General features: G+C 32.3%; 9 protein-coding genes across 20 annotated transcripts; 8 read left to right on the top strand and 1 right to left on the bottom strand.

Annotated features, from left to right (window-relative positions):
* Positions 1–850: 850 nt before the first annotated feature.
* Positions 851–9,510, top strand: LOC100789883 (DNA mismatch repair protein MSH3). Of its 4 annotated transcripts, XM_006606041.4 has the most exons (13): positions 852–1,833; positions 2,778–2,966; positions 3,298–3,462; positions 4,051–4,149; positions 4,261–4,509; positions 5,385–5,621; positions 5,717–5,848; positions 6,400–6,660; positions 6,740–6,811; positions 7,238–7,387; positions 7,681–8,145; positions 8,465–8,757; positions 9,223–9,510. In XM_006606041.4, exons 1-13 carry the CDS (start codon positions 952–954, stop codon positions 9,239–9,241), a joined length of 3,213 nt encoding a protein of 1,070 aa, XP_006606104.1. In that variant the 5' UTR covers positions 852–951; the 3' UTR covers positions 9,242–9,510. The 4 variants fall into 4 exon arrangements, with proteins under 4 accessions (XP_006606106.1, XP_006606107.1, XP_006606104.1 ...); XM_006606043.4 differs by lacking the exon at positions 9,223–9,510 and having other exon boundaries at positions 851–1,833; positions 8,304–8,600; XM_006606044.4 differs by lacking the exon at positions 9,223–9,510 and having other exon boundaries at positions 851–1,833; positions 8,301–8,600.
* Positions 9,511–14,661: 5,151 nt separating this feature from the next.
* On the top strand, positions 14,662–19,570 carry LOC100789355 (F-box/LRR-repeat protein At3g48880). 5 transcript variants are annotated; one of them, XM_014773014.2, is made up of 6 exons: positions 14,666–14,819; positions 15,581–15,648; positions 15,824–15,927; positions 15,998–16,210; positions 18,000–18,404; positions 18,780–19,570. In XM_014773014.2, the coding sequence occupies exons 5-6, from the start codon at positions 18,046–18,048 to the stop codon at positions 19,336–19,338; spliced, it is 918 nt and encodes a 305-aa protein (XP_014628500.1). In that variant the 5' UTR covers positions 14,666–14,819; positions 15,581–15,648; positions 15,824–15,927; positions 15,998–16,210; positions 18,000–18,045; the 3' UTR covers positions 19,339–19,570. The 5 variants fall into 5 exon arrangements, with proteins under 5 accessions (XP_006606101.1, XP_014628500.1, XP_040869261.1 ...); XM_041013327.1 differs by having other exon boundaries at positions 15,746–15,927; XM_041013328.1 differs by having other exon boundaries at positions 15,824–16,210.
* A 2,728-nt stretch (positions 19,571–22,298) lies between these two features.
* LOC100788825 (membrane steroid-binding protein 1) lies at positions 22,299–25,238 on the top strand. Its single transcript, XM_003556051.5, has 2 exons — positions 22,299–22,803; positions 24,500–25,238. Exons 1-2 carry the CDS (start codon positions 22,490–22,492, stop codon positions 24,861–24,863), a joined length of 678 nt encoding a protein of 225 aa, XP_003556099.1. The 5' UTR covers positions 22,299–22,489; the 3' UTR covers positions 24,864–25,238.
* Positions 25,239–33,256: 8,018 nt separating this feature from the next.
* LOC100788300 (protein phosphatase inhibitor 2) lies at positions 33,257–36,996 on the top strand. Of its 4 annotated transcripts, none has more exons than XM_003556050.5 (5): positions 33,257–33,308; positions 34,818–34,889; positions 35,078–35,190; positions 35,566–35,745; positions 36,451–36,996. In XM_003556050.5, exons 2-5 carry the CDS (start codon positions 34,885–34,887, stop codon positions 36,621–36,623), a joined length of 471 nt encoding a protein of 156 aa, XP_003556098.1. In that variant the 5' UTR covers positions 33,257–33,308; positions 34,818–34,884; the 3' UTR covers positions 36,624–36,996. The 4 variants fall into 4 exon arrangements, with proteins under 4 accessions (XP_003556098.1, XP_014627754.1, XP_014627755.1 ...); XM_014772268.3 differs by lacking the exon at positions 33,257–33,308 and adding an exon at positions 33,319–33,469; XM_014772269.3 differs by lacking the exon at positions 33,257–33,308 and adding an exon at positions 33,381–33,509.
* Positions 36,997–37,018: 22 nt separating this feature from the next.
* LOC100787756 (3-hexulose-6-phosphate isomerase) lies at positions 37,019–38,189 on the top strand. The gene has a single exon (XM_003556049.5). The coding sequence runs from the start codon at positions 37,360–37,362 to the stop codon at positions 37,972–37,974; it is 615 nt and encodes a 204-aa protein (XP_003556097.1). The 5' UTR covers positions 37,019–37,359; the 3' UTR covers positions 37,975–38,189.
* Positions 38,190–39,412: 1,223 nt separating this feature from the next.
* LOC100787230 (uncharacterized) lies at positions 39,413–41,868 on the top strand. Of its 2 annotated transcripts, none has more exons than XM_041013326.1 (3): positions 39,413–39,881; positions 40,370–40,461; positions 41,573–41,868. In XM_041013326.1, the coding sequence occupies exons 1-3, from the start codon at positions 39,653–39,655 to the stop codon at positions 41,651–41,653; spliced, it is 402 nt and encodes a 133-aa protein (XP_040869260.1). In that variant the 5' UTR covers positions 39,413–39,652; the 3' UTR covers positions 41,654–41,868. The 2 variants fall into 2 exon arrangements, with proteins under 2 accessions (XP_040869260.1, XP_003556096.1); XM_003556048.5 differs by having other exon boundaries at positions 39,437–39,881; positions 40,376–40,461.
* A 4,833-nt stretch (positions 41,869–46,701) lies between these two features.
* On the top strand, positions 46,702–48,383 carry LOC100786159 (uncharacterized). The gene has a single exon (NM_001254626.3). It carries the CDS (start codon positions 46,747–46,749, stop codon positions 48,127–48,129), a length of 1,383 nt encoding a protein of 460 aa, NP_001241555.1. The 5' UTR covers positions 46,702–46,746; the 3' UTR covers positions 48,130–48,383.
* Positions 48,384–53,870: 5,487 nt separating this feature from the next.
* Positions 53,871–55,345, top strand: HSF-38 (heat stress transcription factor 38). The gene is made up of 2 exons (NM_001353470.1): positions 53,871–54,318; positions 54,404–55,345. The coding sequence occupies exons 1-2, from the start codon at positions 54,073–54,075 to the stop codon at positions 55,058–55,060; spliced, it is 903 nt and encodes a 300-aa protein (NP_001340399.1). The 5' UTR covers positions 53,871–54,072; the 3' UTR covers positions 55,061–55,345.
* A 4,544-nt stretch (positions 55,346–59,889) lies between these two features.
* LOC100780446 (leucine-rich repeat receptor protein kinase EMS1) lies at positions 59,890–63,998 on the bottom strand. Its single transcript, XM_003555326.5, has one exon. The coding sequence runs from the start codon at positions 63,839–63,841 to the stop codon at positions 60,035–60,037; it is 3,807 nt and encodes a 1,268-aa protein (XP_003555374.1). The 5' UTR covers positions 63,842–63,998; the 3' UTR covers positions 59,890–60,034.
* Positions 63,999–70,141: the final 6,143 nt, after the last annotated feature.

Below are 70,141 nucleotides of genomic sequence, written 5' to 3'. Positions count from 1 at the left end.
ATAAGTTTAGTTTGATTTTTTTTTTCTACTTAAAAACTACTTATAAGTTAAAGCTGAAAATTAGAACTAAGAAATAAATAGTTGTTTGTCGACTTTTATTATTTTTAGCTAAAAAATTCCTTTTAAACTAAAAATTGTTTAGTAAGAAAAATTAAAAGTTTATAATTTTATTCAAAACTAGTTATCTTGTCCAGTGAAAAATATTAAAAAAAAGGTTTTTAAAATTATTTTTTGTTTTGTGATGATTTTTAATCTATTCTATTAAAATTATCAACGGTGTTTACTTTAAATTGATGAAAGGATTATTTGATCTCATTTTAAAAATATAAAAGTAAAATTAATTTTTGTAAGAGATAAAGGATGAAACTAAAAATAAAAGATTAAATGTGAAATATAGGGAGAAAAAAATGCAAACACTCAAATTTTATTTTCTCAAAGCGTTACTAAGTTAGTATCAATAATACTTAACAAGATTTAATTGATCGAGACTCTATTTTATAAAATTGACTAAAAAGTTAACTGAAAGTTAAAAAAATTAATTAATAGTTCAAATCTGAAAAATTAACTTAATAAATTATAAATATTTAATAAAATTAATGGTTAAAATGACTGAAAAATATAAAATAATATAAAAATAATAAAATCATAATTTATTTTAAAAAAATAAAATAAATGTATCAAAAATAAAAATTAAAAAAAAATACTAATTAATATTTTAAAAAAGTTGGTGAAAAATACTAATTCAAATAACATTCTAAAAAATCTTAAAAATTACTAAAAAAAAATATTTAACTGAAATTATTTTTTTTAATCGAATTATCCTTATCCTTCATAATTGCGTGACTTATCGTGAAAGAAAGTTAGTAACAGCGACAGTGAAGTGAGCGATAGAAATCGTTGGGCGACGAAAGAGACAAGAAGATCGCGCGGAATTCCCAGGTGCGGTACTCAATGGGAAAGCAAAAGCAACAAGTGATTTCCCGCTTCTTCGCTCCCAAACCCAAATCCCCTCCTCCTCCTCCTCCTCCTCCTCCTAAAATCTCCGCCACCGTCACTTTCTCCCCCGCCAAACGCCGCCTTACTTCCAACTTCACCACCTCTCGCAAACACCCCAAACTCTCCCCCCACACCCAAAACCCCGTTCCCCCTTCACTCCACCAACGCTTCCTCCAGAAGCTTCTCGAACCTTCCACCCCTCAACAACACCCCGCTTCCTCTTCCAAACCCCCAACCTACACTCCCCTCGAACAGCAAGTCCTTGACCTCAAAGCCAAACACCCCGACGTCCTCCTCATGGTGGAGGTCGGTTACAAGTACCGTTTCTTCGGCCAAGACGCCGAACACGCCTCCAGAGTCTTGGGCATTTACGCACACATGGACCACAACTTCTTAACCGCTAGCATACCAACTTTTCGGCTAAATGTCCACGTCAGGAGGCTCGTCACTGCCGGCTACAAGGTCGGCGTTGTCAAGCAGACCGAGACCGCCGCCATCAAGGCTCACGGCTCCAACCGCTCCGCCCCCTTCGAGCGCGGCCTGTCCGCGCTCTACACCAAGGCCACGCTCGAGGCCGCGCCGGACTTGGGGGGAGCGGAGGATGGGTGCGGCGGAGAGAGCAATTACTTGCTCTGTGTTGTGGAGAAGAGTGTTTTGGATGAGAAGGGTGGTGTTGATGCGAGGATTGGGATTGTTGCTGTGGAGATTTCGACCGGGGATGTTGTTTTTGGGGAATTTTGTGATGGTTTTCTGAGGAGTGCGCTTGAGGCTGTTGTTCTGAACTTGTCTCCGGCTGAGTTGCTTCTCGGTGACCCTCTTTCGAAGCAAACGGAGAAGGTAGTTTTAAATGAAGTACTGAGTCGGCTCTTATTTCAAGAGTTTTGTTATTGGTTCATTGTGTTGTGCAATGGAACTTCAGGATGTAGTTGCTTGCTGCTGCACTTTATTTGACATGGTTTTCAGTGATGGAATGTTGATGCTTCATGCTGCCATGGATGATACATGGAGCATGCAGGATTTAGTTTGAACTTTGAAGTCAGGTTTCAAGGTAGCTTCTTTCTTGGCCTGACTTCAAGGCTTGCTTGTTGGAAGAGGTAGCAATGTACAGTCAGTATACTGTTTGTTAACATTGTGCTTCATGATGAGTTGATGACTGATGAGGCATTTAAAATTGGAATCATTTTGATAACTAATTTCGTTTTATTTTAATAAAACATTTCATGTGTTGATGTTTGGTGGAATAAGCAAAATATTCATAGGCAAGGGTGTGTATTATAAAGGGAAAGTATAGAAAGCACTTGATTTACCTATAGTTGTAATTTACATTTCAAGTTCCAACATGGGAGATGGTTAGGCAATAGAAATCCCTTATCTTAATTCAGATATTTGGTGTGACAATCTGATTTGGATTCTTGTTAAATACAATGAATGGAATTTTGGATTTTCTGAATAGAGGATTAAATTTACCACTTACCAGTATTGGATGTTTTGATCTGAACAACCTATAAATACAATTTACTGCATTAGTGTTTCCATTGGGGAAGGTGTGAATTAATCCAGACTACTTAGTTGAGTTAATACTCAAATATGGGTCCTTCGTAGTGTAAAATAAATCATCAATTTAGGGATGAATTAGTTGAGTCAATGTGGGTCCTTCATAGTGTAAAATAAATCCAGACTACATGTTCTAATTGATTACTAGATGAATTACTATAATAAGCTACTTAGAAAATTTCTACCACCCTTAGACCCAATTATGTGATTGGGTGTTCTGTTATTAGTTATTGCTGGATTTTGCTGGACCTGCCTCAAATGTTCGTGTGGAGCGTTTTTCACGAGATTGCTTCATTGATGGGGGTGCTCTTGCTGAAGTTATGACCTTGTACGAGAACATGCACATAGACAGTCCATCAGATTCAATACAAAGCAATGATTTGACTGAGAACAGAAGTCAGAAGTTAATAATCAAGGTATCAAATAATGATATATATATATTCTTGTAGCAGGCTTTTGAAATTCTTAAAATCAAAATTTCTTGTTAGTTTTAATATGCATTTTTCTCTTAGTCAACATTTATCTTGTGACTATTGACCATGTCATCATAATCTGTTATCATTGTTTATGACAAATATGACCAATTGCTACATTTTCATATACCTCTCTTTTCTATTAACTCTGTTTAATTTTTTATTTCCCAGATCATGTGCTTATAATTTTAATTCTACTGCACCGATGATAGCTTTACATTTATTGTTACTCATAACTAGTTCTGTTTTCATCTCTACTCTTTTTATTATAAAGGAGGTGATGAACATGCCAGATTTGGCTGTCCAAGCTTTGGCCTTAACTATTCGTCATTTAAAGGAATTTGGTTTTGAAAGAATTCTGTGTTCGGGAGCTTCTATTAGGCCTTTCTCAAGCAATACGGAAATGACCCTCTCAGCCAATGCACTTCAACAACTGGAGGTAATTATAAACTTTGCATTTCTAGAGAATGTTTAGTAAGGACTGGAGCATATTTTATGCTTCCATGTTGCATGCTTTAATTTTTCTATTTGTTTCAAAGCATGGCAATCACAAACTGTGCTTATGTGTAGATTAAACATAAATATTCAGTACAAACTAATCAGTATTGCTCCATTATCTCAGGGTCATGACAATCTCAGTTAGTAATCAATCTTGTAAACGTACACTTCGACTACTGTTTCCTTTTAGTACTGCTGTGGTACATGGATAAACTTGTACTATTAATAAAATCTTATCAAACCAAAACCTAAACTGCCATTTCTTTCTTTGGTTTGGGTATTTGTTCCAATAGATTCATATAAAGGTTCCTGGCCTTTTACTGGCCAGTTGCTTCTGGCCACAATATGAATTAGCTGTATTCTTTTACAATGGGTCATAAGATGATGAATGATTCCATACTTGTGTTCTACTTGTGAAATTTATTCGGTACCTGTGTTCTTCTATAAGCTAGAAGTGTTTTTTCCCCCACATACCAGCTTCATATTCCCATCAGTTCTTACTGCTGATGAATGCTTAATATATTTTCAGGTTTTAAAAAATAACAGTGATGGATCTGAAATCGGTTCTTTGCTGCAAATTATGAATCGTACTCTTACTATATTTGGCTCCAGGCTTCTTAGGCATTGGGTATGAGGTGCTTCCATTCCTCATACAACCATTGAATGTTGAATTCTCAACCGCCTTTTCTTTATCAGCCAAAGAAGACCCCTCTTTAATTGTTGTTTTTGCATGATACAGGTATCTCACCCATTGTGTGATCAAACCTTAATTTCTGCTCGTCTTCATGCTGTATCTGAAATTGCACAGTCCATGGGATCTTGTAATAGTGTGAAGAATCTTGTACGTGTTGAGGAAGATCCTGACGTAGCAATTGTGCAACCTGAGTTAGCATACACACTTTCACTGGTTTTGACAACTCTTGGCCGAGCACCTGATATACAACGTGGAATTACTAGAATTTTCCATTGCACTGCTACCCCATCTGAGGTGATAAATGGTTTCTTGTTGGCCTGTTTTTGTATTTCACATTTTCACTATATTTTGTTTCCCAATTGATTGTCTTCATCTTCCTTGAATTTCTTTCCGCACATGAGCTTTATATGAGATATGGAGACAGAAAGAGAGCTGATCTGAGTCTACAAGATTCTGTTGATTACTTAATGACCAGATTGTTTGCTTGGGCATTGCAAGATTTAACTGTTCTGATTTGAGTCTGTTCCATTTTTAATTTAAGAACAATAGGCATGCTAAGAATCTGTTGTGGATTCTACAATACATGCTTTGAGGCTTTGAGTGGGAGCAGCCAAGGATAAGGCTGGATTTCAAAAGCCATACAAAATGTAGAAGGCTACAAGTGTGTTTCCAACTGTAACAGTATTGTGACTTAGATGAGGCCGGGGCCTAAAATATGAGCATTTCTTTAATCAAAACTAAGATATAAGGAATATATGAGGAGCATACCAATTTGTTTTACAAACACTAGCTTCTATCTTTAGAACTTGAGCATTTAAAGTTTGTATCCATGGTATAGTTGATAAAGAGGTCTTTACACGAATACATGATCCTTGAGAAAGATTGAGACTGTTTTTAAGATGTATGGATTTTTCAGGTTTAAGAAAGTGATAAACTGTAATGAAATTAATATTTTTTTCATGAAGTTGGTCTCATTGTTTGATAACTATTGAGTTTCAGTGCAGTGCTAGGAAATGGTTGAGAATGTTTGTATTACTACTACTGAATAATTATAGGCATTTGTATTCTTCTTTTATCATATTTGATGGGTAGAAATTGATTCTGAAGAATTTTAATTGACCAGAAAGCTGCTAGGTATTGATTGCTTGAATCTTTTTGTCTATATACAGTTTGTTGCAGTAATTCAAGCTATTTTGTCTGCTGGAAAACAGCTTCAACAACTTAACATAGGAGAGGGGAATAATAACACATTGCGCCCTAATCTGTTAAAAAAGTTAATTTTGACTGCTTCCTCTGACAGTGTTATTGGAAATGCTGCAAAAATGTTGTCATCTTTAAACATAGACTCTGCTGATCTAGGAGATCTAACAAAATTGATTATTGCATCTGAGGGACAATTCCCAGAGGTTTGCCAATGTCTTTTGCGTGAAAAAAAATTATATTTTACAATTTCCTTCTTTATACTTTTATCTTGAACCATATTGATTTTATTACTGTGTAGGTCATTAGAGCTCGGGAGGCTTTCAAGCTGGCAGTGGAACAACTAGATTCAATGATTGACTTCTATCGCAAACAGCTTGGAATGAAAAATTTGGAATTCATTAGTATTTCTGGAACAACCCATTTGATTGAGGTAGTCTAATTAGAAGGAAAATCCTTAATATTTAAGCATTGCAGATGCTGGACATTTTGGTTACAAAATTCCATTTGGTATTCCAGTTCTTGTTACTTTCTCATTTTTTGATTGCTGCCTTATTGGCATCTGATTTTTCTAATTGATCTGAACTATTTTCTCTTATTACTATGTAGTGATATGTGCTCCAAATTTGTTTTCTTAATTCTTAAATTGATAAACTGAAGGAGTGATTTTAACCTAAAAAAAAGTATGGTCATGGTTCTCTTTCTCCTACCCCACTAGCACCCCTCAAAAAAGGGTATAAGATAATAAGACCCTTTTCTTGGCTTCTCTTCTTAAGGAAGACAAACCAAACATATTTTAAGCTCTTAAAATAAATACTACCATTTGTTTCTTATATAAAGTAATAAAGGTGGTAATTACAATTTTCCATTTCTTGTTTATGAGCAAGATCTCTAGTTTAAATTGAGTTCAAAAGTATGTTTGCATAGAGTTATTGCTTGGTTGTGAACAAGTTTTGATTGTCATTTATTTTATTTCGGCTGCAGTTATCAACTGATGTAAAGGTTCCTTCAAACTGGGTCAAGGTAAATAGCACAAAGAAAACAATTCGGTATCACCCTCCTGAAGTATTGACAACATTAGACAAGTTATCATTAGCAAAAGAGGAGCTCACTGTTGCCTGCCGAGCTGCCTGGAATAACTTTCTTACGGACTTCAGTAAACACTATGCTGAGTTCCAAGCTGCTGTTCAAGCACTAGCTGCTTTAGATTGTCTGCATTCACTTGCCATTCTTTCAAGAAATAAGGTTTGTTCTTAAAGGAATTTTCAACTGCCTTCAAATGTTTCTCGCATTTTGTAATATAATTCTCTATTTTCTGTGATAGGGTTATGTTTGCCCAGTGTTTGTAGATGATCATGAGCCTGTTCAGATACAGATTTCTTCTGGTAGACATCCGGTATGAATTCAATGGCTTGAACTTTCGTATGAAATTCCTCACCTAGTGTGATAAGGCTTTTGTTGGTTGTACTTTTGTACAAAAGTAACATTAATGTTTTCTTGAATCCATTTGAGTTGCAAATACTTGCCTGTCATATTTGTGGTTTTACTGGTTTGTGTATTTAGTATACGCCATCATGTGCATTTTTTTCCCTTCAAATTGGTTCTTGGATGACTTAGGCATTGGCTTGTGCATCAGAAGAATTGTTTGACGGTTGCAAATGTAGTTAAAATGACTTTTGCAACTTTATCCAGTGTACAGAACCTGAATACTCTACCCTCAACTTTTGGGGTTGCTATACTTTTGACTTTGACTCAGTTGATTCAAGTTCCTCGTTGTTGATTGGTAACCGGAGGCTTATTATTGTAAGTCATTTCTTACCAGGTTTTGGAGACTACCTTACAAGACAATTTTGTCCCAAATGATACAAACATGCATGCAGATGGAGAGTACTGTCAGATTGTTACTGGACCCAATATGGGGGGAAAAAGTTGTTATATTCGCCAGGTGGCTCTGATTGTTATAATGGCTCAGGTAGAATCAATGCAGTGTGTGCTATATTTCTGCCGTTAATTTATCAACTTGTTGAGGTTCTGCAGTAAAGCATATGCTTTACTTTGTAAATACTGAAAGCCAATTATCTTTTCTGTAAAAGGTTCTGATATATCATGTCTTGAAATTGAGTTAGCTTTTTGTTTCAAATTTTCTATATTCTCAGCTCAAGTTGTTGAACTATTTCCCCCTCTAAAAATTTAACCTACTGCTTTTCTTTGACAACCTTGTCCCTTCCACCTGTTGCTTTATTGAAATATCTCTGATCTCTTTAGGTTGGTTCCTTTGTACCAGCATCATCAGCAAAATTGCATGTCCTGGATAGGATCTACACCCGGATGGGTGCATCTGACAGTATTCAGCTAGGGAGAAGCACCTTCCTAGAAGAACTAAGTGAGACTTCGCATATACTCAATAGTTGCACAGAACATTCACTGGTTATCATTGATGAGCTTGGGAGAGGTACAAGTACACATGATGGTATGGCCATTGCTCATGCGACATTGCATTATCTTCTGAAGCAAAAAAGAAGCATGGTCCTCTTTGTCACTCACTATCCCAAGATTGCCAGCCTGGCAACTGAATTTCCTGGCTCTGTGGCAGCATATCACGTGTCACATCTGATCTCACATGATGCAAGTAAAAATTCCAACTTGGATCATGATGTCACTTACCTATACAAGCTAGTACCTGGTGTTTCAGAGAGGAGTTTTGGATTTAAGGTTGCCCAGCTTGCACAGGTAATAAATTCATGAAATTATATATTACTATTTCACACCTGTAAAAAAATTTATATATATATATATATATATATTATTAGTGCACTGCTTCCAGAGCAATTGGTTGATTTTGTTTTAGTGGATAATGAATATGTGACGCCTAAATCTTCCTCCAGTAGAGCTAGTTCATTCATTCCAGACTAACATTAGGGCTTGGAATTGGAAATTTGGGGATTGCCTTAGCATCTGAGCTTGACAGCTGAGTTCTCTATTGATTATATTGTTGAAATTTCTTATATTGAATTTCACTTAAGACAGTTGTAAACATCATGCTTTTCAGTTACCATCTCATTGCATCAGTCGAGCTATTGTCATGGCTTCTAAATTAGAAGCACTAGTAAACAGTAGAATACATGGTAGATCAACAAAGGAGCTATTATTGGACACGCTGGTGATTGGTCAAGAAAAAGAACAGCTTATGGCTCAATCACTTGATCGTCCACATAAAGAGTTTGATATGGCTTACAAAGATTTCTATTTAAACTTAAAAGCTGCAACAGAAGATGATGACTGGGCAAAAAGCTTTCATCTATTGGAACATGCCAGAAGCATTGCAAAGAAATTAATTGGCAGGTGAGGTACCTTGTCTTTATTTTTCCATTATTTTAAAGAAGAATGAATATTGTTATCTAATTTTTATCTCATTACTACCCCTTTAAGAAAAGGAGAGCATGCATGCTGACAAGATTATCAGTTTAGACCTTTGACTCAATTTTCTCTTGCCATATATTATCTATATAATGGAATTATAAGGTTAACTTGGTGGTGAAGAAAGAAGAGATGGTGTGAGAAGTCGTGGGTTCAAGTCTTTCCACTAACAAAAAAATTAACAACTAACATTTGTCGATAAAAAAAACATATTATCAATATAATATATTTACCATTAGAATAGTTGTATTAGCTACATATATGAGGATGTAACAAAGAAACTTTGGTAATTATGTTTGGAGGGATTAGCTAACTGATTTGTTGTGGTTGATAGGAGTTACTTCTAAATTTTCATCACAAATATAATGAAGTTTGCTTGTGTATTAACAGATCAATGCAGTATGTGTAAGTGAGGATTACATGCAGAAGCAGGGTTCGGGTCTTCTCCAGCGTTGTAGGATGTAGATAAATATTTTGCTTAAAAATTTTGCTGATTAGTTTAAGTTAAACCTTCCAATTTTTTGCTTTACCTGCTTCCTGCCTCGTTTATATTTTTTTAATTTCGGTTACGCTTGGGAATAGATTTTAATTTCCGCCATGTATGTTGATGTCCTAATTTGAGCCAACGGATGTAAAATCAATGTTGACACCATAAATTCTATGTTACATCCTTTGAAATGTTTATTTCAGCCGTTAACTTTTTAGTTTATATGTTTATGCTAGTCTCGTAGGCTCCCTTGGTCATTCTGTGCGGCTTATGGTCGTCCTCAGGCTCAGGGTGACCCTCGTAGTGTTTCTTTGGGCTTTGTAAAATATTTTCTCGAATTTAACTGGTCACTGATTGGGCTAATAGAACTGTTAGTAGGTAAAATGTCTATTTCTCCAAAGATTAATTGGTTGAAAGGACCAACAGTAGCTCATGCAAAGGAAGCTTCAACCCAAAGTTTCGAACGGTGTTAAGTGCAAATAGTCATAATCTCTTTCAGCTCTTTGCAGTAGTTAGCAAAATTAAGCATGCATATCAGATAAGAGTTTTTAGTTATTAAAAAATAACATTTAATTATAATTATTGGATTGGCACTTAGATTTCGTGTTTAATTATAAATTTCAGTTTTATTCCTTTTTAATTAAAGGGTATGTGAGACTTTTAAAGAAAGTCCACTGATTTATAATTAAATGTGTAATTTAATCATTTAATTTTAATCTAATGGTTTAAATTAAATTTCTCATTTTTAATAGTCACATTTAGAAGAATAAAGTGTTAAATGTGGGAAATGTGATAGATAGTAAGAACAATAAAGTGACAGATAATGAGGAGAGGAAAAGTTTGATAAAATGATTGATGTAATGGAGAAACACGCACACGCAAATTAGATAAGAATAATCAGGTCTGATAAAATGTGACAGATAATTAGAACAGTAAAGTGAAAAATAAGAGGAGAGGAGAAAATGTGTGATAAAGTGGTTGATATAATAGAGATAGAGGAAAAATTATGTCGTGGAGTGTTGTAGTATCAATTGTATAACTTTTAAAAATCTTTACCAACTATTATGCTACTCAGTCACCATCCATTAATGAAAATGAAATAGGAATGGTGTGTATATCATAGGTTCTGATGGAAGGTTTATGTTTTAATCTCACAAACCAATTGTAGTCACCGTGCACGGGAAGTTTGTGATTCAATCAAAATCTTCATCAACAACAACTATTCATTCAAGTCTTCACAGGTTCTGGTAGATTTGTATATCAATCAATAATAATTAATAAGTTTAGCAGATAGATCTTACCTCTCTCAAATTGAAAGAGCCAGGAATACATGTATTTATCTTGATCACAGTGGGTAGGTTCTCATTGAATTGTGGATATCATATTTCGATCCGTATTGACCCCTATAGCAAAGCTATGAAATCATTTTTTTATATGCACGCCTATTGACTATTCCTGAACAGTGAAATGCAAATTATTATTTTTACCCCTAAAAAAAGAGTATGTGATAAAAAAAATTTAACCTGTGTTCTATAGAGGGATTATGATTTGTGATGTAGTAAAACGTTTTTTTTTTAATCTTAAATCAACCACAGATGTTACTTGAAACCCGGTCACTTCATTTCGATAAGAACAAAATGACATGTTTCACTACCTGAAGATAAAGTTTGGCTAACTTAGACACTGGGCTTTGTCACTCACCGCGTAGAATCCAACAACACCTAAATCACAATTCAGCTTAATCTATAGCTGAACTTGATATTTCAGTTTGAGTATAACAAATAAATCAATTATCAATCTGGATGATTTCGCATGTCCTTCTAAACTGTTGATAATTTTCTATCACAAGTGTCTTTATTAAGTTTATTGACATTTACATTTTTGCTAAAAAAACTGTGTAGACACTCCAATGTCCAATGTGAATGGAATTGTATGAATTACCACTACCTACAACATGCAAGCTAAATATCGGATCCCATGCATGGCAATGCGGCAAGGTAATTAAATAATTTGAAAACTTAAATTCATCTGAATATATCGTATTAAAGAATCAAATCAAATATACACCCTAAAGAAAGAATGAATCCCTTACATATGATATGAAACGTAAAGCTTGAGTTGCAATTTGGTTGTGCGACCTAAAGAAGTATAGGAAGAATTTTTTTAACAACAAAAAAAAAACTTCTAATTTAAAAGAAATCAAGTCAAGACAATTTAAACTTTGCATGTGATTTTAGAGTACATTTATACTCTATCTTAACAACTATTGAGAGGGTAAAAATAGAAAAAAAAATATAAGTGTAGTAGAGTTCATGATGTGATAAGAAAAAATAAATAAAGAAAAATAAAAAAATTTGGTTGAGTATTTAAAATAATGGAATGTTTATATATCATTACTTGTATGTAAATTTGTATATTTTATTATTTTTATTAGAATAAATAGTATATGTATTGACAATATAAAAAAAACACATTATTATAATCACAAAAATCTAATTTGTTGATTTCATAATAATCATTTTTACAATCATACCAACAATGATTATTTTATTGGCTAACCAATGTAAGTTTCTTTATATTAATAATATATAGAAATTATTAATATAATGTTATCAAAATAGTCGGTTTTACCTCCACTTTATTTGCCCACCTATTCTCCGAATTTACTATTATGTCAGGTGTGAAATTATGTTTGTTGCATGCATAAAAAGAGCATTTTTTTATAATTTTATTTGAGAAATCATATAATTTATATAGTAATTCATACAAATAAGAAAAGAATAATGAAATAAAATACGTCATATATAATAGAAAGATAAAGGGAAAATGTTCTATAAATTATGATATAAATTCGAATTTAATGGTCACATATTAATAATATAAAAAAAATTGTATCATCAAACAATCAAATGATTGTTGGTATAATTTTTAAGAAAATTATTGTAAAAACTAACAATCTTTATATTATGATAACTTATAATTGAATAATACTGTACAAATTAATCAATGTATAGCTCATTTTTTCTGTAAATATAATATTGCATTTTCTTTCTCAATGTACACTCACTTTTTTTTAATTGAAATATGTTAACAAATTACAACATGAATATATATACTAAGTTTTTTTTTTTTTACCTTTTTTCTTATCTTTATCTTCATTTCTTATCACATAATTTAATGTATTTTTTTTTCTTTATACATATTTTTCTCCCAATCTTTTCCTTCCTTGCACTTAAATCCACCAAAACGAGGCAAACCAGTATTCTTCTTGTACTTGATACCACTAAATTAATGTCTTATTTGATTTGGTTTAGAGGAGAGAAATAAAATATATAAAAATATAATAGAGATTATTTGAAAAGAGAAAAATAGAATAAAAATAAAATAACATGTTATTTTGTTTGTTTTAAGTAAAATAGGTGAGAAATACAGTGAAAATAACAAGAGAATTAAATTTAAGACACAAATATCATTATGCCCTTATGTGAGTATTTCTGGTTCGATTTTAAGTACAAATAATCTATTTTTCTTGTTTAAGATGGTTATTGTGAAGAGAGAAATTTACTCTACGGATCCCACAGCCTCTGGAATCGAACACAACCTTTATTTTTAGGCAAAATTGAGCACAACCTAAAACCAAAAAGCAATTTATTTGAAAAGGGAATAAATTAAAGCCACAGGTCCATACCTGAAGAAAAGTTGGCGCTAGCTGTTGGTAAAATACATATAATTAGATAATGTTAATGAATATTTTTAAAATGTTGATCAAAGAATTAAAATTAAAAACATGAAAGTGTTTTTTTACGCGAATACGAAAGAGAGTTATTAATGTGTTTTTATTGTGTTTAATAAAAAAATATTTTCTAATTTTTAATCAGTGTTTTAATATAATAGTATAATTTTAGTTTTGTAAATTAAAATGTGAGGATGAAAATAGATAAGAGAGGTAGACATAGCATCAGCATAGGCAAACAAATCCAATAGATTCACTGGCATGTGATGTATGTAGCTATGTTATTGTGGGTAGTCAACTTCAAACTCGCGACAACATTTGTTACTGAACTGAAACCAAACCACCTCTGACGTCATTTTTTCTATGTAAAAGAATATAAATAAATATTTTACTTGAAAGTTTTATATTTTTTTATATTTATGTCACACACGGATGTATATAAAAGGAATAATTTTAAATTTTCTCTCAACATTTTCTATCAAATATCCTGCTTTCTTTATGTGGAAGTAGTAAATATATTTTATATTTTTAAGACATTAAATATATTTATCTTTTCATTTAGCATTTTCTTCATAAAGTTGGAGTGATAGGAAGGTTTGTCCGAAAATAAGAAGATATATCATTACTCATAACATAAATGAGATTTTATTAAATTTTACAAATATTTTTTAAAAAAACAAGATTTTACATAATTTTCTTATGTAGAATTCGAGTGAGAAAATGTATTTTTTTCAAGAACTTAAATACAAACTTTTTAAGTTATTTTTCAATCAAAATTAGAATTCTATTTAGATATTTTTGCCAACTTTTAGGAAATTAATTAGTAAAGTACATTGATATATAAAAAGAATTGTATCGTCATCAATGACATTTTATCTTACTTTAAATATTGGAATAAAACATTTATTATCTTGTCCTACCTTTTTTTTATATAAAATTATATTGTCCTACTTGATTGAGTTTATTATCGCATAATTGCTTTCCAAATCCCATGAAAGATGTGTAGGCTTGTAAAAAGAAGTAGAAGAAACACATTATTTTTTTACTTGCAAAAAATATATTACTATGTATGATAATATATTAACTTTGATAATAAGTTTTTAAAATATACAATAAAAGCGAACAAATTCACCGTCATATATAATTATTTATACTTAAATGATTGTATTAGTTAATTTATAACTTTTAGTGACTATTTAATATGTTTTTCAATCCAAACTTTTATTATATAGATTGTGAATGAATGTGAAATTCTAATTCAAATTTTAATAGTAAAATAATATTAAAAAGAATTTCATGTCTAATCATATAAAATATTATTCTTTAATTACAAATTTTTATTTAAATTATTTTAAAATGATCATTTTTAAAAAATAATAAATTTATCATATTGGGACCGGATGATGTTAAATTTTTATCCTGTGGGTTCACTTTTTTCTCTTAAAAATATCTAATTAACTGCAATTAATTTTTTTTCCCAAACAAAGTTTTGTTTTGTTTGATCGGAAATGACATTTCGTGACCTAAGCTAAGCCTTTTTCCGTAATTTCCCACCGCCCCCTTGGAATCCGCATCTACATCCACCTTTCTTCTCACAATTTTACATGTTTCGGTAACATTTATATATAAATTTAAAAAAAAAAAAAAAAAAAAAACCACAAAGCAAAGCATGAACGGACAACTCAGAACCTTTGCACTTGTTCAGCTTCAACTCAGCTACTCAACGACGCCAAAATCCACACCGCACACTGCTTCTCTTCTCTTAAGGTATGTCTCTTCTCTCTCTTCTTACTCTACACAAAACAACGATCACAAAGCACACACGCATGCACTTCTACATCTGCCTATGTTCTTGTGTGTATAACAAGCTTAAATTTTGGGGTAACGGGGGATTAGATCTTCATCTTAAACGAATGACCCAGAATTTCTTTAGTTTCCAAGAGTTGTTTTCTGTGCCTTCTCATTTCTGGGTGTCTGGAATTTTGTTTGATCAATAATTCAAGATTTTGGCGCTGATTGGTCCTTCCTGGACTTCTTCGGTTTCTGCTTTCGAGATCTGGTGTGTGATAGTTACGATTTTTCGTTGAGGCTTTTTTGTGAAACACGAGTAATTGTTTTGACATGAAAGTTTTGAAGTTGGTGTAAGTGGCTGAGTGAAACACGAGTAATTGTACGAGAGAGTTCGATTGAATGAGTACCAATTGTTAATTTTGTTTAGATTAATTGTTCATTCTCCCACTCATTTGACATCCAATTTTCATTTTCAATGATAAGTTTTGTTTGTTGAGTGAATGTTTGTGAATGTTGTTTTCTACTCTTTGTTTGGTCGTCTTTGCTGTTCTCACATCTCTTAAAAAAAAAAAATTCCTACTCATGAGAATCATCGAGTAGATTTAATGATATTTAGTAAAGAGGTTATGGGAATCATTAATTGCTTCTTGGAGATGCTATGTTGGTGATTTAGCATTTTATCTGTGTTTGATTTGTAAGTTCAGGCAAAAATGATTGAGTTCAATGACCATGGACAGGGGTTGTATCCATGGTGGTTCTTGATGATGAGTGTGAACTTCTCTCTCAATTTTCTCACAGGGTGAAGGTAAAAGATTGTTAGCCCCTGCAGATTAATCAGAACTTGTGCTGAAACTTAGTACTGTCAATTATTTAATTAACTAATGACTAACACTGTATATTAGGACGGGGTGTTTGGTAGACACATTCTTTTAGGTTTCATAGAAATCTTAAGTTGGGAATGTTAAATTCGTATTGTTCAGTGGAAAAGTCTTGAGGGTGACAGTGGAGCATGACAGTGGCTTTGGCGGAGCAGATGGTGAGGGTGCACCAGCGAAAGCTATGATGCCCAAGTCACAAGACAGAGGTGAGTGAAAAAATGAATGGATGAATACCTGTTGAAGAAAGGACATCTTATATAGTGTGGAATCTGGCAGGAAAAATGGTTGTTCTATTATCAAGCACGTGGCAAGTTGGTCATTCTTACACGTGGTGACGTGGCAAGGAGATAAGTGGATGAGGGGAAATGGAATGTCATCATGTGCAGGTCGGGTGATAGATGTCGGTTAAGTTAAGATCGATGGCGGCCAGGTGATGTGAAACCTATGGCAGTAAAGTGAAGGCAGAATATGGCCAGCACACGTAGTTTGGTATGATTTTTTTTAAAATAGTCTAAGGAACTAACATTTCCAGGATTTTATTTTAACTATTTCTCAAATCTCAATAAAATATTCCTATAGAAGGGGGCAGAAATCTAAGATTCTGATGAAAATAGGAAAGTTTTAGCCATACTCAAGATAACATTCTCAAGAATCTTTTAAACATACTAAAGACAATTGTTGAGTTTTAGCCATACTCAAGAAAATAGGATCACTAGGAAACATAATTCATGAATTCTTAGAAATAAAAAAAGAAGACTCTAGTCACTCTATGTACTAAATGCCCTATAAGGAAATGGTATCGCTCCCATTAATTTGTAGAATAACAAAGAAAGTTGTCTTCCTCAAAACTTGTGATGTGAGATTAAGTGGTATGTTCCAAAAGATTTTCTTAAGAAATTGAGTATATTTAGTTATTTGTGAGCTAAAATCTTCATTTTTGTGAATGAAGCACCAGTATCTCATGCTCAATGTTTTTAACTTGAAATGAAATTTACACCTTTCTTAAATTTTCTGGCTTATAATTTATGATTATCTTGTTTAGAAAATGAAATCTGTATGTTTCTCCATCTGTTATCTTTAAATAACGTGGTATTAGTAGAATGGAGACTTGAAATATTGACTGGAAGAGGAAGGTTGGAGCATGAAAGGATGAAAACCCTAAAATACATTAGTGTGATGAACATAAGATAAAACACTGAAGACCAAAGTCTGAAAGCTTAAGACCAAAGAGCAAAGTATAAAAGTTGTGAATTTAAGTTGATCATGTATTTATTTGCTCCAAAGATGTGACAATGTGATCATTATAATAAAAAGTGTCATAAACTGAAGATAAAGACAAAAGACCAACGCTTAAAAAGACCCTAATTAATAAATAAATAAATATATCATTTATTTCCTTGAATAAAAAATGGGGCAATGTGGTGATGCTTATAATAAGGGTTGAGATTTGAGAATAGTGCGTTATAGCGCTGCTATAGTGCCATGGTGGAGCGCAACAGGCCCTGACTGCAAGGGGGACCTCTGTAGTCGGGCAGTTCAGTGTTGCAGTTGTAGTGGGCCTGGCGGCCTGAATAGTGCCACTATTCTGTTTTTCTGAAAATGACCTCAGGGCATTACCGTTAGGGCTTTTTTGAAGGGGTATTTTTTGAAATCATTCTGCTTTGCTTATATATATTTAATGAAAAAACTCTTCTAAAGTCTGAAACACTTTCAAAAGTTATGAAATCAAACTCCTCTAAGCCCTTTCATCTTTCTTGCTACCCACTCCTCCTGCGACATCCATCTCTTCTCCTTCTCTTCTCGGCAGCGTTACAAAAGGGGGAAGAGGAAGAAATCTACAGCTGTCACAGTAGTGAACATGATAAGGAAGAAGATTTGGATTTAGAAGATGGTGATTTATGATTCCTATTTCCTATCTAGTATCTAGGGAACTTGAATTTGACTTTTGTTGGTATTTACTTCTATGTTTTGTTCTAGACACCTATGACTTTTTATTGTTAATTATGAATATCATGAATTTTGAATGTATTTTTTTTTATCATTTTTTGAGAATTTATATGTATATTGTTTACATTATAAAAATCATATGAATTTTTTTAGAATGGTGGCCATACCACTATAATGCTTTTGGGGTTGGCCAATACATGTTGCTATCCGGGATTTAAAAGCTTGCTTGTAATTGCTGTTATCCTCTGTTTATTTCGGAAGTTCTATTCTTTTCATGTGCTGCTATTAGTTTTTCACTCTAATGGTTTAAACTTACCACTGATTTTTGTAGGTTTCTTTACACTGAAATTCAGTAAGAGATTTGGAAAACTGGCATAATGGAAGACAACGATTCTTACATAAGGAGATGGGAGGATCTGGACATAGATATTTTGGTGAAGATTTTTCAGTTGCTTGACATTTTTGAGTTGACATCCGGCATCTCTCGTGTTTGTAGTGCATGGCGCATGGCATGCTGTGATCCACTTCTCTGGAAAACACTAGATTTATCAATGTTAAGATCTAACTTCATCAAGATCCCATTAGAGCCATTTGTTTATGTTGATGGACGATCTGATAGGACGTTAACGCGTATATTGAAGATTTCCCTGAGCCTCAGCCAGCAGAGTATAATGACTTTGATCTTCCATTTCAACTTGTACGTAAGTGATGAACAGTTGACATACACTGCTGAAAGGTAACTTCAACTTTCAAAATCATTATATCTATGTATTGAACATATAAAGTTGCACGAACCATATAAAATCAATACAGACAGGTTGTATACAACCTTGTGGAATATGATATGTTGATTGATCATCTCTACCGTTGAAGCTCACATCCAGACATCCTAATGTTGCTTAATATTGGGTCAATAACTATATTAGGACTAGCTTTTATGAGATTTTTTACCCTGGATTGCTGGAAAATATTTGAAAATGAGTAGGATAGAGTAGTTGTATTTCAATTTTTAGACGAGTAGGAGGGTAACCATTGTTGGTTATTAACATTCCTTCAAAATGGAGGTTGCACATGTAGTTTGTCCAAAGAGTTAATCATGTCCCTTTTGCAGGTGCCCACAGCTCAGGCGACTCGTTCTGCCAGCTTGGAACAGAATCAAGAAACCAGGAATGTGCAAAGCCATTCGTGGCTGGAAAGAGTTAGAGTCCCTGACAATGCCTAGTATAGCAAATCCACCATATATTTTGGAGGAAATCTCAACACACTGCAAGAACTTTAGTGAACTCAAGATCATGGGGCCATGTGACATTTTCTTTGCTTCATCACTTGCTGCTTTTCTTCCAAAATTACGAATCTTGAGCCTTCGATGCTCCATGCTATATAAGGATGTTCTCATTCTCATCCTTGACAACTTACAACACTTGGAAGTGCTCAACATATCACATTGTGTTCTGATGGAAGCCCTCCCAGCTCCTCAACAAAAAAGAATCATTAAAGAAATTGATGTGACTATTCGTCAGAAGGCTTCTCGATTACGTGAATTTCTCACATGCATGGAAGACTCGTGTGTCATGTGCCAACGAACAAGAACTGATGAAGGACTGATTAGGTGGTACAAGTACGAGGAAGGGCTTTGGAAAACAGATGAGGTGAGGTCTCTCTCACTTTAAGCAAACGGAAGTGATCTGATAGTGATCTAGTTGTTACTGCTTATGTCACATTTTCTGTTGTTAAGTAATGCTGCTACCTTAAATGTAGATTCAAATAAACAAAGTTTAATTCTTACAAATGAATGCTGTTGCACCCTTTAGGAGTTAGCCAAATCTTGTAACTGTATATAGGAATAATAAGTTTTGTTTCTGTAGTTGGTTTCATTTTGAGAAGTGTTTTAAATCATGAAAATTTGACAAGACTTATGGTTCTTTATAGAATATAAGGAGATTAGTTTTTGGCCATTCTTCTTTAGTTTCAACATTTACAAGTAGCCAACTAGTCTTTAAGGGTTCGAAATGAGAACATTTACATGTGCAGGGTGAGTGTTGGGGATAATCACTGCAGAATGAGTCAAATACTATTGTTCTTGTTCATTGTCGTAGATTGAAATTTTGCACTGCAATGAGTAAATAGTCCACTCACTGACAGTGTACAGGTTTTTGCTATGTCATTCAATTACATATCAATGTATCATTAATTTTTGTTTAAGATTATCTAACCTATGCACCAAGTATATAGGATGTATCGAATTCTTTTTTATCCTGGGGGATAACTTGATTTAAAATTTATGGAACTAATGTAAATTGAAAAACATTTACCTAAACGAGATAAGTTTTAGATTAGACAGATGAGTTGCAAAAATAAAGTCACATTTCTTGTACCCGACTTATGTTAATTTTTCTAGAATGGAAGTCCAAAGTCATACATATCAAGTAAGACTTGTCTTGTTTTTATTTTTTTTATTAAAATTAAAATTGAAGTTGTATACGACTTCCATTCTACAAAGTCACAATTTTCGATGGTAACTTCAATTTTAATAACTCCAACGAGAAGCAACAATTTGCATTCGCAGTTTAGATACATTAGTTTACATTCTATATTTGCAGGTAATAGTGGTGAATATTTGCAGCGTATACTTGAACGTTTAGTTCAGTGGTTATTTTATTACAGTAGTATTATATAATAAATATTTACTTACTAAATTAAAATATGAATTTCTTGACATAGGATCCAAGATCTTTTTGGAAACAATACTACTTTGTTTTTGGTATAGCAACCAATTAACTTTCCTCTCAGTCTAAATATTTCATTATTTAATAATGTATTTTAGGAGTTTTGTACCTGAATGTTGATCAACACTTACCATTTGAAGCTGACTCAACTATATTTTGATAAAAAAAATTGAACCTGACTTGAATTCAGTCCAAAATACAGTCCAGTTTTCTCAAAATTTTGCGCTATAAGATCTTCATCAACCAGTACAATGTCAATATCAAGAACAAGTTTTTACAATTAAAAAATATTTAAGGAATTTACTGGCACGAGTTAATTTAAATTTTAGTTTACTCACATTAATAACACGAATCAAAATATTTAGACACAAATTATATTGTATTTTACTTAAATTAGTTAATTAATAGGGTTATTTAGTAAGTTAATTTTATTTAAAAATTAAAAACTCGAAATTTTCTTTCCTCTTTCGCCTCAGCCAATATTTCTATCCCTTCAATACTCTCTTGGCTCTATTCCAAAATTTCGCCTTCTTTTCTACATAATAAAACATAAGCAACCATATATCTTAATTATACATTTATACGAGGTTTTAAGCAAGCATACCAAAGGCCATAGCGGCGCCCCTTCACTCAAATCGTTCATTTTACAAGAAGAAGAAGAAAAAGAATCGAGGATAGTTCAATTTAGAGAGACAAATTAATTATTTTAACTGCAAAAATAACTGGGAGAAATGGAATAGATAAGTGCAACGACATAAGGTAAGAATATAACTCACAAAAAAATGAGTTCAAGTTTCTAACTGTCTATTTTGTTCATGGATAATCTCTTTTCTTTGTATAATATGTAAGTATTTTATTAATATTTTTTGGGTCATCAAATTTATCTTCACCCTAATGAGTAACGAGTGTCTAGCTTGTCTCAATCCTTCTTAGTAGATAATATTCTTTTGAAAGGTATTAATTTTTTTTAATAATCATGTATTGGTTCCAATAAAAAAATCATGGATTAGTAATATTTTGTATAACATGATATTATATTTACAATGAAATTATTTATTTTAAAATATATACTGTAAAGTATATTTTAATTTAAGTTTTGTTATTTTTTATTTCACAATTTAATTATATATAATGTTAAAATTATTATTATATTTATTGTAAAATATATACTGCTCTCACTCATGATGCTTTTCGCATTCAAACTGAGTGTTTAAAATTATACTATTAACTAACGAAGAATAACTAAAAATATTGAAATAAAATTATAATTTATCCAATTTTTATTTTATCATATTTTTATCACATGTATCATATGCAATCCAGTATACTAACACTAACATGCTCCATTAGAGTTGATAAATGACTAAATTTCTCTAAGTATGAGTTGGATTTTTTGATCTTACTATGAAAAAAAATTACTAGAAGAGATAAAATTTATTTTAGTGATTATTATATTTCAAGGAATAATCTCATGATTTTTTATTACGAAAATATATTTATAAGAATAAAAAAGGATTAATTAAATTTTAAGTTCCTCACTTTTTTATATTATAATATTTAGTCTCTCAAAATATTTTTAGTAATTTTTACTTCTTCATTAATTTTTCATCATTATTTTTAATTTCTTTAAAACTTTTTATCCATTTTGAATTCCTCATCTATATTTATTGTTTAGAAGCAATGTCAAATATAAGATAACCCTACAGAGTAAAAATTGACCAAACAACAATTAATTTTGAGCAATAAATATAAACAAGAAACTAAAAATAGGTAAAAAAAATTTAAAAAAAATACTAACAGAAAATTGAATGAAAAATATTGAGAAAATAAAAACTGAATTTTTTTTTAAAAAAGCTATCATATCCCTATTCACCTCTAATAAAAAAAGAAATCCAATAGTATTCAGCACCATTTGAGCCCTAAATGTATTAATTTGCCGAAATGAACAGTGGGGTTAGGTGCGTAGATACGACAAGAAATTCAAGACCAAACCCTGTGGTCCGAAGATTCTGAGTTGATTATATATATTACTATTTTATTTTCTCTTCACAGCCTCCTCAATTTCTCTCTCTCTCTCTCTCTCTAACACGGAGTGATGGCTGTGCAGCTGTGGGAAACCCTGAAGGAAGCCATCGTAGCCTACACTGGCTTCTCTCCTTCCACCTTCTTCACGGTGCTGGCGCTTCTTTTTGCCGTTTACTACGTCGTCACGGGTCTCTTTGGCTCCTCCGACGATCACCATCACCGCCACCGCCACGTCGAGGAGGAGGAGGAGATGCCGCCTCTGCGCCCCCCGGTTCAGCTCGGCGAGATCACAGCGGAGGAGCTCAAGGCCTACGACGGCACCGATCCCGAGAAGCCCTTGCTCATGGCCATCAAGGCCCAGATCTATGATGTCTCCCAGAGCAGGTTTACTGTCTCACAAAACCCACCCCTTTGTTCCAAATTGCATTTTTTTAATTTTGATTGTCTACGCTCATTTTAGGTTTTGGGTATTTTATTTATTTATTTGTTTTGTGTTGAATAGTCAATGCCTACCTTTCCTAGTTGGAGTTTTTTTAGGTTATCCTTCTTGTTTTTGGTTTATATTGTCCGTTTTTTTTTTTTTTTTTATCTTTTTCCCCATTTGTGCTATTTCGGGTGCCCTTTTGTGTTGATGATCAATCTATCAATCTATATGAAACTTTTGAGTTACTTTTGTTTTTGTGAAGGTCAGTTTTTTTTTTCTTTTTTGCATGTGGCTCCTTTATGTTGTTTTTTTGTTCTTCCTGTGGCAGAGAAGATAAGATGCCTCTCGTATTATTAAGGACCTGTTTGCTACTTTGCTTTGGAATTGAGAAGAATTGATTTTGAACCATTCAAGGACATGTGTCTAAATTAAATTCAGTCAAGAGATTTACATTGGAACGGGTGTTTTTTTTTATTGGGAAGTGTGCGAATTGACATTTTACTTACCACCAAACAAACTGCCATTCTCCGTGGTTTGAGGAGTAAATTGGAAGGTGGGATTGCATAGGTTGAACACGGGAATTATAGAAACTTTAGGTTGTGTTGAAGTTCTTTTTCAGTTTTAACACTCCATTTTGCAACTTCCCCATTCATATTAACTTACTGTTTGCTGGTATGAATGGGTGGAAGGTGGAAACTTCACTGTTTACTTCTTATTTCTACATGTTTGTGTATACGTTGATGCATCTCAATGTTGAAAAAATGTAGTAGTACTCGTAGGATCTTTATTTTTAATTGGCTTAATTTTATTGAGTTGGAAGGTACTGTTTTGAGAGGCTGAGTAATGTGTGATATCAGTGTTTGTCTTTTGTAAATGTGAAATTTCTCTCTTCTCTCTGCTAACTTTGGATTTGTGTGCAATTAGTTTCTTATGGAAGTAATGTTTTTGGGTTATCTCTAAATCAGTCCTGTTGCCTTGGAGTGTCCCATTTATTATCCAAAATCAACTTTTCCTATAAGCTAGTATTTTCATACAATTTTTATACAGTATGTATCATGTGATCTCTGATCTGAGGATTATATGAATATGTCTGTGAAAGGAAAACAAGAACATCTATGTATGTTTTGATGGAAAGTGCTTATTGCCCATTTATTGTCTATAGATACAGTAAAAACATTGTCATTGCAACCTAACTTGTTTCTTCTGAAACTTACCCATTTTTAACCCTTTTATACCCCTAATGAGCAGGTGTGCATATTTTGTCCTCGATGTGCTTCATTTGATTTTGATTACAATAAGCATCATTTGTTTTTCTGTTTGGGCTGCTCTAGCCAGTTTAGCTCAGCTGGACTTTCTCGAGTCTTAAACTATGAAACTTGGCCCTGCTCTAGCCAGTTTCATTTGATTGTGATTACAACATCATTTGACACAACATTGAGTATGAACCTTGGCCTTCCTTAAGAGAATGTATACCTTCAATCTTTAAATGGAGATATCCAAGAAACTGATGTGATATGTGACTTTGCTTGACAACATGATACATCTCAATTATTTGAGAATGAAATATGTGCTGATTTTATTTGTTTCTTTATATGTTTTATTTGATAGGGTGCTAACACCCCTTATTTTTATCATGTGGAATTGTGTCCTTCCCAGGATGTTTTATGGACCTGGTGGACCTTATGCCCTATTTGCTGGCAAGGATGCTAGCAGAGCCTTAGCAAAGATGTCTTTTGAAGAGAAAGATCTGACTGGGGATATTTCTGGTCTTGGCCCGTTTGAGCTTGATGCCTTACAAGACTGGGAATATAAGTTTATGAGCAAGTATGTGAAGGTTGGAACTGTTAAAAGTGAAGAAGTTCCAGTAACTGAACCAGAGTCCATTGGTGAACCATTAGAATCTACTTCCCGTGATATTGATGCTGCTGCCAAGCCTACTGATACTGAAGATGGCAAATTAGAAACTCCAGCTGTTAAAAGTGATGAAACCCCTTCAAATGTTGATGCCGATAAAGAGTAATGGCTGAGTTGTGCCACAAATACCCCTGCAGAAAATGGAGAAAAAAAGAACTTCATAGTAAAGACTGACCAAATGTAAGGCAAGTTTTCGAAGATAGTCTAGGCCACCTCTTCTGCACCGTGCCTTTGCTTGAATATTTAGTCTCATAAATAATGAATTGCCGGGTCAATTTATGTGTGGATCCAAAAAAAAGGGGAGTAACTTTAAGTTAGATCTTCTTTTAGAATTCCGTAGTATGTATACCATTTAAATGCAACAGAGCAATGACATTTGGGGTCTTATCTTACTTAGGCTGAGTAATGAATGATCTTTTGTTTAATTGAATAATACGTTGCTCTATGGCAAGAATAAATGAAGGGTAAGTCTTTTGAACTATGCATTGGTCTAGCTTAGTGACTTCAAGTGCTGTGGCTTTTTTATCCCAGAAATTCCGAGTGAAAATTCGTCCTATGGCATGTATTAAGGCAAGGAATTGATAGTGGATGGTGTGATGTTGCTTTCTAAAGCCGATAGCTCTCAATTGGATGCACTTATTACTTTGGAACTGAAAACTTATAGCTAGATATATATGCCGGCTAGAATGGTTTCACTTTCATCTACATCCAAAAAAAAAAAAAAAATTCTGCATAAAAGTCAAATAAAAGCAACAACGAAAATTATGTGGTGTGAATGTCATAAAAGAAAATAGAGTTCGGTATTCAAGAATGACGAGTGCCATTGGGACAGCTTTGCACGGATACGGGAGTGTCAAATGAAAAATACTTAAAAGAGGTTAATTTCAAACTTCTAGATGAATTATTCCCTATTTATGAATTTAGCTCTCTTGATTTCTTCGCTCTATATTTGGGTGGGAGGAGCAAGGAAGGTAATTCAAGACTAAGATACAAGATATCCAGAGTGATAATAGGTAAATTTCCTGAGTAGTTCTAAATATATTTTATCTATAAATTAAAATCAAGTTTTAGAGAAGTTTTAATTTTAACTTAGAAACTTCTTTTATTTCTGACGATAATTATCTAAACATATTCTAAGTTTCAAACTCTCAATAATTTTAATTTTATTAATTGTAAAAATTTATTTACTTCATCTTTAATAATAATGAAGAATGAAGTAAAAAGAAGTATACGATTATTTAGAAAATCAGGAATTAAATAAGGGTTTTTTTTTTACAACAACAAAATCAAACTATTCCCATTTCAATAATTTGTTGGATACAATGAGGAATTACAGGAAAAGCATAAGCTTGAGGGAAACTAGTTGAATTGCTAGCTAAGGTGTGAGATACTCCATTAGCCTGGATTAAATAAGGGTTTAGAAAAATTAGAAACTATAGTGATTATACTTATAATTTCAAAAATAAATTTGTAGATTTTTTTTATCAACTTAGAATATTTCTCAATCAAGAGTCAAAGACTAATTTCTCATAAAGATATTGAAATCTAAAAATCGTCCTCTCCAACGTGTCTTTTCCATAAAGCTGAAATTGAACAAAGTACTTTGTCAATCTTACAATGATTTACTCAAATGAAAAGGTTTATATGAATTCTTTAATATTAATCTTAAATCAAGTAATTATTTCCTGTTGATATGATTTTTTTTTTGTGTGTCTATAAAATTGATAAAAGATTTAATCCCAAAACTTTGTCTGAAACTCTGAACTATCTAAATATATTTCAAAAAATAATATGTATTTCCTATCAAAAAGGGATTATATATTGGACTGAGTAGTGGGTTTCCTTCAATTGTACAATCCCTATTAATAATGGGTTGCTCTGTACCACGAATAAACTAAGGACTAACCTTTAGAATAATTCTTCAAAATCGTTTGATTGAAAATTTTCATCTGATCCCATGTTTGTATTAAGGCAAAAAATTGACAGTGGATGGTTTGTTGTTGCTTTCTAAGTGTTCAATGAAATTCACTTGTTGGATGCTCTCTTTTTGGAACGCAAACTTGTGGGGAGAAGGGATTCACCTGTCGTTTGTCAACAAAAACCTCGTATCCAGCTAGACGAGCCGGGGAAAATGGTATGTGTACATTAAAACAGAAGAAACAAAAATGAAATCAAATTAGTGTTTATGTATATCTATTTAGTGTTAAATGCTAATAGTGTTTCAGGATGCCAATAACGTTAAGTATGAACATAATGCGTATGTGAATTTTGATATACCTAATAGGAGTTAGTTTTCAAAGTTGATTGCGCGAAATTTTGAACCTCCACACTTTTTTATTTAGTTTATGCGTATAAATTATGAGAATAATGCAAAATCAGAGCTTGAACCTACTTCAATCCAATCCAACCAAGGATACTATCAGTTTTTTTTTTAGCCTAGACATGATCGCCCTACAGTTGCTAAAAAGATTTGTGGAGATAGAATGAAAGGATAGTTTGATTGAATTTAGGTAACATTGTCAAGAATTTAGGTTGTTTTTTTCCTAAATTTAAAACAATAATGTCAATTTCTTGTTTATTTAACAAAGCAGCCTGCATGCCAGCTGACTCCCCTTAGTCGTATTAGATTTATTAAAATACAAAAAAATATATATATATTAAAACGTATACTTGTGTGCATCATTGTTCTCTTTTCTTTTCGCTATGGGATTTGTCAATTTGTATACCAGCCGTTACAAAGAGAAACACTGACATATATGGCTAGGAAATTTTAACCTCGGCTTACATGAATCTAGCATGACAAAGCTGAAGTTTGAAAACAAGTTTATGAAATTAATGACGTGCATTTTCAAAGAAATTTTCACATAGAAAAATTGACAACTTGGCACAATCATCAACGGATTACTTAGGCAGTCACTCATCCATTTTTTTTTTAATCTTTGGGTTTATCAGGAAAAAAAAATACGAAATTTGACCAAAAATTTATCAAAAATCGAACTTGAATAATACCCAACATATTTTACCTTAATTTCAAAAAATATCATTTTTGAGGGAGAAAGTAAACAGAAATAAAATGGAGCAAAACACATTCTAAATCAATCCCTAAAGTTTAGGCATCATCAAACTTCTTTTTTTTTTTTGTAAAGGAAATTAATCCCTAGCGTTTATGGATCATCAAGCTATTTAAGAAAACTAAAATATTTTGTAAAAAAAAAAAACTAAAATAGGGAATTAGGAAACATGACAATAGAATGGATACGTTTGATACGGATCATGTTACAGTACAAAGAGGAACAAAACTGAATAATGACTATTTAAATTATTGGACAACTTTTTTTTATTTTGTATGTTGTTTGATGAACTATTTAACATAAATATAATAATGTGAAATTTATCAGCGTACCCTTTTTAATTTATTAAAATACCATTGCGAAAATCTTGGAACAAGAATATACTAATTTTTCGTTCTATCTTCACGAAAACTTGTGGCATGAAAATGGGGAAGGCTTCTTCTTTTTTTTTTGGGAAAAAATGTAAATTATATTAAATCCAAAATGATACAATAATAAATGGGGCATACCCTGCAGTTAAAGAAAATCAAAAGTCTCCCTAATACAAGAAGACCTATATCAAGATGCTAAAACAAATGCAACATGTGTGCTTGTCTATACATAAGAAACTTAATCTTGCTAATAACCTCTATTACAGAAAATTGATAATCTTCAAAAATCAGCTTGTTCCTAGACAGCCAAATGCAGTAGACTGTAATTGCTATAGCCAGACAACGTAATTTTCCTTGAACACCTGATGTGGATCTGCCCCTAATTAAAGAGTTAGTAATGCGCTGTAAAGAAGTGACACGTCTGCGGAAAGGAGCCAAATCACGAATGTGAGCCCAAACTTGGAGAGATTTCCTGCAAGAAAAGAACAAATGAACATTTGACTCAGGCTCATTTGAACATAAAGGGCATAGAGAACCCTTGTTCAAAAAAGCAACTTTGTCAAGAGTAAGCAGTCGATTCCTTTTAGCAAGCCACAAAATGAAAGACATCTTAGGGGGGATTGCTGGGTTCCATATAACAGAACACCAACTAACAGTAGGCTTGACACCTCTAATGTATTCATAGACTTTGCCAACAAGCAATTGTTCATTGGTGCTCCAAGATTGAATCCTCTTTTTGGCCTCTTCCGTACTTAACTCTTTAGAGATAATAAAGTCCCTTATTTGAATGATTTTCTTTATAAAAACTGAATCTGATGAAGAAGTATTGTAATTCCACACATCGCTCCCTCTGAAATAGTAATGGTGAACCCACCGAACCCATAGAAAATCTTTCTTACAATGAAAGTCCCACAGGATACGGGAAAGAAGCGCAAGGTTCTAGTCCTTGAGATTAAAAAGGCCTAAACCTCTTTCTTTTTTCGGAGAACAAACTACTGACCAAGCAACCAAGGGCTTGTTTTTGCCAATATCCGCTTTGCCCCACAGAAAATTACGGCACAAAGCGTTGATCCGGTCCAGAACAGATTGCGGCAAAGGAAAAATCCCCATCCAAAAATTCACAATTCGTTGAATAACCGCTCTGATCAACTCTAACTTACCTGCATAAGATAAATACTTTTTGCTCCATCCCTGAATCAGGCCAGTAATCTTGGAAAGTAAGGGAGCATAATGACATACATTTAATCTAGATGATAAAAGGGGAACACCCAAGTATCTGAAAGGGAAGTCACCCAAGCTAAATCCAATAAGCTGCTGAATATGAGAAAGCTCATGAGGCCTAATACCGGCTGAGTATATGGCAGATTTATCAGAGCTGATGGAAAGCCCTGAAACCCTACAGAAGTGCTGAAGCTTGGCAAACATAGTTGAGACAGAAGGGATATCTCCTCTAGATAAAAGCATAATATCATCTGCAAAAGCCAAATGAGATAGCTGAATACTTGCACAGTTGGGATGAAATTTAAAATTGGCATCATCCTTGAGGCTGCTCATATCTCTGGAAAAGTACTCCAAACAGAGCACAAACAGATAAGGGGAGAGAGGATCCCCTTGTCTAAGACCCCGCTGCCCTTTGAAGTGACCATAAATGGATCCATTGACTGCCACACTAAAAGAAGTGGAAGAAACACATTCCATGATCCAAGTACAAAACTGGGTTGGGAAGCCAATGGACTTAAGCATCCAATCCAAGAATTCCCAGGAAATGGAATCATAAGCTTTATGCAAGTCAATTTTCAGGAGGCATCTCAGAGAGAAACTTTTTCGGACATATTTGTGCAAAATCTCTTGAACTAGGAAGATGTTGTCCATCATCTTTCTGTTCTTAATGAAAGCAGTTTGAGTTTCCCCAATAATAGTTTCAAGCACTGGGGCTATGCGGTTGGCCAGAATTTTAGATACAATCTTGTATAACAAATTACAACAAGATATGGGTCTAAAATGGTTAACCTGGGAGGCCTGATCATGCTTAGGAATAAGCTCAATAATAGCATGGTTGAGCTGCTTTAGAATTTTTCCAGTTGTAAAGAATTCATTAACCGCTGCAAAGATATCATCACCAATGATATTCCAAGCCTTCTTGAAGAATAAAACATTGAAACCATCTGGCCCAGGAGCTTTATTATTATCCATCACAGAAATAACGTTCCAAACCTCTTGCTTAGAAGTAGGACAAAGTAAGGCCGCAAAGCAATCGGTGGGAACTTTAGGACCCCTGCTGCAGATCGAAATGGAAGGAGTTTGGGTCAGCTCATGAGCACTAAACAAATTCCTAAAGTGATTCACAAAAGCAAGGGCAATTTCATCTTGGGAGGAAGTGTTATGCCCATCCTCTAGCCTTATGGCAGCAATAAATCGACTGTGTCTGTTGCGTTTGATTAAAGCATGAAAGAATTTGGAGCATTTATCAGCCTGCAGGAGATATTTGTTTTTGATGAGCTGAGCAAATTTCATAGACTCCGTTTTTCTAAGCATAATGGTATGCCCTCTAGTCCGGTTTGCTAGAGCAAGAAGGGAAGGATCCTGAGGATTTTGCTTTAGAGAATTAAGCACATTGTTATATTCAGCCTCAGCTAGCTCTACTCGGTTGGAGATGTTGCTGAACTCCTGCTTAAAAAGATTCTTCAAGGGAGCTTTAAGAGCTTTCAATTTCTTACAGACCTTGAACATGCTACAGCCATAAATATTTTGCTTCCAGCCATCTGCAACAATTCTTAAGAAATTTGGATGATCCACAATAGCATTGTTGAATTTAAATGGAGAATTACCTCTAGGCACTACCAACTCAGTGGTGACAACTAGAGGAGTATGGTCTGAGATAGAAATAAACTCCATAACTTCACAAGCAAAATTTCCAAAGGAATTGAACCAGGCCTGGTTACATAAAGCTCTGTCCAGTTTGCTCCACACCCTGCCATTAGTCCACGTGTACAAGGGGCCATGAGTGTTGATGCTCCCCAACCCCAGGTCAGAATAATAATCAACAAAATCTTGCAACTCATAAGCATTGGGCTCAGCTCCATTGAAACGGTCGGTGGGAGACAGAATGGAGTTGAAGTCACCAATGAGGAGCCAGGGGCAATTCATATTAGCATTGATACTATTCAGATTTATCCAAAGAGATCTTCTTGCCATAATGGAGTGAAGACCATAGATGAATGATACCTGAAGGCGCTTGACAGTGGTTTTACAATCAATAGCACAATGAATCAATTGGGCATTTGACTCCAAAACAGAAAGATGAATCTTATCCTGCTTCCAAAGGATAAGAATTCTGCCAGCATTATGAGAAGCGAAGTTATGGGTGAAGTTCCAGTCACTAAACTTTCTTCTCATGATTTCCTCAACTGAAGCCTTATTCAACTTTGTTTCCAACACATCCATAACGTTAATTTCCTTGCAGCGAAGGAAGTTCTGCATCGCATGATGCTTCAGAGGCAAATTAAAGCCTCTGATGTTCCAAGAGGCAATGATCATGGATTCGGACGGGAGGAAGCCTCCTCGACCCTAGTTACAGCTTTATGATTTCTTCCTCTTTGGACATCAGCTTGCATATCCTCAATACGGGTTGTCTTTATGAGTGACACTTTTTTACCTTTTTTCTGGTGTTTTGTTTTCACCTGAACAAACCCCTCTTCTATAGGATCATCCAACTCAGTGCTCCCTGTTTCTTTGAGGTCAGAAGAATTCTGAAGGACAGGAACATGATTTGTAACCTGAACATGTTTTCTGTGAGAAGGGATAGACAAATTAGTTTGGACATTCTTTGGATTATCAGAGGGGTCTGCTGTATTGGTATGTGGGGGCATTGCTGAATCACCCACTTGTGGCTGATCCAAGGTGGGGCAGGCTGTGATGAGAAAGCTTATTTGCAGTGACAGTTTTACAATTAGTGAGGCGGTGCCCAATCATCTTGCAGTGAGTGCAAAAAGAAGGTCTATTTTCATACTCAATCTTTTGCACAAAAGTCTTAGGTGATTAGTTCGTGTAACATTTGTCTTCTCTTCTAACCTTATTTGAATAACGATAGAAAATTACTTCCTTTTTTTTTTCTTAAAACAACGGTTCATAAATGCATGGTGGTGATATTTGGGTTGAAGTATCAAGTTTATTAAACAAAAAAAAATACTTAAAAATATTTTACGATGATGTAAATAGGTAATTATTGAAAAATTTAATAAATTTACCTTATGATGATTTGATCAAATAACATTGTAAGATTGTTTTATATTACTAATGCATTTTTTCCTGAAAATTTGTGGTGAAAACTAGAATAAATGATAGTAACAATTAAAAATAAATCATAAAAACTGAAAACATTTGTAGAAAATTTGAATGAATTTTAATATTTCGAATATTAGTTACCTTGATTATATTCAACTTAAAAGAGAAAAACAAAGAGATAGAAAAAATAAAATAAAAAAAGATAAAAGGTGATCAATTCATCTTCTATTAAGATTTTTAATAGTTTATTATTTTATCTTTTAATTCTTATTTAGATTTTTTTTATATTTCATCTTATTTAACCTTTTATCTTGTAAGTATTATGTAAATATATGTTAGTATTAAGATTTTTAATAGTTTATTATTTTATCTTTTTATTCTTATTTAGTTTTTTTTTTATATTTCATCTTATTTAACCTTTTACACAAATAATATGTTAGTATTAATATATTATATTAAAGTTAATATTTGATTTTGGACCATAAATTGATGAAAAAATTAAAATTATTTATTTTAATTTAAAAATAATAAAAATAAAATTATACAAGATAAAATTATAATTTAATCTAAATTAAATATATTAATGGAAAAAAATAAAGAAGTGAGTGAGTGTATGTTTATCCTTATTTTTTTGTTAAATCAGTGATTTCATCATTATAATTTTACGATTTATATTTTTTTTTTCAAGTGATCTTTTTTTAGTACATTTTAATTTATTTTTTTTTACCTATTATTAAACCTATTTTTTTTAACGGTTTTATACTTTAATTAGCGTTTAGTTTGCAACTTCTCCTACCTAGTTAAACACCGCAATTGGATTTGAAGGTATAGCTCTCTCTCTCACTCTCTCTCGTGTTTTTTCCACTTACATTTTAGATTTTCAATTTCCCGAAAAAAAACGGAACACCAGTTTGTCTCTCATTGATTTTAGACGTTGCCTGGGGTACACTTCCATGCTTTCAATTTGACTATCAAAATTATCGAAGGTTTTCTGGCCACGGATCTCCATTTTTTCATTTAATTTATGTAAACCTCATTTTCCTCTTAAGATGATTCAATCAACAATCAAACGCGCTGATTAGTAGAATGAAATGTTGCATTTTCTATTTGGTTATGATTTATGAAGTTCTCTACTGCCATTGGCATTGTTTTGTATGTGCTTGAACGGCTTTAGTTGTTTATTCTTCACCCGGATTAGACTCTAAATTCTAGTGTTTGATTCAGATGTTTTGCATTTCTAACCGTGTAATAATGAAGTTGCTCTTTCTTTGTGGTAGTTTTTCGCTTCGCTTCTCCTTATCCCCCCTTCTTTTTTTGTCTGCACGGAATATGATGCCCAATCCCTTCCATTTTGCTAATTTTATGTTGCTGAAATATTGTTAATTTTGAAAGATTCCTAACTGTGCTTCGCGGATTTGGAAAATTTTGTTAGCGATCAAAGTTTTGGATTCCATTTTATAGTTGCAACATATCACTAATTGATGGTATCTGGAGTTTCGGATTCATGTGATTCGATGAGTAGAGCTTTAAGTTCGTGCAAAAGTGTTTACCTAATTATGGTGGGTGGAATGGAATGGAATAAAATAACATTCCCATACCATTGTTGATGAGATGATGTACATTTCATTAGGAAGATTAATGAATAATAAGTTGGTTTTATCCCATATCCCCAAGTTTTTTATTTTTTGGGGAGTGGGGATGGAGATTGGTTGGAATGGAATGAAATGAAAACTAACGTCATTCCATTTCATCCTTTTCCATCAATCCAAACATAATCCATCTTCCTTTAATTTTCATGGCTGCAGCAGTAAAACCTTACTAATCACTGGAAGTTGTAGCTGAAGATATGGTTGTATTATTACCTCAGTCTTTCCGTGAAATAATTTGCCAGTCCAAATTCTAATTTCACTTTATTTGTAATTTGTAAATTTTGAATGTTATCTGGTAGTGCAATACTTATTGTCCTTTGTCTTATTTATAACATATTTGATCAACCGTGTGGTTTTTCTTCCTGTACACATGCACTGCCTTCTATTTAAATAATTATCAATGTTAGTATGTAAACAGAAAATCTATAATTGTTAGTTGATATGGCTGGGTTATTTTCTGTTGGAATGCTTGGTTTTCTTGTGTATTCCATTTGCTGCTTCATCAAATACTCAGTTGATGTATATATTTATAACTGCTTTGGCATTCTTTAACTTGTTTTGAGTGTTGTTTCTATATTGTTTTTGCTTGCTCTTTCCTTCATCATTCCTCTTTTTTTCTTTTTATTTTTCTTTCATGATTTGCTTTGGAACCTCAAGGACTTACAAACTTATTATTTTTTGCCAGTTGACCAAGCCACTTGAGGATAGATTTGCATACTTTTGGTGTTTGAAGAGCTATTCCATCTGCCAAAATGAAGTAATACTAGCAGTCTGGTTTATATTAGTTTGCTTATTTGATTTGGGAAACGAATTTTTTTTTCATTTGATTGAAAGTTGGATACTCCAGATCATTTTATACTGTATATCATAATGAGAAACCTGTTCCTCTGAGATGAACTGATGAATCTTAATATTATGTGTCTTCCCTTTGTTTTCACATTGCAGGGGACGTGTAAGATGGAATGAGGATAATATTGGAGAAATTGAAGCAAACAAGCCCGTGAGGCAAAAAATCACTGAACCTAAGACCCCGTATCATCCTATGATTGATGATGACAGTATGTAAAGAAGATCAGTTAAACTGCATTTATCCTTGTAAACTTTCTTGCACATATCAGAATAAGTATGTTTGTATGGATGTGGCTTTCCATAGAAATATTATTAACAGGAAAAATGAGATATTTTGTTACCTTCAACTCTAGTATTGCATTTACTCTTGTAGCGTTTATTAAATTCTAAAATTTAGTTTGTCTTGCACTTGCTTTGGTTTCTATATGTTAAAAACTACTTTAATGGTTTAATGCAATTCTCTGTTATGGAGTTTGATGAATATACTTGTTTGTAGTTTTATATTCTCGAGACTACTCTTTAGCTCAATGTTATAAGTCGCTTTATATGAAGCTATTTTTCATACAAATAACCCAATCTTTTAGGTTCTCCGTCCCCTGTACAAGGAGATTTTGACGAATATAATGGTGATAAAGATCACTCAGCAAATGCTGAACAAACTGGTTTTAAGAATGGGGCATGTTGTAACAGAAAAGGAACTAGACAATCTGATGGCTGGACATCATCTGAGGATGAGGCAGAAGAAACTGAAGAGGATGAGGAAGGTAATGTTAGGTTGTCATTTGGTGTTTCTAACAATAATCATTACCTTTTTTTCATTTTTTACTGCAATCATTATTTCTTATATCTTCTTGCACTTGAGAGAATTTTGGTGTTGATGATCAATTTTTCCTACCAATAATTTAAGTCTTTTGAGGGATTTCATGCTAAATAACATTTCTTGAAACTTTAGTTTTTAACTGAGTCAAATGACATTGTATGTATAATCCATGTAACCAATCTCACCCAGGGAGATAAGGCTTTGTTGTTAATTTATCATATTATTTCCTTACTTGGTATAAATTAAGTGTGACATGGAAGGATAAGGTGGAGATAAGTCAACCTGTTTAATTTTGACATGATATTTAATGAGATTTCAGTGTAAAAAAGGGGAGTTAATTTAAATTTGCTGTGCAAGACAGCTACAAGGAATGCTTGTATAGTACAGTGAATTTAGTAAATATTAGACAAAAGTTTATCGTTCTGTGAGTAAGTTAGGACAGATCAGGTATCTTTGACCCTCACCGAGAAACTCTGGGCAATTTTTTTTCATTCTCCATTATGGGGGAAATCATTCAAGGATCTGGAGTAATTTTTTGTATTGATAGATTACTTATTCTATTCTGGCCTAGATTATTTTCCTTGGTAACTGTCATAACTGCCCCTAACTCAGTTTCCATCACTGGGAATATTGTTTGATTGTTAAACAGATAGAAGTTTGAGTTTTAAAGAGCACAGAAAGGCCCACTATGATGAATTCCTGAAAGTCAAAGAGCTGCAACAAAAGGCTTCTCTGGAGGATGGAAGTGACGAGGATGATAATGCTGAGCTTACCATCGAGGAGAAGAAAAATGACTCATCTTCTCCAATAAGTGCTACGTGAAGGAGAAAAAGTGTCTTCCAATCAATGCCTACAACCAAATGCTTCCTACATGATCAAATAAAACCCACTCTAGTTTCATCAGCCTTTGTGTAAGGCGGGGATGGAAATAACAGAAGGATTTATTGTATTTATTGTGTCTTTTGTGTGTAAAATATCTTTTCTTTTTTGTTTTTCACCGGTATGTTCATCTGAACTTGCATGATTCTTGTAGACTCTGTAATATGCCAAATTAGATTTCTTTTGGCAAGCGACAAACATTCTGGTGATAAGATTATAAGAGTGATGATTACGAAGATGTAACACTCCAAACGTGACATTTAAGTATTAAGGCTGCATGATTGGATAAATTATATTGATTCTTAAATCAACAATATATATATATTTCTCTTGGAGGAATTGTCTGTTTCTGAAGCTACCAAATTATCCATGCTTGTGCCTAGGAAATTTTAGGAGATATAAAATTTGGTTGGATGATTAAAATTTAAAAAGAAAGGAAAAAAAATGTTGAGTTTGATTTATTAACAAAAATTAACAATTTAATCATTAATATTTATTGATAAAAAAAACTTACAAAATTTTAACTATGCAAATCCGGGAGAATAATTTTTTTAAAAGAATAAATTATAGAAGAAAAGAATTTTCATTTTTTTCTTGGCCCTCGCAACACACCAAAAAATCATACGCATATAAAGAGCCAAAAATCCATTATTCAGAGTGACTAGAGAAGAAGAGTGATATGGCTTGTAATTCTATCTCCCAAGCAGCTTCAATGGGCACACAAATATGCACCCAAATAGCTTCCATATTCTCAAAGCCCACCCATCCATACCCGGCCCCACTAGACCTTTTAGTCACCGAACTCACCTCCGTTGCCTCTCAAAAAGGCAACGTTTTTCTATACGGCGTGGGCCGCGAGGGCCTCATGCTCAAGGCCCTCTGCATGCGCCTCTTCCACCTGGGCCTCTCGGCCCACTTTGTCTTCGACATGACCACACCCCCCATAGCCGCCGGCGACCTCCTCATCGCCTCTGCCGGCCCCGGCGGATTCTCCACCGTCGATGCCCTCTGCGCGGTGGCGCGCTCCAACGGCGGAAGGGTGCTGCTCCTCACTGCCCAGCCCGAGACAGGGTCTTGCGTGAAACACGCCAACGCTGTGGCTTACGTGGCAGCGCAGACCATGGCCGATGATGCGGACGCAGAAAGGGACGCGAAATCTCGACCGTTGCTTCCGATGGGAAGTGTGTACGAAGGGGCGCTGTTTGTTCTGTTTGAGATGGTTGTTTACAAGTTGGGTGAGGCCTTGGGTGAGAGCCCTGAAGCCGTTCGATCGCGCCACACTAATCTCGAATGAAATTATATCAGCCGTTCGATCTTGCTATGCGTTATGTAACGAGTGAAAGTGGTCGTTATATCTTCTTCCACGAAAATTATTCTATTTACACAAATTTTGTATGAAAAATTGTACGGGGATTTAACTGTTTGAATTTTTGTAAAATTCCTTTGAAATATCAGCGATCCAGTATGTTAAAATATTTTTCAAGGAGAAATTGTGATCATTTTAATTAATTATCTCAGAGTGCAATTGTGTGTTTTTTTATTACAAATCAAAGAATATAAATCCCTTCAAAAAGATCAAAGAATTTAGATACAACGTCATATTGATGAATTCTACAATAAATCAACTACGACGAATAAAAAGTCACATTCAATGAATAAATCAACCAAACTTCTTCACATCTCTTTCGTACCTTGTTTTTTAACCTCCGTTTTAGATATTTGTTTCAATTATTTCACCTTGTCTTGCTTGACTTACTTTATTTTAAAAAAAGCAATTATTTATTTTTGTCAATTTTATTAAATTTTAAAAAATCTCTGGGAAAATCTTCACCAAACACACGTTCCTTTCAGAGGTCAATAAATGTCACGTTATACATTTTATTGGGATGTTTAAGTTAGTGAAATATTGTTTTTCTGACCAAATAATTTTCCTACCATTGCTACCAATCATAACAACCAAAGTTGGTTTTATCAAAGAGGTTAATCTGTCACAAAATAATAAAGTATGATTTGAATTTTTATTGAGAGAAATATGAGTTAGGATTTAACTATATTTTAAATAAGAGTATCTACTGTATTGGATACTTACAAAAATAAAAACAAATGATAAAAAAAAATCCTATTACTTTGTAATTTTTATTCTAGAAAATTCATGAGACATGAGACTATTTTCTTTTTTGTATTTTAGGCACACGAGACTATTATGAAGTAAGAAGTGAACAATTGACACAATCTGTAATTGTCCGTTTACATTTTAATTTTATTTGTTCAGAAATTTCCTAAAGATTGACGAAATGTGTTTGATAAAATTTTATATTAATACAAAAATTATTCGACACATCATTCATATCAATTAAAATTATCAAGACTAAAATATAAATTAAAATGATAATTATACACAGTTTTACAATGTACAAAGTTCACCATGGCTCAGACCATATATCTAACTAATAAATTTCTGGATTGATTAAAATTGAACTAAAATTATTATACACCTAAATGTATTGTCGCAATGCTTGCTTTTACGGACAATTAAATTTAGCCCATTTGAACACCTTTGGGGCGGCATTTGTAGCTTAAGAATCGAGCTTAGTGATAAATAAACAAATAAACAAACGGGTTTAGTATAAACAGTATATAAATTGATAGTGTAAAAGAATATTATCATAAATTTATTTTTTTAATGATAATCACCTTAAAACAATATTAAGATGATTTTTAAATTAGTCGAGAGAGTATATGGAGATTAAAGTAAAAAGTTAAAGAAAATAAAATGGAAATGTAGAAGTTAAAGTTTTTGGTGGGGCAGTGTTTGAGATGTGATGTTGGGTTTTGGGCATGGGTCGTTGGTGAATTGATCCGTAGCTGATTACTAATAATTAGTAATGTTAAGAAAGAAAGTATGAAGATATTTTGGTTTAAAAAAAAAAAAAAAACTAAAGCAGGTGGGCACTAATAAAGCCACCGTATCCATGGCATCCACCCACAAGGCAATGGAATCCACCCACGACCCCGAAACGACGTCGATTTGGACCGATGAGAAACACCGTCACTACCTAAACACCATGGAAGCCTCCTTCGTCCGCACAATGCTCCACCACTACGTCGTCGTTTCACCCCAACCCCTCCGCCTCGACCGCTACCTCCCCGACACCTCCGAATCCACCTTGGATTCCAGAACCAAGAAACATGCACCAGCAGGTAGCCCCACCACCACGCACTTCACTTCCCTCTTTCTTCCTTTTCTTTTATTTTACGACTTACCAGCTGGGAATCAAATCCTAACACAGCGTTTGGATGTACATTTCTGATATTATTATTCTTGCTCACTAATAGGTTTAGATTATTAGTTAAGAAATTTTTTTTAAAAAAAACACATGAAAAGATTCTTAAACAGTACAAATTTTATGCATTGTCTATTATTATTATTATTAGTCTTTGACTCGACTAAGGTAGCGTAGTGCTGACACACAAACACAAGTCTGTTTGACCAAACAACACCAACATCGTAATTCGTGAAAATTTTCGGAATATGCACCTTAGATATTTTGAACACAAAGTAGTAGTATTATTCCAACTCTTCCTTTCCTTCTTTTTTATATTCCTCAATCCTCATCACAAATTCACAAATATCTCCACGTACTTCATTCACATTTCCCATTATTAATTATTTATTTTTTTCCTTTTTGTGACAGATTCAGTGGGTCGTAGCAGGGGCAGAAGAAGGAAGAGGAGATCGTCAAAAAATCAGGTGCAGAATTCATCAGCGGTGGAGGAGCAGGTGAGTTTTTGTAATTGGAAGTGTCAGTTTCTGAAGAATCGGAACAACCTAGCTTGCATGTGTTCCTTGCCGTTTTCCTCCATTCTAATGTGGGGGGGCGTTTTGTTTGTTCTCCCTACTTGGCCCTTGTCAATTTCATTTAATACCACTACTTTTACACGACGGTCATATTTTGCTAATGTTGGGGTGGTTTTATCTTTTCACTTCCTGTATATATTTGGAAAAAAATGTTTTCTCTACGCAAAGATAACTTCTTTTTTTCCCTCTTATACCTAGAAGATATACAAACCTAGCTAACACATTATTCTTAGACACAATCAATATGAATTTTATGATTAATAATAAATTTTATAAAGTATATTGTTAACATTTCTTTTCTATCATAAAAAAAGCCTAATCATGTACATGAACAATACAATAAAAGAATACATAATTCAAATTATAGAAATAAACACATAATTTAAATAAAAGAATTATAATAGCAGTAAATTAAAATAAAAATTTCTTTAAAATTATTTTCTTAATATATAATATTCAAAGGTAAGCCAAGCTTTTTAAGAGATGTTTTTGTGTTATTTGGTACGGCCGGAAAAATTAATACAATTCGTGCAGTACTGAAATTGAAGTCCTTAAATATAAATGAGAGGAGACAGCTCGTATTTTGATTTCAACAAATTAAATTTGAAATACGAACTTAAAATGTAACTCATTGGATATTTATTGAGGAATGTAATTTTCATGTCATGTGAGTGTAAAAAAAATTACATTACAAACTAATAAAAATATATTGTTAAGTATAATTTTTAAAATTATTGTAAGTATATTGAATTGCATATACACTGCCATGCATTTTAATGAAATTCTTTATTTAATGCCTCCAATTACTTATTGATAATGATCCTACGTTGTTTATTTTACACTGAAAAAATGGCTTCAAATGAAAAGTTTTTATTTTTACATATTGATTAATTGGGAATGATTTATCCCTTCACATTTCATAGGCCTTCTTAATATATAATTTAAATAAATGATTTTCTCCCGACTAATCCAAATATCACTATTAAGTTGCCATATATAGGGAGTAACGGGTGATTTACGTATGTCCCCACAGGGTGTCTCAGACCTAGAAAATGGAAGAGAAAGTGTTGCTTGCGGTGAAGGAGGGGATGATAAAGAACCAATTGAGAATTAATTATGTTTAGGGTACCCCTAGGGAATCTGCCAGCAAAGAAAGATTATGGATTTATTTTTTTTCTTTTTTATTACCAATTCTTTTCCCGTCTCTCTTTGGTTTCTAATTTTTTGTTATTTTAACTTCTCAACGTTTATCTTGTATTTTTCTTTTGGTCCAAAATCCAAATCATTATCTTGTATCGCGACAATGTTTGGTCACTCCTTTTCTTTTCATTTTTTGCTGCTGTTTTTATTTTTTATTTTTTAGTGATTCTTATATTTAGTTGGTATTGTTATTTATTGAATGGTTTTCTCCTTCAGAAAGAAGCTTGCATGCACGTATGTGCAGTAAGAGCAAGAATTTAAATAAAGTGTTAATTCGATAACAAGATATTATACATCTAGCTTAGCTAGCTAGATGCTTGATGATTTTATTTTTGACGTTACATTAAAGTGCTGCGAAAGTTTTCTTAGCAAACTTTACTAGGGATTAAATTAAAAGAAAGATATTTTATGCAAGTTCTGGATAAGATCTCACAAAGATTATATGATGGTGGCCTGGATACGTAGAATAATAGGCGAAGACTAGATAAAGTAACTTTTTGTGATATTTTCATAGTTGCGTATATGATTTGATGTCTGTACAAAAAAAAAAAAAATTGATATGATATGATGTTATCATTAATGTCAATCAACATATAGCACGCTATAGGACGAATAGGATTAAATAGAAAGACAGGGAGGTAAAGGGTTATGAATCTCTTGCCTATGATCATAGAGGTAGTTGGAGGGCTAATCTTTGAAATCCAAGTTTGGCAATACACTGTATGCACTCTTATCTTCATTTGGAAATTCAATGTGAGTCCACCCCCCACCCCCCCAACTCTACACCATTGCTCGCTCTTTGATGTGAAGCCCTTTTCTACATTGGGTGACTTTTGGGATGTATTGTGCATTGAAATAAGAAAAAAAAAATAGAGGAATGTTATGTATGGTTTGGAGGATAAAAATAAAGAAGATGAGAATTAAAAAAATAAATTAAATTAAAGTATAGTGTAAAATGTGAATTTTTAAAAAAAGAAATGATGTGAAAAGTAAATGAAAAAAAGATAATTTATAAGAGTTATTATATCTTGAAAATTTTGCATTGAGATATTATTATGTGATTTTAGGATGATACAATATGTACATATATAAATGTAAGAATAGAAAATATTTATTTGAGTATATGCCACTTAAAGGAGAAAAGATAAATATATATATATATATATATATATATATATATATATATATATATATATATATATATATATATTACATCTTACTTTATTTAGAGTACTCTCATCTCTTAAAAGACTCAAATAATTTTGATTCAAGGGTAATATCTTTTTATTTATTTTGGAATGATTATTTAAAGATATTTAATTTATTTTTAGTAAAATTATTTCCTTTTTGTATTTTTATTTTATATTTTTTTAGAAAAATGAAAAGGTAATTAAAAGAAACATTATTAGTTAATCTAATTCCAAGCATATGGATGCTGCCACTTGATGATTTAAAAAACAATTATTATTGTTCATGCACACATTTCGTACAACATGGAGAGTATATTTTTGTGAATATGATTAAATTATCCGTAAATAGTAAACTACCACACAAATATATCATATACGAATAATTTTACATGGATCTGTGCAATTGTAGAAAAAAGTTCTTATGTAAGATAATTAATTTATGTATAAATCTGATATTACAAAATGAGTAGTATATAAAAGTGTTATTTATAGAAAATTAAGTATCAAAGTTACAACTGGGTTTTCATTGTAAAAGGAAGGGGGGGAGTGAGATCATAAATTATTACACACGCGTATTTGAACAACTTACTATGACATACAACAATCAAAGCATTTAAAATAATAAAGTAAGTCAAATAGAAACATTTATATACTTTTCAGGTCATAAAAGATTATTACAGAGGGAAAATTAGGGTATCTCAATTTGACGAAAAAAGGAAAATTTAAGACCAAGTACTTTATGACAGTGACAAAGGGTTAAGCTTTATATTGGAATAATACATTCTCCATATTCATCAAGATCTTCCAATGTTGATTGTGTTTCGTCCTCCATGTGCCAGATATTCCATCTTCTTTGTAGAAACTCCTTATAATGATGAAGTCACAAAAAATGTTAGGAGCAACGGTTCCTTCCCTTCTTGCTTCAAATCTGGGGAACCGCGAGGAGTGAATTGAGTGAAATACCAAAATGTGAAGATAAAAAAATGGACGGAAGTGTTCGTTTGTTTTTAAAATTTTAATAAAGTTCATTTTAATTATTAAATATGATTAAAATATGAACTCAAATTAATCTTAAAATATAAAGTTTTGCATTAAAAATATATGATACGACGTAAGAAAATTCTGTCACAAACCCAACGAATTCACAGAGAAAATGGTATTCAAACATAAGAACGTAAAGTCAATATAGAGCTTAAATTAATGCCCTACGAAGCCAACTGTGTTGTTTAATGCTCCTTAATTCAAAGGGTGGTGTATTGCCTATTAAAAGAAAATCGTAGGGTCTGTTTATGTAGGTTTCAATTGGATGGTGACCAATTAAAGCAAATTAATTAATAATTTAAAATTTTAAAAATATATAAATAATAATAAAGTCATCAGTGTGATTTTCTTTCTTTTTCCTTCTTTGCTAATGTCACAGCTCACATAGATTTATGAAATTTTGTCTTTCAATAAACCATAAGAATTTAATAGAAAATATTTATATTTAAAAATGAAAATTCATACATACAATACAATTTATAAACTCGTAAAGAATATTAATTAACGTCCGAATTAAATATGACAAAATAAAACTATACTATGATGTAATTTTGTAAAAATTAAACGTTATCAATCTAATTGTTAAATTATATGATACTTTTGATAGATTTTTATTCTTGAAATGAGTGGATTTTCATTTATATATAAAAAGAGATTCACCAATTTTTTAAGAGTAAGTTGATTAACTAAGTATTAAACAATTTATAAACTTGGCCTAGTTAATAAGAATTTTAATTTTATGATGAGATTGATGAAATTTAATGTTTGTAAAAGTATTAAATAAAATAAATTTCAGTGGGCATACATATTTTTTTCTTCAAATAAACTTCTTCGAAAAATGCATTTTTATTTTATTTAACATGATTTAAGTAATAACTCAATGTCTGACCTATTCTGTTCCACTGGATGCAGTGGGATCCAGTTTGATGGACATAATTCTTATCCATTCCTACCAGACCAATCACATATTCACATTTCCCCCATTGGAACTCCATCACCATCTGCAAGAATTATTGGACTGTCACCTCAGCTTAAAGTATGTTTGTAAAACAAATATATTCTAATACTATAAATTACAATATAATATTATTTCTTTACATATATTTCGTGCATTATTCTGATGACTAGTTAAAAAAAAACAATTAATTATATTAAATTATTATCCTTTTTATCTTTATTTATATAAAATAATAATAATAATAATATTTAGAGATTAAATTTACTTGTTCAATAAGTTTTTATCTGTAATCAATTTTTTGGTACGATGGACTATGGAGCATTGCTATTTAATGCTACTCATTTGACTCATTGACTGTGCATGCCCACTTGGGCTGGGTTACTTTTTGTGGCCCAAATGTAACCTCTAGAGGAGAGTAAGACCGGTGCAACTTAATATACTAGAGTAGAGACTGTAATAAATAAATAAAATTGTTAAATTTTTTTGTTAACATATACCAATAATATTAAATATTACATTTTATATATTTTTAAATGAAAACTCTTAAAAATAGTACTTACCATTTTCTTAAGCAAAAAAAGTAAACAAACACACAATCGCATTATCATGAATGCAGATATATAATGTGTAATAATTAAACTACTTTAGAATTTTTTACTAAGCCTATGTTTATATTAGTAATTTTAACACATATCATAATCTTTTCATGTCTGCAAGGGGAAGAACGTAGATATTATGGACCGTAATTTATAATTAGTGTGTGAGAAACCTTATTGCAACTATTGCACTTTGGATATAATCTATTGTTTGAATAACCATGTAAAGTAATTGAGCAGAACTAACTAATACTAGCCCGTAGAGAATTTATTTTAACACATCTGCCACTGAGTTTAATTTCCATGTAAAAGAAATATTTTTCAAAAAAATGTCTTACTTTTTTCGCTATAAAACGAGTTAAGTTTAAAAATAGATAATTTCATTATGATATATTAACATCATTTATTAAAAAATTTTGCTAACATATGCACACTATTTTTTTTTATAACTACATTATCATGTTATAATTAGAGATTATCTTAAAATACATGTAATTTGCTAACATACTAATACTAAAAATTAAAGGTATATGTTAACAAATACTAGAAAGTTTTATTAATGAACAGATATTTTAATGATGTATATGTTAGTAAATTCCTTTCTTATTATATCAAACCGCTACACATGATGGTGTAAATTTTTTAATTAACATATTGTAAAAATAAAATTATACAAACAAATAATTTTTTAATTAATATATTAATTTCATGTAGAGTTTGTTATTTATATTTTTTAATCCTTCGATTCACGAATGAAAAGATCTTACTAATTTAAAGTTTAATCAATAAGTAAATAAAATTTAATGAAAAATTATTTTAGTAGATTGAACTTAAAATTTTACTTAAATAATTTAATTTTATTTTTCATATATTAATTATTTGTGTTAAGTCACTTATTTTTATTATTCATATGAATATGATTCTCGGTGTATTAAATATTTATAGGAAAATTTTTATTATTTATGCAAAATTTTCTCCCAAAAATGAAGAATATGTGTAGAAAAAAATAGAAAAAAAAATTACTCGTATGAATAAATAAACATATTAACGAAACTCGAAAATGGCGAGGCATAATAAAATGCTTTGGTAAAAAAAAAAAAAAAAAAAACTAATGTTAAGCATGAAACTCCAATATTACCCTTCATTCTAAAAAACAACCTGCGAGCTTACATCAACAAGAGTGAGTTAGAGAAGAAGAAGAAAGAGCAACTCAGTAACGACGATGCTGGAGTTGGTGTTGTTGTACAAGAACCCATTGCTCCACACATCCCTAACCCTAATCCTCGCTTTCACCTTCGCCTTCTTCAAGATCCCCCTCTTCTTCCTCCACGGCCTCCAGACCTACATCCACCCCGACTCCCAACCCCAATCCAACAATGGCCTCCGAGCCGCCATCCGCCGCCCCGGCAGCATCGACAGCTACCAACCCTTGTCTTCCAAAACCGCCGCCGAACTGAAAAAGCGGAACAAGTCCAACAACAAGTCCGATTTCGATGAAAACAATGCTCAGATCTTCAGAATCACGCTCGACCACGCCCACCTCCAGTCCCGTCTCTTCATCGATCAGTACTGCGTCGCTTTCACTCTCTCCTTCGCTGCCCTTTCCACCCTTTTCCTCCACACCTTCCTCGATTCCCCCCAGAATCGTGGGTTCTTCTCCAACGGCGTTTTCGTTCCCGTTCTGTTATCAATTTTGAGTCTTTACTCGTGGGGCTCGCTGCTCGCCAAGACCACGTTCGAGAGATCCGCGTCCAGGAGGTTCGAGAAGCAATTGAGTGTTGTTTTGGGGGGTTTGGGTTTTTTTTTAGGGCTTTTGTTTGTTCCTGAGGGTTTGGCTTTGGTTTTGGAGTTTCGTTTTGGGGTTCAGTTTGATGGGTTTTGGAGGGTTTTCGTTGCTGCATTGATGGGTTGCCTTTCTGGGTTTTTGTTCATCCCTGCTTCTAGAAGTGCACGTTGCTTTTGGCTTGGGACTGATCAGATTCGTTGCAATTTGTCGATGATAACTTGCGGGAGGTTTACTTGTGCGATTCTTTATGTAAATCAGATGCTTGTTATATTTGTGGCTTTGTTGTGGATCACCCCTTTGGCTGAGATTTTTGTAAATAAGGGAAATGGTGTGGCAAAGAGTGGATTTGGTAATGCCGAGAAATTGGTGGGGAATGTGGGGTTCTTGCCTTCTGATTTTGGTAGCTTCAGGAAGTGGTGCTTGTTGGGGTCTGGTTTGTTGCAGATTGTGGCTTTGAGGCCTAACCTGCAGATGTATCTGAATGAAGCTTTGTTGTCTTGGTACCAAAGGCTTCATGCTAGCAAGGTTCCTGACTTGGATTACAGTAGGGCGAAGATGTTTCTGCATAATCACTACTTGTGCCTTGTGGTTTTGCAATTCCTTGGCCCTCCTGTGCTGGTGCTTCTCTTTCTTGGATTGTCTCAGATTGATGATGGTGTTTCCTTTGGAAATTTTGCGATGTTGAATGATTTACTGCCCGGCTTTGCTTTCTTCAAGGAGGTGGCTTTCTTTTTGGCTTGGTGGGCAACCTTTCTCTGGGCATTGTTCTCTTCGGTGATCCTTATGCTACATCGCCATTGTGTTTTATATGTTTCTTGATTGAGCCTTTGTTTTCCCGAGTGCTATTTTATCGGGCGTTTCAGTGAGCCTGTTATCGTAACTTGAATACTTTCATTTTGGGAGGAGTGTTGTGTTGGACTTGTAACACAAGTTTTGCAGGTTAGTTGACACGGTATCATTCTTTTAGGAGATATCAGATTTTCAAGTACAACTGTGTTTTATGTTGCTTTTGAAGCTTTTGACGTAAGAACCATACACAATAAACTGACTATAGAAAGGCCAAAGTCATATGAAAGTTCACATTCCCTTCAAAATATCATGCAGACTTACATGTGTTGTAGTTTGTAATGGTAAAGTCTAGCACTGGATTAGCCATCTGAAACATCTTGACAATTAGAGGTATATCTACAGCTGAAACATCTTGACAGATACATTCTATGCAATGGTAAAGTCTAGCACTGGATTAGCCATCTGTGTATTTTACCTTTAAGGTGAGCCTTATCATGTTTGTTCATCATCCTTTTGACTTTTTGTTTTGTTGTCTGTGCTTCAAACTCTAGCTGGAAACATTTATAAACATTTTTTTAATTGTTTTTTCTGCCTAATGGTAACATTTATATATCATTGTTATATTTGTACCATCAGGTGCTTTCTTTCTTTCCCTCCATGATGACAGTGTATGAACATAAAATGATGAAACAAAGTACAAGTATTGTATGTTAAAATAATTTCAAACTCCCTTTAGTATTTCAAGATCTATGCTTAGTATCACTTGTATTTGGTGTAATTGTGGTGCATTTATCTATAATTATGAACATGTAAAGTGTATGTGACATTATATTTAGTTTTTGGAATCGAGTTAAATGAATGAAGAAATAAATCACAGCTATGCCTTGGCATAAATTTATTGGCTCATCATTCTCTGCCATAAGAATGTCCAGTTGTAAACAGAGACTAGAAATGTAAACATTTTTAGGTCTTGGCAATATGCTTTCTGTTCATAAATGTTTTGTACTTTGACTAGAAATGCAGCTTGGCTTGGATTTGCTATATCTGTTTCTCTCCCCCAATAAGAGCTTCACTACATTTACTATGTCTAGAAACTACAGCATGAGCCTTCTTTTCTCCTCATAACAACTGCATAGGAAACTGAAATGATGTATGACAATTGGAATTCTGGTTGTAAAATATTAAAACTCCTGTTCAATCAAGTGTTTCAAGATAAACAAAATGATGCTAATTTAGTCTTTGAAGATACATACTAAGTTAATCATATGTCAATGTCATGCTCTTGGCATGACATGCACTTTTTTGGGAGTGTACATGTACACATTACAAATGATACGCTGCTTTTGTCTTGTGTATTCGATACCATTGAAATGCTCAAATTAACTCATTTAAAATTATGGTTAAGAGGCTGTCTTCACTTGTTATAGTATTGGCATTTATACAAGATGGGGTGAGACATGGATCACATTTGCTGAGATGAGAAAATGAGAAGAATAACTAATCTTTACAATTCATGTATTATTGTTTGTTCAAAAAATGAGCTGATCTTATTTATCTTGTTTTCACTTGATACACTGAACCATTAGTCCACAATGCTTTTATCTGTAGCAGTTTTAGCTCCATTATGCCTAAGCCAATTTCTATTTTCAAGAGTAGGAAGCACCTTTATGTTGAGATTGGAACTTTTGCTATGGCAATGGTTTTATAATTTCTTTGCCAGCTTCTCTGATGAAAGAATGCCTGTGGGATTTATGAGATAGTTTTCTTGTTCAGTGATATATTCTGTTTGATTTGAGGAGTCTGTTTCTACTTTTATTATATTGGCATGCGCTTTTCTATCATTCTTCCTAATCTAGATCTGGGGTACCCACTGTACTCATGGAAATTGATACTTTGCAGATGCCTATAGGAGGTATGAAATCTGAATATTATAGGTTAATATGAACCTAAGATTCTTACTGATTTTATGTAGCCATCTATTGACAATAATATATTCATTGTTTCAAAATTAGGTAGATATTCCCATAGATACACACGGAATTTCTTAATCGTTGTTTAACCATCACTTTTATGCATGCGGGAGCATGTTTATAGTGCACAGAAAAAGTTTGAAAGCTGCGTTTGGATTAGCATTTGCAAATCTTGGATAATCTTGGTCCTGTGTAAAATTGTTTAGTTAAAAGTTGGTTGGAAGTGTAGATTTGTGGTCAAAACTTTTGTATCAAAAGAAAGTGTGTTGAAATTTGGTGTGAAATTCTTAATGAAAAAAATATTAATTTATTTTTACTTCTAATAAAATGTGATTTTAAGTAAACTTTATTTTAATGGAAAACAATCAAACATAATTTTTATTCATAACCACGCAATTGGTTCCCGAACGTATTTTTTGAGATAAACAAAGGTTTTCATTTTATAATTTAAGTTTGTGTTAGAGAAGCGAAAATTGAAATTGAAAACAGAAAATAATGAAGTTGTTTTTCACTGTATTGTATAAAATTTTGAAAACCAAAAACACTGAAAATGAGGTGGCATATTTTTTTTAAAAATTACTCTTATTTTTAAAGTTAACATATAATTTAGTGAGTGCAAATTTTACACTGAAAGTAAGTGAACATATATACTAAGGAGGTTTAAGTGGTTGATTAAGGAGGGTAAGTTATTTGTAAATCTTTTAGTATTTGTCTTTTATACCTATAAATAAATAAAAAGTGTGAAGGACACTTGACCCAACCGTAACATCAACACACGTAATACATTCCAATATCTACCACTTCATAATTTAAGAAATTAATCTTAATATTTTATGGATGTTTTGATATTATGTAACCATGCAATTTTATAATTATAATTTACTATGAATGATAAGTTTATTGATTTTTAAATGTTTATATTAATGTAATTTAAATTATGATTACATTGGAGTTATAAGACTAAATTCTGAAGGAATATGCTATAATTTCTGATCTTCTATGTACATGAGAACATGAGAAAGCCTGTCGTAATTTTGTTAATGAGATAATCACTTACAAGTTACAAGACTAGGTAACGATAATCACAATGCTTCGGATTGCTTGCTTGTGAGTCTTCCAAACGAAGATAAGGACAGTAATGAAAATCTAGTTGTCTCGAAACTGTTGCTGATGTTGCAAATTTGGATTTGAATGTGGGGGGACCAAACCCAAGACTAAGAGGTGAGTCATTTACATTAGATGGATCCGGGGCCTTCGGATGTTGGGAAAGAAACAAACCCAAGAGGTGAGTACTTTACTCACCTACTTGACAAGTCACAAAAACAATAATATTTCAAAGATTCAGCAGTTCATCACTTGATCTAATAGACAGATATTTCAGAAAAATTTTAAAATACTATCGTTAATGAATGAGTAACTCTTAAAATATTTTCATGGATGTAAGTAATGTAATTCTTTAAGCCTTCAATAAGATATCAAGCTCGAATTTTATGCATGAAAAATATGTTATTAGATATGAATGTTTTACTAAAGATGATTAACAATTTTCTAACAGAAATTAACATTAATAAAAATAATGAATAGTTTATACCAACGTTATAGTTAACCAAAATATCTATATTTTTCTCTCTTTTCATGTATGAGTCTACTCCTCTTTTTTTCTTCTTTTTTCATTTGAATTTTATTTGTACATTGCTCTGTTAGACAAGACCTTGCAATGTGAGTTCCTTGTCATCCTACTTGTGTAGCATGTGAAACTATGTCAGCCTCTTTGGCTCATCTGATCACAAAACAAGATAATTGCGTTGAAGATATTTTGATCTCGCCATTAATCTCTGACACCGCGAATGCAAGAAGTATCCAATAGATATTGAAATTATGTAAAGATCTTTCACAAGCAATTTTCTTTCAAGATAAGTTTCAGCTCTTAATTCTTACTACTATTATTTCCTTAAAAAAAATGCTCACTTCGCACGCAACAACTTATAAGTTACAACGATACTTCTCTACTTCTCCTCTCAAATTCCACCACGCAACCATCCATTTTTGGTATAGGACTTGATTGTTTGTGTTTATCTTTCTTTCTCTGGTTCTTTTTCTTTATTTATTTAGTTTTTTTTTTTTGTAGAGATTGCTTGCAATTTTCTTTCCTTTCAAGAATTTCCTTTTAAATTTGATGAGATAGGAAAATATTTGGAATTTAATTTAACGAAGACCACTTTTATTTTTGGATTTGAATATTTTAAAGTGAAATGTAGTGTAAAATCAGAAATTCAAAGTATTTATCTTTAATTTAAGCATAGTAAATAGTCTAGATATCGTAAATTAGGCGATTTCTTATTAGTTAATGATGTGCATAGAAATCAAACTGTTTTAAGAAAATAACAATTTCAAATTAAGCCTTGGTGAAAATAGGTTTGGTTTTTTATCTTCTTGGTGAAAATAGGTTATGTTCAGCTTTAATAGGTCTAAGTACCACTTTTGTTAAAAACACAAATCCTAAGTCATACTTATGGACCTATCTATTTGGCGTGTATCTTTTTAAAAGGTTGAATTTGATTAAAAAAAATTAGCTTAGCCAGTTCTATAAATATATTTAATTTTTTTTTTGTTATAAGTCCTATAAAAAAGACTAAGAATGCTATCTACCTAAATAGGTCCTTTGGTAATAATTACATTTTTTTTTGTATAATTGTGTTATATATGTATTACTTATATTTATTGTATATACTATGCTAATTAAGTTTTGTTTAAAGCCTAAGGTTTCACCTTTTTACCCAAACAATTTAAAATAAATATAAGTTTGGCCTTTTTTTAATAAAAAGTAAATAAAAATTCTCACACTTAAATACATAATCACACAACTCTGAACAAACAATAAAAACATCTACACCACCTGACAGGTAGGAGTAGAGAAAATATAAAAAACCAAAACCCATAAAAAAAATCTAATACTACTCTTGGCATAGGTGTAACAAAATTATTATATCTAAAGTTCTTAAATAAACTATAAAGTGCAAACACACGGAGACCTTGTGTTTTGTTTTTGTAGATAATATTCTTTAATTGATAATATTGTTTAAGTCTAAGTTTTAATTATTTTCATACTTCATATTATTTAAAAAAATCATTATTGATTAAATAAATTTTAAAATAAAAATATTTTAGTTGAATAATTTAATGAGGAAAAATTAAAATTGATTTATATTATAATTTGGTCTTTTATTTTATTTTCATTACAAAATAATAAATAATTTGTCATTTAATATATGTATGTCAATATTCGACATATTAACATTTTGATATGCATACAGTTTTTTAAATAATGTTGGTAAAAAAAAATTTAAAAATAATACTATAGTTTATTAATATTCGACATATTAACATTTTAAAATTCAGTAACTTTTTGAAATATGAAAATTCATTTATGATACCCAGGACCAAAGCTTTTATGAGCAGAACTTTCTTCCAAGACAAAGTGCGGTGATGGAACTTCTATGAAACTTCTCGGAGATTTGCTAGGAACTTCTCTTAATACCCCCAAAAATATCAGCTATTAAATGCTATGTAGCTAATTTTAAGTTTAAGAAAAAAAAATATTGAAATGAAACAAATGGATTATATATCTGCCTTTGTCGGGAATCTTTTCATATGCACTAGATATTTTTCAATTCTCATGCTTTCCAAATTCCAAACATGCATGCAGACAAATTTTAATCATTCAATTTCCCGCTATATTTTCGGGTTTTAATTAATTATTTTTTTTTTTTAAAAAGAAAGAAATGTAGAAGTTTCTTGATTGATGATTATCGTAAGTAAAGTAACCACTCACCCCACATGGGAAGGAAGGAAGTTTCGCGAGAAAAAAGAGTTAACGTAGAAAAGCTTCGTCTCTTGTCTTCGCTTCTTTCAATTCCTTTTCCTTTCTATCTCTCTCTCTTCTTATATTTCCACATTCCACGTGAACCTTCTAGAACTATAATAGAAAGAAACCCTCCATTCCATGGCTCCGCCGCTCGAACACAACGGCGTTTCCACGAGCGGTGACTCTCAGAGATCCATTCCCACGCCGTTTCTCACCAAAACCTACCAGCTCGTCGACGATCACACCATCGACGATGTCATTTCGTGGAACGATTCTGGATCGTCCTTCATCGTCTGGAACACCACCGCTTTCGCCAAGGATTTGCTTCCTAAATATTTCAAGCACAACAACTTCTCCAGCTTCGTTCGCCAACTCAACACTTATGTAATCTAATTATTCTTCTCTATCAATTCCTTTCTTTTCTCTTTTTACATTTTTCTGATTTTTCTTAATTTTGCTTGACTTGTAGGGATTTAGAAAAGTTGTACCTGACCGCTGGGAGTTCTCGAACGAGTATTTTCGAAGAGGCGAAAAGCGTCTTCTCTGCGAAATCCAGCGACGGAAGATCCTCTCCGCATCTCCTCCGCCGGCGGGAGCAACTGCCACCGTGGCGGTTCCGTCGCCGCTGCCGCTATCTGCGATCCCGACGGCGAAGCCGATCGTGTCGCCGTCGAACTCCGCGGAGGAGCAGGTGCTTTCGTCGAACTCGTCGCCGGCGAGAGCACCGGTGGAGCTGTTGGACGAGAACGAGCGGCTGAGAAAGGAGAACATTCTGTTGACGAAGGAATTGGTGAAGATGAGATCGCTCTGCAACAATATATTCAATCTCATGTCGAATTACGCTAACGCTCAAGCGGACGGTAGTTCCGCGGCGGCGGCGAAGCGGTGCTCCGGCGAGGATGCGGTGGAGGAGATGAATCCGAAGCTGTTTGGGGTGGCGATTGGTAAGAAGCGAGCGAGAGAGGAGGAAGGACATGGAGCGAAGTATGATACGGCTTTGAGTCTGCATCAGCCGTTTCATGCGGACGTGAAATCTGAAGCGTTGGATTTACCAGGACGTGGCGAAAATAAAAAAACGCCGTGGCTAAATCAATGTCATAGAGCAAATCAGAGGGTGTGTAATTGACACACGACGTTGTAATAGCTAGGTAACACGTTAGGTTAAGTTAGGGGCGTCGTAGAGAATCAGAGTCTGTAAGCACGGAGACGCGCGTGTCAAATGTACGTCGTTAACCGTTTGGGACTTTTTTCGTAGAAGTTTCTCAGAAGAAAACTATATTTTGTTGTTCATTTCCTTTGATGTTTTTTTTTTTTTTGGTTTAAGTTGGGTTTTGTTTTCTGTCCAGCTAAATAAATAAATAAATAAAATAAACAATACACGGAATGGTTTTGGGCCATACGAGGTGTGAGGTATTTTATGTTTCTTTCTTTCTAATCATTGACCATATAATATTAATTTTAAAATGTATTGGGAAATATGAAATTGATTATCAAATTTTAAGATTCTTTTTTCTCAGAAGAAACGGTTAGTTTCTGTCCAAACCTTTGATGTTTCTCTTTATTCTTCTGTAAGTTAGGAGCAGGGTGTAATGGACTTGGAGTGTAGATTGCCTTACAAGAACCGAAACTAATTGATTCTATCATATTTTGTTATAACTATTTTTAATTAAAAATTAACTCTTTTAGGTTTATGAGTTACTTGTTTTTTTGCGTTTTCATTTCAGTTTTTTTTTTGCTTATCATTAATTTTTCCAGCATAATTTTTTTTACAGGGGCAACAATAAGATTTAAATCTAGAATTCCATACAAACTAGTAACTACCTTATCACTACATCAATCATAGTGGATTATTTTTTAGTTTAATTAATATGCACAATGAAATTTATTTGCATAGACATCCAATAGAAATTCACTACTTTGTCATATTAATAATTATAATTACGTAGCGATAAAATAAATTTATATTAAATATTTGTGTAAATAACTTATATTAATAATGTATATTATTTAAATTTTAATATTTTATGTCTTTTTGAATTGAAAATGTACTTTAACAAATATAAACAAATCTCTTAATATCAATGATGTGTTTGGTTCATATAGGGAAAAGAAAAAAGATACAAAATATTAGTATAAACAATGTATTGGGTTATGCCTTTTATTTTTATATTTTAATTAATTAAATTATTTTCTATCATATCTTAAGTAAATAGGATAGGCTATAGTTAAATTAGATTAAAATAAAAGAAAAAATATATACAAAATTTAAGATTAAATTAAAATTATGAGTTTTTAAAAATAAAAGTGCTAAGAGAAAAAAAATAAGAAAATCAAAATCAGAAACCAAAATTACAGCTGAAAAAAAATCAAAATTATAATTTAATCTTGATTTTACTCCAATTGATAAAAACCAAAATTACAATTTAATGTTAATTTTACTCACATTCCAATTCATAAAGCATGGTAGAAGTAGGTGGAAGTGGAACTTTCTTGTTTCAGCGAAGACTATTAATAACATAAAAACCCCACATACTGGATCTTGTCTGGATTGAAAATTCAATAGAGCAGAAGGCACCTTTAGAAAAAGAACACCTTCTAAATTCTAATTGTAGATATTTGAACAAAGTAAGGACATCATTTTCATTCACGTTCACAGGTTTCGCCCTACGACGAAGGTACTCTTCTTTTTCCTACCACCACTGACATCAACTATCAAGCTTTTTGGCAGCTGCATTTGTTGAACTTTACACGCTTACAGTAAACAATAATACATATCTTATGCGTCCATGGAAAAAATAAACGCTATTTTTAGATCGTCATAGTCTCACAGATCACAAACGATACCATCGTTTGCCATGTTAGCATGGAGAAGAGCTAAATTCATCGATTTTCTTTTTTGAAAAAAAAGAGGAGGACTTTATTCATCACTTTGAAGATGTAATGACCAAGATTAAGTTTAACCCAAAAAACATGAACTAAAAACACATTTTTTTTCTTTCTTTTTACATAAGAAAAAATTATTTCGAAGTTACGTACCTTATCTGTCTGACATTCCAATTTATATAAAGAATATCAACAAAAATTCCTACCATGTTGGTTTATTTAAAACTCTTGAAATAATTAATTTCAAGAAAATTAATTGGTGTTTAGGTATGAACTTTTATTATTTACTGTATTTTTCACCACTCTTGAAAATGAGACACTTAGACTGTGTAATTTACACTTAGAATACAAAAAAGTTATATCCAACTTTTTTTTTCACGAAATTTATTCTCTTTTAACAAAAAAAAAAATAGTGGTGTTTTACACTTAGAATGTTGCATCTTTGTTCATATTCAGTTTGATGCTTTTTTTTACCAAAGATTTAGTTTGATGTTACTACTTGAATTAGTGGTTAGAACCAAATTATGTGGTATATTCAGTAATTAGTAAGGTACTCTATCTTTTTTACTTCTAAATTACTTGTATTATAATCCTTAATTATTTTTTAATTTAATTTCTAATTTCTTACCGATCGATGTGAATCTATTTTTTTTGTTTGTTCTTCGCAATTATCTTTCTTTTGAGGCAATTTTTCTTTGAGACACCACATTAATCCTTTGCTTCGTTGAGAGGAATGAAAATGAGTAAATGGAAGAGAATAAGTGAAAAAGGAAAAGAAGAAAATAGGTGAGAAACCAAGTAGAATTAGAAGGAAAAGTTTTTTTTTTTAGTTGAAGAGAAATAGAGTAGAATAAAAGAAAAATCTTTGAATTAAAATTACCATTTTAACTTTATTATTAATATTTATTTATAATTTATTTATTTTACATGAAATATGGAAATTGTTGTCACATAATTGATTATTAAAAAAAACTGATTCATTAAAAAAAATTATAATCCTAAAATATCTTTCATTTAATTGAAATCTTATTTTCAATAACTCTTGTTTATTCATTATATCAAGTTTCAATAAAGGACCTCTTAGAAATAACTTAAATTTTTAAATTGATATTAATAAAATTAAATGATGTTAAGTAATTTTCTTAATTTTGGTAAAACTAGTTTTTTTTTTTAATATTTGAGTAAAGAGGCAGTAGTTTATTAAAAATAATTGTTGGAAATTATGTTTCTAAAACCCCTTTGAGATATTCAAAACACACTTTCTAAAATTGTTTTCCATTAAAAAAATAAGTTTGATTTATATACAATTTTTTAATTAGTTTCTATTTAAAAAAAAAAACGTAAACATGGTTGGAGGTACTTAATTTCCCTTTTTGTGTGAACTAGTATGGGCAATATTTTTTTGGTGAAGATTCAATTTATTTTTTAGTGAAGTATCGGCGTATATTGCTTAAAATCCAAATAAAAAAGAAGTCGGATTTATCCACCAAGGAATTCGTGAATTTATATGGATTGCGTTGGGGGAAATCTACCAAAGCTAGGCAGATAGATAGAGACTCCTTTCCCGCTGCTAAGGGAGAGTAAGAAAGAAAATCAATCCAATGATTTTTTTTTTTTAAAATTTAATTAGAGCTTCTTTTTCTTTTGGGTATGCAGGTATTGTAACAGAGAAAATAATAATGTGAAGAATGAAGCTAAAAAGTCCAGAAGAGTTAATCTCTAGTTAATGTAGGATTTTCTTCCTACACGAAAATCTTCTACACTCCACTTTTTTAAATATTTCAAAATTATTCTTGCTAGTCTGTTTTTCCTTTCTTTTATTATTTTCTTTATACACCATTCATTTCATTTTCCTTTTCTATTGGCCCAAGGTTCTCTTTCTTGTTGTGACTGATTTAGTAGAAGTGAATTGTTGCAGTAGTTTGTTGGCAATTTATGATTGTCGTGGTTGTTAGTATCACATTGTAATGGTAGAGGTATGTTTTTTTTTTTTGCAACTTTGATCTGTCTGACAATCCGTATGATCCGTAAAAATCATACAGATTATTAATTTATATGAACTAAATTTTTTAAAAATATTTTTAATATTTTTTAATAAATTTAATTATAATTTTTTATAATATTTGTATAAATATTATTACATTAAGTAGATTATCATAAGTTTAATAAAAATTTATATAGGTAAAAAATTCATTATTAAATCAAAAATTAATTATCATAAAATTTATATGTACATTAAATATATATTAAAAATTTTAATGTTATATATAATTATATTAATTATTTTATAATATAATTAATTTATTAATTTAATTGATTAGAGTGTCACTCTAATTCTTTGATACTCAAAGGTTGGAGGTGCGGATATCTTTTTAGTACACCCACCGGGCCTGGACCCAACAAAGTATCCGGGTTGTTTCTACTATTGCTTTTGGGTTCTCAGCAAGTGCCAAAACTCCGATGTACAATATTTTTCCCATTGCTTCTTTACATGGAGGTAAAAACATTACTTTAATATATTTTTTTATATATAGAAATATTGGTATCATGGTAGTTATTAATCGGTTATGTTTACATCATTATTTACACATTCATTGCCTCTTCACATGGAGGCCATAACGTATTTTAATATCTTATTTCTCTACAAATATTGATATCGTGGTAGTTTTTAGTTGGCTATATATACTTCATTATAATTTACACTCAGCTAACGATGTTCACTCACATTTTGTTCTTCAACTGTAACATTTTAAAGTACTTTACGAATCCCCTCGCTCTCATGGAACTCGAGTCTTTAGTCCAAAGTACTTTACGAATCCACACACAATCTTTTCAAGTGTAATTGCTGCTTTTTTAAAATAAAATAAAAATTGTTTTATTTGAGGGTATGCATATGCTGAAAATACAAAACATAAGGTGGGGATGCTTTGATTGGACAAGTTACTCTAGCTTACGAGCATTTTTCTTCGAAGTAAGCAATCCTTGAGTATTGATGGAGCATTAATTTGGCATTGTGAAAACATAACTTGTATGCACGAGTTTAGTCAACATCTCTATCAAGATATAGAATCATTTGGAAAACAAGAGCTTTTATGTATATTGATAAACCATAATCTACAAACAAATGCGATTAGATTACTGAACTCTAGCTTCTAAAGTTTGCAGTTAATTGTTTCTATAAACACCATATGAGCTAGCAATGACTTAATCTATTCAACTACTCTCCCTTCATCCCCTTCAAGAATTTGTGCACTTGAAGCATGGTAGGCCTGTTTGCAGGATTATCAGATATGCACACACCAGCAATTTGCAGCATTTGAAGCATCATCTGTTTCGAGTCAGCATCAAGAACTGTTGGATCAAGAACATCAGCAGCCTGCCCCTTCTTGATCTTCTGACAAACCCATCCAACCAAGTTTCCACCTTCAATCTCTTTAAAATCCGGTCCCGTCGGCTCTTTTCCGGTCACCAGTTCAAGCAAAATGACACCAAAACTGTAGACATCTCCTCTTGTTGTGGATCTCCCACTCTGTCCATACTCTGGTGGAATGTAGCCAAATGTTCCAGCAATATCAGTGGTGATATGAGTCTCACAGGCACTGATAAGTCTTGCCAGTCCAAAGTCTGCAACTTTTGGCTCAAAATCTCCACTGAGCAAGATGTTGCTAGCTTTAACATCCCTGTGAATGATGTGGGGTGTGAAGCCATGATGAAGGAAAGCTAATCCTCGAGCTGCACCGGTTGCGATTTTGTAACGTTTGTTCCAGTCAAGGATTTCAAGGGCCCCAGTCCTATTTCTCAACCAAAGATCTAAGCTCCCATTTACCATGTATTCGTAAACAAGGAGTTTCTCCTCGCCGATTGAGCAATATCCGAGCAATGCAACAAGATTTTGATGCTTCACCTTGCCCAAGGTTTCCATTTCAGCCATGAACTCGCGATGACCCTGCGTTTTAGCCTCACTAAGCTTCTTCACTGCAACTGTTTTTCCATTAGGTAAAGTGGCCTTGTACACAGTTCCAAAACCTCCATCTCCAATTATATTTGTCTTGCTGAAGTTGTCAGTTGCTTCAAGGATATCCACCAAAGTTAACTTCAGAAGAGGCTGCTCAAACATTGCAACATTGATACTCAAAGGTTCTTTTGATCTGCTACTGCTCAAGAAATAAAGATTGTGATCAACATAACTGTTTAGTTTGCGCTCCTTAAGCTCCTCAGGATCATTTTGCCTCCTGCTAATCCATTTATGCAGAAGAAAAGCAAAGCTTAGAGTTAGCAATATGATTGTAACCGTAATTACAGCAAGTCGCCATGCATTATACAATACTGATCTGCCAATGCTTTTATCCTGACAATTTATACCCAACATCTGGCCACAAAGGTTTTTGTTCCCTGCAAGTCTAACTCTGGATAGGTTCTGGCAGATACCATTTCTCGGTATTGGCCCTTCCAACCTATTTCGAGACAAATCTAGGTAATTCAGATTAACTAGGCTGCATAACTTGTCTGGAATCCTTCCAGATAGTTGGTTACCTGAAACATCAAAGTATTCCAGTTGCATTAGATCCCCAAGGTCTAAAGGAATCTCTCCAGTTAACATATTTCCATGAAGATCCAAATTTGTCAAGTAAGAAAGATTTCCCAAAGACTGCGGCAAGTTCCCATTGAAACAGTTGTTACTTAAATTCACTGTCTCAATCCTCCAAGTCATGGAGTTTGAGAAGAGATCCCCTACTTGGCCAGAAATCCTGTTATTCTGCACATAAATCCCAACAAGACTTTGCACTCCTGAAAGAGAGGATGGAAGCTCGCCACTGAGCTCATTAGAGCTCAAGTCCAAGTGAGTCAGCCCCTTCATGTTCTGAAAACTAACCGGAATTGGACCAGACAACTTATTTCCTGTCAAATTCAGCTTCACCAAACTACTCAACTTTCCAAAGCTTTCAGGGATGGTACCTGATAGCTGATTCTGTCCCAGATACAAACCCTGGAGTTTGAGGACACCTCCAAGCTCTTGGGGAATGGAACCTGACAACAAGTTGCCAGACAAATCCAAGGTCGTAAGATTCGTCAAGCGCGAGAGTGATCTAGGAATGCTCCCAGAAAGCATGTTGTTGCTGACCAAGAGATCCACAACCACCACACAGCTCCCAAGTTCATCAGGTATGGGGCCAGACAATCTGTTGTGAGAAAGATCAAACACACCAAGGTGCTGAACAAAGCTCAAATCAGGGATGCTAAGTTGTCGAAAATACGAAGATTTCTTGGCAGGAATAGACCCAGACAGTTTATTGTGAGAAAGAACCAGGCACTGCAATTGGCTTAGTTCCACCAGTTTCTCGGGAATAGACCCGTTCAGCTTATTGTTTCCAAGGTCCATAGTAGTAAGGGAAGTACAATCACCAAGCTCAGTTGGAATACTCCCTTCAAGCATATTCCCATTCAAATTAAGAACTGAAAGACTTTTGAGACTCCCAATTTCCTTAGGTATAGTACCTGTCAGTCGATTGTTGCTAAGAACAAGCCTCTCCAGCATAACCGCACTCCCAATCTCCACAGGAAGAGAACCCTCCAAACGGTTATTAGCAGCAGAGAATTCCATCAGGGTTGATGAATTCCACAGACCAGAAGGCATCTTCCCACTAAAATTGTTGGAATCAAGGTCCAGCACCATCAAGGGAAGCTCAGAAAGATACTCAGGTATAGAACCAACAATCCGGTTATTCAGCAAAACCAACTGAGTAAGGTTCTTACACTTAACAAACACATTATCAATAGCACCAGAGAGAAAGTTGTCATCAAGATCAACCTCCAAAAGTGAGGCAGCATTACAAAGCTCCTCAGGAATGGGACCTGTCAACAAATTACTGCTCAAACTGAGGTGCTCCAACGCAGAACAATTCCCAAGCTCAGGTGGAATCATCCCAGAGAAACGGTTAGCAGAGAGCAAAAGAGAATCAACATTGCTCCACTTTCCAAGCCAAGAAGGCAAATGTCCATGAAGCTGATTCTTCTCAGCAGAAAAGGCTAACATAGGAAGCTCAGAAAGCTCCTCAGGCAGTGACCCAGAAAGTGAATTGAAAGAGAGCATCACAGACCTTAAATTCTTACAATTCCCAAGCTCAGCCGGCACCGACCCATTAAGCTGGGCGAAGACAAGGTCCAAAATTTTCAAACTCTCCAACTCCCCAATGAACTTGGGAATCGAACACCTCAAGGGGTTGTAAGAAAGGTCAAGTTTAGTCAACGATTTCAGCTTCGCCATTTCCTCAGGCAAAGGACCTTCGATGGAACAGGAAGGGGAGTACAAAATTTCAAGTTTTGAAAGTAACCCAATTTCCTTAGGCAAAGTCCCAGACAACTTGTTAATCCCCACGTAAAGGGCACTGATGTTCCTCCAGTTCCCGATTTCCGGAGGGATTACGCCGGAAAACGAGTTGTTCGAGATATCAGCGGAAATCAAAGACTTCGCTCCGGTGAACAGACTCACCGGAAGAGAACCGGAGAAAAAATTGTTACTCAGGTCGAGAAACTCAAGCTTTGTCAAGTTTCCAACACTCTCCGGCACTTCTCCGGCGAGGGAGTTGCCGGAGAGGTCGAGGGTGCGGAGTTTTGTCAGGAGTCCCACCTCCGGTGGGATTTTTCCGGCGAGCGAGTTGGAGCCGAGTCTGAGAGTTTGGAGCTGAAGCAGCCCGCCAAGCTCGCTGGGGATCTCGCCGGAGAGCTGGTTGTCACAGAGGTTGAGGAGAGAGAGTGAAGACAGAGAAAACAGCGACGGGGAGAGTGTTCCTCTGAGGTTGCGGCTGGGAAGAGAGAGCGAGGTGACTCGGCCGAGTTGGCACGTGACGCCGAGCCAGTCGCAGTGCAGCGTTGAAGGGTGCCATGAGGTTAGCACGTGAGGGTTTTGGAGACCGTCTTTGAAGGAAAGGAGGGAAAGCCTGTCGTTGCTTTGGTCTGCAGTGGTGCACAAAAAAATGTGGAACACGACGAGGTATGAGAGTACGAGGTTGAAAGGTAGAGCCATGAAAGACAGACACAGAGGTAAGAAGAAGAGGAAGAGAAGGGTTTGGTTTGTTTAGAGGAATATGGAGCATGCAAATGGCGTTGGAGAAGGTTGAAGATGATAATGAGTAGAAGGAGCATAAAAGCGAAGAAGCATTGCTATGAAATGAAGAGGTTGGTATGAGAGAGAGAAGAAGTACAGTGGCAATGCGAAAAGAGGTTATTTGTCAGAGCGCAGCACGCATAGCACGTGACTTCGACCTTCCTTCCCTGTGCCCAACTATTACTTTACGTGACTTCCCTGTGCCCAAATATTACTTTAGGTAAATAGTCAAATTTATTTCGAAAAATCTGATGACGAATAAATTAACTTATGAAACAAATATTATAAATTTAATTGTTGAATATGTAAAAATATGATAAATTAGTTAATTTAATAATAAATTGATTTTTAAACTTTGTAATTAAATGTTAAATTGATCATAAAAATATTATCTAATTAATCTTTAAATATTATAATTTAATGATAAAAAAGTCATGCAAATTTAATGATAAAAATAATCTAGTGTTTTTTAAATATTTTAAAATTAAATTTATAATTTTTATTTTTCATAAACTAATTTATCAGTGCATTATATATGTACTATTTTGGTTATTTAACATGTTACTTTGCATTCAAAGGTAACGCCTTGATAGGTCAAATTTATATCCACACACACTAGAGAAAAGAGTGCGTTCTTTTGTTATAAAATAAAGTGTTTTTTTTCTTGAAGAAAAGAATTGTTTATACAATGATATACGTGTAATTATTAATTTTTTATTGTTGAAGTAAAATGTAAGATTAAATAAATTTAGGAAAATAGTTCATATATTTTTTAAGTGTGTATTTTGAGAATGATATGAAGAGAAAAAGACAAATATGAAATGTAACATGTAATGGGGTGGAAAAAGAGAGAGAGAGAGAAAGAAATAGCTTTTTTTAAAAAAAAATTTACTGAATTTTTAAAATAATTTTAAAAAAATGAAAGATGATAAATATGGTAGATAATTAATTAATAAGGATTATAAATACTATTATAATGCATGACAGTTCTTACCTAATAATGGAAAAATTGATGCATTTTTTAAAGATTATCCTGTTATTATATTATTAATTATTAAAGAGTAAATGACATTTCATAAATAAAGATTGTCCTTTTATGATTTCATTAATACATTTTGTATTAATTTACGTTTTTATGTCAATAAATAAACTAGAATAACTATCTTAAATAAGAGCAATTTAAGAGTTATTTTTCAACAAGAGTATTTTACTTCTTATTTCTTTTACTTTATTTTTTCATCTTTATTTTTAAATTGAATTTCTATACTTTTAAAAGAAATTATTATCAATAGTTAAAAATAATATTTATCATAATATAAATTGCTTATAGTAAATCTAAGTTATACTTTATATGTTAAAAATATTCATTTATTATAAAATTTAATTATAATATAATTTATAGATTGAAAATTATTTTTTATTATAAATTTAATTATATAAAATAAAAATATATTATATACGGGCTAAAATACTAGTATACATATAATTATATAATTATCAGTTATTGAATGTTAAGTTAAATATATGATTGAACAAACTTTCAATCAACAAATTGTTATTTAAATTGGTTTTAAACTTGATTTCTTTAAACAAAATCTTGATACAAGTCATGTAAATGAAAGAAAACATGGTTAAGAGAGTAAATATTTGATATCAATATCATATCATGATGACGAAAAAAATATATAATTTATGAAGTGTGTGTATTTTGAAAAATAAAAAATTATAGGAATAGAAAAAATAAAGAAAAATATTAAATGAAATATGTAATTTGGTGAAAAGAAAGAGACAGGTTTTAAAATGTATTTTCTGTAAGAAAAAGTTTTAAAAAATAAAAGACGATAAATATGGTAGATAATTAATTAGGAAGCATTAGAGATGCAATGTTAAAATGTATGACAGTCCTTACCTAACGGCGAAATTAATGCACTTTTTAAAGAATAAATGTCATTTTTGAAGTATGTTTTATCCTTTTATCATTTTAATATTAATGCTTTTTAAAAAAATAAATGACATTTAATAAACAAATATTATCCTTTTATATTTTATTAAATCAGTTTGTACTCATTCATGTTTATTTTAGTGTTATAAAATTAATATCTGCCTTAAAAAATAATATTTGCACTTTTCAATAAAAATTTAAATTGAATGTTATATATATATATATATATATATCATGCATTATGACTTAACTGTTATTACTTACTAGTACTTTAGTAGTACTGCATTGGATATTTGGATTTTGGAATCAAGTTCAAAATGAAAATTAATTTGATGCAATTATCATCCTTGAGTTTTGTTTTTATCTTAAACAGTTAGAATATCAAACTGAATCTGCATATTTGTTTTTAATCTCGTTTTGTATTATATTTAAGAATTAATCATTGTTCCCTCAAACTCATTAAACAGTTAGTAACTGTACCTTCCTTTCTTAGATTAGTAATTTATTACGACCTGGCTAACCTATTGGTTGAGCTCCTTCAGAAAACACGGGCTTTGTCCATCTTTTATTCATTGAATTAGGGAAGTTTGTCTCTTCTCTATTAACTTTATTTTGATAATAAACAAACTTATTGGGTGATTGGGCAGGCTTGTGGGATTTGCACATTGCACGGCTATAGTTTCATTCGTTATAGAAACTCCAAAAAGATTCAAACTTTTCTTTAAATTATACTACACTTTCTTTTATCTTCATTGCTTTGGCATCAAAGGGTTATGCAATATGCACTCTTTTTGTTTGTTTCCACCTCTGCATGCCATGTCAGTCAAATTCCTTTATTCTCTCTTTTATCACTTTGTTTTTTTACTTCCTTTAAGTTGTTTTCCATAAAGTAGTGTAACTAAATAAAGATAATAATATTCAATATTTTTTTTGCGTATTTTGAATATTTTAAATCATGTTGTAATTATTGAGAAATAAATATGATATACCACGATCAACAAATTATATATTAACAAATTAATTGATTAGACACAACTGATTAATGAACTAAAGTTAAATCACTTGAATAGTAAATTAATATATAAGAGCATATAATTATATATCATCAAACGAGTAAATTAATTAATTAAATAAGTTGTTTTGAATTTTGAAAATATATTTCTGTTAAAATTATACTTCAAAATACATTTGTTACAATATTTAAAGGCAAATCGGTGTCTTATGTCTTATACGGACAGAATGATTAAGAAATTTAAAATAAAAATATTTTTATCAAAAGATTAAAAATAATGTTATTCATGATTTTTTACGCTCTTATATAATTTACAGAATAATTATTCTTTTAATTTCTTAACTCACCTTCTTAAGATATTGGTTAACAAAACTGATATTTAAATGCTATGTATATATTTAAAGATAATAACTCGTCAAAAAATATTTAAAGATAATAATTCTAAATTCTTTTAAGATATTTGCCAGTTTTATATGATAAGTATTGAACAATTTTAAATTTTAATTAATTTATTTTTATTTGATAATTTTATAAAATATTTCCTCTATTGCCGAAATAAGTGAAATTTAAAGTTATCCCAAAGGAGTAAGAAAAGTAATAACTAATTTAACGAGTGAAATGATTCTACTAAATTATCCTAATTTATTATATAAAAATTGATTTTCTCGATATTCAAAAACTACTACGTTGATTATTTAGGATGCATTTGGAATAAAAAGTTAATCTTTCGCAAAGAACATAAAGTATTACTTTTTTTATAAATCACATATATTTTCTACGTCAATTGATTCATTTGGTGTTTTTAAAATATCACTTGTATGCTATATTTGTGTACTTTATATTACTTATTTTAAAATAAAAATGTATTAAGATTTTTTTAAAAAAAAAAATGATAACAATACCCAAGTCAAGATATAAGATTTTAAAATTGAATAACAAACATTCCAATTCAAATAATTAGATTACTAATTATTTACAGAAGCCTAAATAAAGGTTTGATATAAAGTAGGCAGAAAGTGCTTGCTAATTAGTGAAGAACTGACATAACAGGCCTGGATAGTGATTAAGGTTGGGATTTGGGCATTTAAAGCATCACTGCAAGTTTTGTTTTGGGGGGGTGGGGTTGTGGTGTGAGGTTGTTTTCGTCATTATGAAGCAATTGACTTTTATTTGTGGGGTGAGTGATTTGAAGGGACATTGGTGAGTGACCGATGATGTAGAGAGTGATTGGGGCATCAAACCAAATAGTGTCTGTCTCTTCCCCAGAGGCATCCCCTGATTGGGAATATTTTCGAACCCCTGCAACTCTCTTTGCTACCCTTTCGATATTCCATTTTTGCCCTTTTACTCTTTAAAATAATTATTTTTTAAATATTACATATTTCTTTTAATAATTGTATATCTAGATGACGAAAAAGATGAAATTGGTTTTTTACAAATCTCAAACAGATGGTTCTTCTATTAAAATTGGTGCTCCATTTAAGTAACAAGCTTATTGAAACTCGACATTAAAAATCAGTATTGATTACTAAGATGAGACTTGAATTGTAACTGTAATGTAATTTTGGTCTTATTTTTTTCACAATTTTAATTCCCAAATTTTAAAAATGTAATTTTTGTCAATTTATTTTTTTTATATGTTAACCATTCAATTAAATGGTGGATTAATGATGTATCTGTATTGTGATGGCAAAAAAATAACATTTAACAATTAAAAACAATTTAATTAATTAAATAGAAAATAAGAACAAATTACACTAATTATCCTTGAAATTTCATGAAATTACAATTTTTTATTGTTTTCTCTATCTTTAAACTAATCTTCCTTAATTGTGTGAAAAATATTACACGGAAATAAGGTTGCTATAAATGTTTAAAAAATAGGAAGAGTTTATGTAATTTCACAAAGTTTTAGAAAATAATTAGTGTAATTCAGTTAAAAATAAAAGTATGCAAAATTAGTTATCAATCAAAATTATAAAATTTTTAAATTTAGGTACCCAAATTTCGAAAAAAATAATAAAAGAATTGAAATCATGGATAACAAATTAAAATTACAATTTAACCATAATTTTAGAAAGGTTGAAGGAATCCTTTTAAATTTATCTTTTTTTTATTCTTCTCTTTATTACTTATAAAGTAAAAATTACAATCTATATTTAGCATATACTTTACTATTTATGCTATTTTTATAATTCATTTTAAAAATAAAATTATTTTTCAGTAATTTGAATTTAACTAGTTGACGACGATAAGTACGGGTAGAGTTAAAAAGGTTAAAATATATTTTTTTTCTTCTCGTAAAATTGGAGATATATATTTTTGTTTGTCCAAAATTTTTAATATATTTTTTATTTTCATAAAATTAAAATATATCATTTTTTTGGAGACATTGGTCCTTATACTTGTATCAACATGACTTATACCGTTATACGTATAGTAACAAATTTAGATGTATCAAATGTATTTATATAACTCGTGACTATAATAACAACAACTACTATCACAACTGTACAACAACATCAAGTAAAAATTGAGGGAAATCAACAAAAAAAAAAAGCATGAAAAAATAGTGTCCTTAAGATCATTGTTTCAACGTATTATTAACAGATTACTTGTCATATGCGTATTTTTAATTGGTTAATAATATAAAATAAAAATTACCTTGACTCTTGATAATATATCACCAAACTGTTTTTTCTATTTTTATTGACAAAGAAAGAGAGGCGAGGCAATGCTAAAAAAGGCAAAGAAGAAGAATCGTTGCATAAAAAAAGTAGTAAAAGATCTTTACTCTAATTGATATATCATTTTTTGTTTTGATTTCAATATGTTATTAAATTATATAAATTATGGTAAGACATAATTTATCTGTTTGAGTACGAATTGCTCATTAGAAATGAACTTTTGTTTTTGAGGCAGAGGAGATGTAAGCATCAAAGAAGGAAAAGGAAAAAAAGAGAACCTGAAATAGAGAATCAAAAGCAGCGTGTATGGATTGAGCTAAGGCCTAAAAGGCTAGTTGAATTTATTTTAAATATTTATACTTTTAAAACTTGTACCAATTCCAGAATATTTATTATTAATGGTACCGTGACTAATAACGTCCTTTTGGATTATGCACCCGTAGTTGTTGTCGTGTATTGGGCAGATTTCAGAATTCAGAGGCTAGGAAAGGAAAGGAATACAAAAAAGGTTGAAGGTTGAACACCAAATCCACGCTTTACTCATTGCTGAACCGTACCATATCAAGAATATCATGTGC

Source organism: Glycine max, chromosome 20, assembly GCF_000004515.6.
Source record: "Glycine max cultivar Williams 82 chromosome 20, Glycine_max_v4.0, whole genome shotgun sequence".
NCBI lineage: Eukaryota > Viridiplantae > Streptophyta > Magnoliopsida > Fabales > Fabaceae > Glycine > Glycine max.
This window is presented reverse-complemented; position numbering and strand designations above follow the sequence as displayed.

Excerpts from the sequence above, each read along its gene's own strand:
- LOC100789883 (XM_006606041.4), top strand. The coding sequence starts at position 952 with ATGGGAAAGCAAAAGCAACAAGTGATTTCCCGCTTCTTCGCTCCCAAA. Across the intron at positions 1,834-2,777 it reads TTTCGAAGCAAACGGAGAAG|TTATTGCTGGATTTTGCTGG; the intron begins GTAGTTTTAAAT and ends TTCTGTTATTAG. Across the intron at positions 5,622-5,716 it reads CTGAGGGACAATTCCCAGAG|GTCATTAGAGCTCGGGAGGC; the intron begins GTTTGCCAATGT and ends ATTACTGTGTAG.
- LOC100789355 (XM_006606038.3), top strand. The coding sequence starts at position 18,046 with ATGGAAGACAACGATTCTTACATAAGGAGATGGGAGGATCTGGACATA. Across the intron at positions 18,405-18,779 it reads TTGACATACACTGCTGAAAG|GTGCCCACAGCTCAGGCGAC; the intron begins GTAACTTCAACT and ends TCCCTTTTGCAG.
- LOC100788825 (XM_003556051.5), top strand. The coding sequence starts at position 22,490 with ATGGCTGTGCAGCTGTGGGAAACCCTGAAGGAAGCCATCGTAGCCTAC. Across the intron at positions 22,804-24,499 it reads TATGATGTCTCCCAGAGCAG|GATGTTTTATGGACCTGGTG; the intron begins GTTTACTGTCTC and ends TGTCCTTCCCAG.
- LOC100788300 (XM_003556050.5), top strand. Across the intron at positions 35,191-35,565 it reads TCCTATGATTGATGATGACA|GTTCTCCGTCCCCTGTACAA; the intron begins GTATGTAAAGAA and ends CCAATCTTTTAG. Across the intron at positions 35,746-36,450 it reads AACTGAAGAGGATGAGGAAG|ATAGAAGTTTGAGTTTTAAA; the intron begins GTAATGTTAGGT and ends ATTGTTAAACAG.
- LOC100787756 (XM_003556049.5), top strand. The coding sequence starts at position 37,360 with ATGGCTTGTAATTCTATCTCCCAAGCAGCTTCAATGGGCACACAAATA.
- LOC100787230 (XM_041013326.1), top strand. The coding sequence starts at position 39,653 with ATGGCATCCACCCACAAGGCAATGGAATCCACCCACGACCCCGAAACG. Across the intron at positions 39,882-40,369 it reads CAAGAAACATGCACCAGCAG|TGACAGATTCAGTGGGTCGT; the intron begins GTAGCCCCACCA and ends TTTTCCTTTTTG. Across the intron at positions 40,462-41,572 it reads CATCAGCGGTGGAGGAGCAG|GGTGTCTCAGACCTAGAAAA; the intron begins GTGAGTTTTTGT and ends ATGTCCCCACAG.
- LOC100786159 (NM_001254626.3), top strand. The coding sequence starts at position 46,747 with ATGCTGGAGTTGGTGTTGTTGTACAAGAACCCATTGCTCCACACATCC.
- HSF-38 (NM_001353470.1), top strand. The coding sequence starts at position 54,073 with ATGGCTCCGCCGCTCGAACACAACGGCGTTTCCACGAGCGGTGACTCT. Across the intron at positions 54,319-54,403 it reads TTCGCCAACTCAACACTTAT|GGATTTAGAAAAGTTGTACC; the intron begins GTAATCTAATTA and ends CTTGACTTGTAG.
- LOC100780446 (XM_003555326.5), bottom strand. The coding sequence starts at position 63,841 with ATGGCTCTACCTTTCAACCTCGTACTCTCATACCTCGTCGTGTTCCAC.